Source organism: Neolamprologus brichardi, chromosome 2 (assembly GCF_056152115.1).
Source record: "Neolamprologus brichardi isolate AB-2024 chromosome 2, ASM5615211v1, whole genome shotgun sequence".
In the NCBI taxonomy this organism is placed as follows: Eukaryota; Metazoa; Chordata; class Actinopteri; order Cichliformes; family Cichlidae; genus Neolamprologus; species Neolamprologus brichardi.
This window is the reverse complement of record NC_142105.1, coordinates 12,057,902-12,129,731: the sequence shown is the minus strand read 5'-3', so window position 1 is coordinate 12,129,731 and position 71,830 is coordinate 12,057,902. Positions and strand designations below refer to the sequence as shown.

Below are 71,830 nucleotides of genomic sequence, written 5' to 3'. Positions count from 1 at the left end.
CTCCTGAGTTAATCATGTTCACCTGATTAGCAGCACCCGGGTGTCCTCCTGATGAAAGCAGTAAGGGTGGATTTTATTTTTCACAGGACAAAAACTCTCTGTGCTCTGCCATCACTGGTCACTCAGACAGCCTCATCCAAGTCTCCGCCTGCTTTATCTCCACCTCGACCACCAGGGTCTAGCCTCCAGGGAGTGCTGGGACTCCACTGTGCTATGAAGTCACCAAATGGTTTATTACTAGAAATCTTCAGCTCAGTGCCATCAGATGGACTTTACCCTCCCAGCTACCTACAGTCTGCATCAATTACTCCATGTGTGTCAAGCACAGGTAACACATCTAACCCTAACCCTTCACATACACAACAGAGAATACTCCTTTTGTGAGCAACATGTGAAACAGCAGCAGCACCCCGACCTGCTCCTCAAACTGTCCGAAGTTCATGTGTGATGTGATTTTATGGTTTGCAGGAATTATTTTTAGATTTGTTAGAGCTGCAAGCACACGCTAAACAGTGAATGACCCATAAAACCAAGACGTGTCTTAAACGGCAGCACAGGGGTCCCTACGATTATTAATCCTAATGATGAATAAGTAAAAAGCACCATAGAGCTGCAGCGTGGCTGAAATAGCCTGTTTGTGTGTATGAACCTCTGATTTATTACTAACTTAAAGACAGAGATCATTAAACCCACATCATAAATAAACAGGTCACAGGAAGCCGTCATTTAGGCGCCGCAGTTTGTGTCGACACACAGTGCAGAGCATGAATAAATTTAACCGTCCCCATTTAAAACAGCACAACAGCTTTTTGTGCCACAAACGGAACAAATTCAAATGTGTGTAGGAAGAACCGGCCTTCAAAACAAAGCTGCCTCAGTGGGGTCTCAGCTGAAAATAGAAGTCATTACATCAACTCATCAGCCCACAGGCTGACTCGTTTCAGCGTGGCACTAACGAGGCATCGCTCAACGGGTCATCAAACGCACAAGCAGCAACACAGAGCGAGGATACCGACCAGCTCTGAGCTCCCACCACAGAGGACAAATACTGGGATCAGCTACAGAGCCTTCGATAAACAGGGTAATTCTGACCTTTCCAAACTTCAGATTCATTTCTTTTGTTCCACCCACTGAGACGTAACTGCACCAGTGAGATGTTTTATGCCTCCAGAGCAGAGCAAAGTTTGCATAACTAAGAGTCCAACCTGCTCAGGTAAATGTCAGAGACTCTTATGTTCAGCACGTCCACAACTTTAGTTTGGATGAAATGTTGGGATTTGCCTCTTTACTTGCCTCGTTACTGAACTGGAGCTCCATTTATCGATTACCTACAGTTTGAAGAAATTATGACAAAAGCACTTTCCCACAGTGCAAACTCATCGCAGTAACCAGTTGCAGCACTATGGAGGCAGAAACCTGAAGGACAATAATTGACTGTGCAAGACTGCACAACTTCACACATAACAGATCTCATGCATCCACACTCTGACAGTGAGACATACAGACACACACACTTCCTGCCTGCTTCTTACTGAAGGCATGGTGACACAGGCTGTGTCCCAATTCAGGGTCTGCACGCTTGAAGTACGCGCACTACACGCACTACGCGTACTACGCGTACTACGCGTACTACGTACGGTGCGTACTATACGTACGAGAAGTGCGGAAGTGAGAGGCTTGTGAAATGGGACAGTCTAGCCTTCGTCGCGCTGTTCAGGTTGCCTAGCAACCATGATACTAACCGCGAGAAACGTTACATACAGCTTTGTTTGACAGAAATGAAGGAGAAAAAATGTTTTGTTGGTCATTCATTTTTGTCATGACATCACTGTGATTAGTTGAGTATCTGAGGCTGAGACCGCGGGACTGTAAAACATGATAGTTGGGCTTCATTTCTGTACCGAACAGTTATTTCAAGAGTAAATAATAATTAGCTAATGTTGTTCATGAGACTAAAGTCATTTCACTGTGGTAATGTAAATATAATATGGCCAATATTATAGTTATTGTCAGATTATTATGATATATATATATATATATATATATATAAGGCTTTACAACTAAGTTAACGCTGAAATTACAAACATCACTAATGTCACACAACTTTGCCACATGTGGCCAACGGCAATGTTTTAATGTTCTTCGTTATTAAACATTCGCACATGAATAAGTGACGTCATATTCAGTACCTACTTTTGACAGTTCACTCTTCAGCCGCTCCCTTCTGCCGTATTTTGCGGCAAAATTATCCACACCCACCGCCGCAATATGAATTGTGGGATATATGGGACCACGAAGCGTGCACCAGACCACGCTTGATATTTGGGGAAATCGACAGCCCATTTGGAGTATGCATTTGAAGTACACTTCGAATTGGGACAGCCGTCGTCGCGTGGCGGTGACGTAATCACACTTAAAATGCGTACTTCAAGCGTGCAGACCCTGAATTGGGACACAGCTACAGTTTAATATCTGCCTGCAGGAGGATAATAAAATCAAACATATTGAAGCCAGCCTCCTCCGCTGCGTGCTTCTGATAACAAAAACACTTTGACCATTAGATGGAAAATTCACTGCAGGAAGAAACCATCCCTGATTTTAATCATCATATCTGATCATCTCTGTGCATCTCATCCTGATCGTTCATTAACGAGCTTCTCAAGAAGCATAACTGCCAGATAATTCAGGCACGATTAGACTTCATGATGGCAGAGTGACGCCTCACTGAGTGAGTCCCAACTACAATTTAACCCTCAGTTTGTACATGTCTCTGTGTTTTCGGAGGGGAAACAGCTGCCCTCTGTCTCAGCCTGTTTAACTAAAGGTCTGGAAGAACTACTAGTGATAGTACTACACTTCCATACTTAAATCACAGACGTGGAAGTGAATCCATTCATAGATCACGTTTACGTGTCCGTCTATGTTAATGTGACGCACATCTATTCTCCTCGTGATTCTAGTTCTATACAAATAAACTTTATTATTCTAAATATTATAAAGTGCGACAATCAAATGAACTTTAAACATGAAATAGAGAGCAGCTCTGACATCATGAGCTCAAGATTATCTGACAAAATGAATTGGATTCAAAAAATAATACTGCTGGGAGTCCTCTAATCAATCCCTACATTCACATTTTCAGCATGGCTCTGCTCTCAGGTTAGAGCACCGCCGTCACCCCAGGACCTAACCACGCTGATCTCTTTGCACATTCATTAGAAAATGGTTTCAGACTGAAGAGGCACTTGAGGAACGCTTGGATTATCCCCGCAGACGCCTGAGCCACTGTGGAAGTGTGCATCAGGTGCACTTGATTGAACTTGCGAGATGATGAATTTCTCTTGAATTAGAAAAAAAGGCTTCCTGTCATGGACCGTTTGTTCTCCAAGGATTCACAGATTTTATTTAATCATCAGCAGAGCTTTCCAATCAGGAAATAATTTAGGTCACATTTTCTGCTGCATGATCACCGAAAAACACTTTACTTATCGAAGATCTCTCAGTTTAGTCAGCACTCTTTGCTTTTCCAGACAAAGTCTTTTTATTGCCTCGTCTGCTTTGAAATTATTTGCTCCTAAAAAATCAATAAATAAACACCAATAAATCCACATACTGCCCCGTGGTCACTGAGGGAACCATAAACTAATTTTAAAAGAGGACATAGCTTCACGGGATGTAAATAACAGGAAGTTCCCTCCCTTCAGTTTCTCACCAGTAATGATTTTTATTTGGAAAGAATTGAGTATTTTTTATTTTTTATGACCTAAAACATCTGCCAGGTCACACATATCCCACTGTGGCATCACAACATTCATATTCATGCTAATATATTAGCAGATGACAGTTTGATCTCCTGGGGAGCAGCGTGTGGTGGGAACCATGTTCTCCTAAATCATCTCCTAATAGTGCCGCTTACAGTCTCAGTCCAATGCATGCAGATGGGAATGCTGCGAGGAATCCACCATGTAATGGATGCTGCTATTTCCACTCTGCATGGGTGCAGTATTCTTAATGTGGACATCCATCCAACCATTTAGCTGAACATCCAACCTGAGTGGGACCTCAGTTTATGCCGAGGTGTGCCAAGTACGGATTAGTTTCAGTTTTGGCTGCAGTCGGGTCTCATGGTTAGTCCATGTTAGCCCATGGTCCAGGTTACCACTAACTTGCTCAAGATCAATTAACGCTCTTCATGCAATGAAGAAATGGCAACAGGAAACAGATTGGATGTTTGGAAACTCGTCTGCAGCTGCACGGAACAATGCTCTGAGCCCAGCAGCTGCTCACATCCCACAAAGCTTGTATTTTACTTGCTGCTCAGCTGCTCTTTTTTATATACCACAAATTTAGAGGAAATTGAGTTAAATGACTGCTGTCAAAAAGGGAAGTGAGATTGAAGCTCAGTCCACGAGCAATTAAAAAAAAAGCTGACACAGAAACCTTACATTTCCAAATCACAGACAAAGCTGTAGATGTTCTCCTCTCTGAGGGATGAGCGCATCATCAAAGTGCCGTCAAGCTAACCTGTTCACAACAACAACAACACTGATTCCATGTTATCGTGTCTGCTTTAGTCTCTGTGCGAGAGATCAGGCTGAGTGCATTACGCTAAAGACACGCCGTTGTGTGTGTTTTTCCGTGGAGTCAGGTCCTCGGGTCTTATTGGTGCCACCTCAGCCGCTTGTTATTGACTGCTCACGCGGCACTGCCAGGATAAACCAATGAGTTCGCACCACGCTCCCAATCTAAAGTAAACAGTCGCACAGTTTGCAGATGCTTGTTCACAGACTGATGTTGGCATTTCACCGGCTCCGTCTCCTTTCCTGGCTCCTGCGGAGCTCAGGGAGAGGCTATCCCCTAGCCACATCTCTCCTCTAACAGTCTGGATGAGGCAGGTTTTGCTCCCACGGAATAGAAGTTCCGAGCTTCCAGGCAAAGTGCAGCTAATCGATCCATCTGTTATGGATCCATTGTCTCTCCATCAAAGTTCTCTTTCTTTTTTCCTGTTTGCCTTCGCTGGATTTCTTTTTTGCCCAAATGTATCCAAACTAGCTCAGCTCTCCACTCGCCTTGCCCTTTCCATTTCCATCGCCTGTGGTGTGACTGAATCTCCACTTGAGCAGAAAGAGACCAACACCAACGAGCTCATCTGTGACAAAGTGCCAGCAGATCAGTGCAGACTCTGACAAGTACACGGGCCCCAGCTGCTCCCACTTACAATCACAAAGTTCAAAGCAATCTCATCTGTTACTGAAACATATTCAGTGACCCAAAGAGGGTAAATGCTCCTCTTGTTTTCCATTGTGATGGATTTTTTATTTCCACACATAAGAAAAACAACAGAACGAGGCCTTCGATGACTGAGCACGTGGGTCGAGCACACATCTCCCTCGCCTCTCCAGCCTTTGGCACACTCAGAAAGAGTTTCTGATCAGAGCTGGAGGGTTCGATGACGAATGAGGCAGGTGGAGTCGGATTGAACCTGTGCCCGCCGTGGAGGTCGGCTTGCTCCAAACCAGGACATAGCAAAGAGGCGTTAGGTGGAGAAAAGTGACTGCAGCTGCAGCTTTAAAGAAGTTTTCCCTCCAGACTGTTGCAGCAAGACAAAACCAGAAAGCAATCAGGTTCTTCATGGCCCAGCAGGTGGGCAAACATATGCTACAGAATAATCAGTGCACACATCCCAGCAAACAATTTCATGAAGTCTGGGAACAATCCACTTCAATGCAAAAACAAATATGCAATTATTCCCTCTATTCCTGAAAATCAGCTCTTATTCTAGAGCTGATCAGATAATAAAAATAATGTCAATTTTATTGGGTTTTATTTTCAGATTACAGAACCTGTAATGTCAATAATAAGAATAATATGATAAGATATTCACGTGGCAGCAGCTCAGCGGTCAAGACGAGCTGCTGAAGTTCAGACTGAGCATCAGAAAGATGAAGAAAGAATATGGCATGGTTGTTGGTCTGAGTGTTTCACACACCGATCTCCAACCATCTCGGAGCTCAGAGGAAATATCCAGCCAGCAGCATCTCTGTGGAAGGAAATGACTGGCTGATCACACCGGTGTCACTGCTGTCAGTAAGAACAGAAAACTGAGGCTACGGCTCACACAGACTCTCAGACCTGGACAACATAAGCTGGGGAAACGTCTCCTGGTCTGATGAGTTTAAAACATGGATCCATCCTGCCTGTATCTGTGTTCAGGCTGCTGCTGCTGAGCATTGTTTAAACTCCACAGCCTCCCCAAGTGCTGCCGTTGACCACACCCATAATTTATGACCTCACTGCACCGCAGTATACAACAATTTGTCTCCATCTGTGAAAGCTGAAAGTACTGAATAGCAGAAACTAGGTTTCCTTCGCTGAGTTTTCTCAGATCAAAAAGCAGACGACCACATTGTACACATGGCAGACTGCTGCGTAAAGAAGTGATGGGAAACTGCTCGTGAAGTACACTGTGCAGGAAGTGTGGTTTTATCACGGTGGAGTTTTTAGAAGCAAGACAACAAAAGGTGAGACAGAATTTGTGCTAATGTTTCAAACGTGATGCCTAATTTTGGTTCAGGGAAATTTAAAATGTGAGGGACCATCTCACGAGCCTGTGAGATGTTTGCAGAGAGCGGGGGAATCTGCACCTTGTGTTTAAGTCTTTGTGCAGGATGTGTTTACTGGTTCTTTAATTGTTTCGTGTTTCAGCTGTTTGCTGCTCATGGAAATGGTTTTGTGGGCTTTCAGCTGAAATTCTGATGTCCCTGTCAATGCCACACACGTCTATATTTAAATAACACACGGGCCGTGGTCTATTTTCAGCGGTTGCTTTTAAAAAGTGTTCACAGAGAGACTGTTAACAGTTAAATCCTCCAGTTTAAAACGCCGTCACACACAGAAGTGTCCATGAAATTCAAATCCTGGATGGATGCCACATTCGGGTCAGGGGAACAGCAGACGGGCCTCGCTGTCTCAGCACACACAAACTCTCACCGTCTGTGTTGATGCTCACTGAGTCCAGCTTCTGATCGCCACAAACTAAAATATTTCTCCTGATCCCAGCGAGCATCCACAACTCGCCACAGGCTGTCAGTTACAGCATGGACAGGGTCCCAGCTCCGTTCCCAGGTATACCTGCATTCCTCCTCACCTGTCTGACCTCTGCGGTCATGCCGTCTTCTCTCTCCTTTGGTTTTCCTGATCTAAATGAAGAAAAGCTTTAGGGTACAGTAGTTTGGGCAGCACACTGTAACCTCCCTGAAAGTGAATTTGTGATGTTTGTAACTGAGCTTAAGGAGGTTTTTAAATCCAGACTAAGACAACTACATCCATAAAGAAATAAACCCGATGAATTCATGCTGTATTGAGTGGATCATGTCAGCTGCTGTTTGTGCAGATGTTACAAGGTTTTTTTATTTTAGGACCTTTATTAAGACTGCAGAGGCTCGGCTGTATCAGGCTTCCTGGGTCGTTGACCCCGTGTTTTACTGTGTTGGCCTTTTGTCTCTGTGCACTATGTTCAGTTCTACTTCCTGTGTCTTTAATTTAGCTGTGTTCTCACGTGTTTCCATTCACCACCATTATCCAGTGTATTTCAGCCCTGAGTTTCCCTAACTTCTTTGTCTCATCATCGTCGATTCCTCGTGTGTGTTTCCAGTCCAGCTCAGTCACTCAGTTCAGTTCATCCTGTCCTTATAATAAACACCGTGCTTGCGCTCACAGACACATAATGGGTATGGCAGTCCATTCTCTCTGCAGCACGGACTACACTGCCCATGAGGCTACATTCTTTAGGGCTATGCCTGTAGCATTCTGCCTATCCGGTCGTTAAGTCTGACGTCACTAGCCGTGTCTGGGCCTAAACTCCACTGCAGATCCATATATCAAACGATCACTATGGCATTACTGAGAGTTGAAAAGCTGTCTAAAGTCTTTCATCTTTAATAAAATGATCAGCGTTCTGCTCTACCAGGTGTAACAATTGAGTTTAACATCCAGGCATTCATGAAAACGGAATTTATAACATTTAACGGAGTTAGAAGTTAGCAGGAAGTTAGCTCGCTAGCTTCTATCTAAATACAATATAGCAGGTCCTGACTGCGGGGTTTTGGAAACAAATTCAAACATACAGCTCTGCTATCACTTCCAACATAAATGAAGACAGAAAACTAAACAGCAGTGACGTTTGTAGGGTTACTGAAGTTTGGCTAGCTGGTATATAATGATGCGCTACGTGACCGCTAGCGACACAGCTATGTTAGCATAATATAAACAAGCTAACTTTTTTCCCACTCGATTAACGTGGGTGTTCTCGGTGGTCAGGAACAAATGTAATCGCATGGCAGGATGTTGTAAAAGGACCAAACTTCAGCCAGGAGAACAACTGAGATAATCCATCCACAATACGAGGTTAGTCATTCATATACTGCTGAATGGGCTGGGCTGTAGTTACATCCTAAGGTTTTAAAAACTGAGGTTAAATAAATGATTAGCGGTAATAAAAGCAGAGGGAGGTCAACAGTGATCACTGACTGTTTTAGGAGCTTTTTGAGATTAAATAGAAGAAAATACAAAACATTAAACATGTTAACAACACAAAAGCCATATTAAACGCAGACTACTTTAGGCCTGGAAGTAGGATTTGTCACGTCATCACTTAACGACCGGATTAGCTTAGCACAACAACAACAACAAAAAGGCCTCTCTCACCCAGGAAACACACAGTCGCAGAGAGAGCGCGTCGCCCTGTAACCATGGCAACCATAACGCTGCCGCCTGGAACAACAGAACATAGCTGTCAAACAAAACCCAAACAGTCCTGACCCGCCACAATATGAAACAGGAAAATACCGCCGTGTAATCCATTTATTTCAACAAAGTAACTGTATTCTAAATACCACCTTTTTAAACGGTAACTGTAACGGAATACAGTTACTCATATTTTGTATTTTAAATACGTAACGGCGGTACATGTATTCCGTTACTCCCCAACACTGTTTATTCTTTATTGGCTCTTACCGTACTTGTTTGATTCACTGATATTTTGTGTTTGAACGGTCACATATTGATGTTTTTTCAGGATTTCTCCTTATGTCTTATCAGTTTGTGAATAATGTGTGAAGCTCTTCAAACCTCGCCGACCTGCATGAAACGTTGTGCAAATAAAATCTGAATCTTTGATTTGAGCAGCCCTGCCATTTGATTCTGTTTGCTTTGATTTATGTGGGTCAGTTTATGAAAAAGGTCACCTGTGATGTCATAAAAGGTAAAACTGGAATTATTAAAGATGACTCCAGCATTTGGCGACTGTCGGGAGGAAGAACTCCCATGGAAAACCAGCACCAGCATATGATTATAGACTCTTGATCTTAATCCCATTGCTTCTATTGGAAACAGTATCATGTGACCATGTGACGATTTCAGGTCACTGTGTGTAATGCCACCTGACAAAAAGGCAGGATTATTAAAAACCAATATGATATCTGTAAATGCAGATTATCATTAAGTTCGACTTTGTTGTGTCGTTGCTTCATCCTGTTTGTATGCTGCCCTTAGAATGTGACGGTAAACACTGTCCTCGCTGATCACTGCTGTACACCATGATGTTTCCGGTAGCGTTACTCGTATGTGTGAGCTGAGCCGCACGCTGTTTTGATTGGACCGTTTACGTTTCTGTGACTGAGACCCGATTCCAGCCTCAGCACACACACACACACACTCATGCCACCGCTCCAGGCTTCTCTTTTCTCATGTTCCCTTCCAAACTATTTATTAGACAGCAGCAGCTTCTTCCTCACTCTCAAAGCCAAATGTGAAATGAGAAAGCCCCGGAGAGCACGGCGCTGCACAATACACCAAACTCAGCTTTTAACACAAAAACTCTGCATGTGGCTGTGTGACAGCCTCAAGATTAATGTTTGTGCTCATCAGGTTGTGATTTCATCAGGCTACCTGTGCAGGTTTAAGCTTTTGGGGTTTTGCACAGCCACATAACTCACAGCAAAACAGATCTACATTTTATTTTCATCTTTACGTGCACCAACTCTGAAATTTAGTTGCAGCATCTCTACGTTTTCCTCTATGCTGTCCACGAGAAGAGGAAGATGCTGAAATAGCTGCTCTTGCCCCCCGGATGCTGCCCTCTTTCTGCCAGTAAGACCCGACGGTTATAAACAGTTGTCAGGGAGGAGTTTAAACAGTGGCTCCTCGCACACATTTAAACGGGCTACAGTACAACCATCTCATCACTCACATCATCTCTCACAAAAGGCTTGGATGTTTGTGACAAATAAATAGTGTCAAGCTCAGCGCTTGACTCCTGGCTTTTTTAGAGCCTCTGAGTAAACCGTCGGCTCAGTTTACACCAAATATGTCAGTTTTTAGCTTCCGGTGCTGCTGCTGTGTCACATAGTTTGAATTTTTTACATTTCCTGCAGGAATTCATTGAAGCTGCTTTGAAAAGAAAACAGCAAACAGCAGCTGACTGTGTGATAACATCCTTGACCAAACTTCCAGCTTCTCTGTTGCTCAGCGTTGCTCCAGACTCCTACACTACGCAGCCTCCACCCCCGCTTGAGATCCATTTTGCTCTGCTCTGCTTGGTTTTTGGGGTGAATCTCAGCTCGCTGTCCTGAGAGAACAGAAATGGAGTGTGGATCACATCACCACGTACATGACAGGAGGAAGCTGCTCTCAAACCTCGCTTTAGGAAACACGATGGTGTCTCAGGCAGTCGTTTCTGACTCACAGCTAAAGACGCTTTACAGGAACAGGACAGGCTAATAATGATGTGTGCACATTAAATCAGTACATGCAACTTTAAATGAGAATGAGCGGCAGGGTCTGTCCATCCATCCATCCATCTTCATCCGCTTTATCCGAGGCCGGGTCGCGGGGGCAGCAGCCTAAGCAAAGAGGCCCAGACCTCCCTCTCCCCAGCCACCTCCTCCAGCTTATCCGGGGGAACACCAAGGCGTTCCCAGGCCAGCCGAGAGATATAATCTCTCCAGCGTGTCCTGGGTCTGCCCCGGGGCCTCCTCCCGGTGGGTCATGCCTGGAACACCTCACCCAGGAGGCGCCCAGGGGGCATCCTTGTCAGATGCCCAAACCACCTCAGCTGGCTCCTTTCGATGTGGAGCAGCAGCGGCTCCCGGATGGCCGAACTTCTCACCCTATCTCTAAGGGAGAGGCCAGCCACCCTTCGGAGGAAGCTCATTTCCGCCGCTTGTATCCGCGATCTCATTCTTTCGGTCACTACCCACAGCTCGTGGCCATAGGTGAGGGTAGGGACGTAGATCGACCGGTAAATTGAGAGCTTCACTTTTACACTCAGCTCCCTCTTCACCACGACGGACCGGTGCAGCGTCTGCATTACTGCAGCTGCAGCCCCAATCCGTCTGTTGATCTCCGGCTCCCTTCTCCCATCACTCGCGAACAAGACCCCGAGATACTTGAACTCCTCCACTTGGGGCAGGAACTCATCCCCGACCCGGAGTGGGCACTCCACCCTCTCAGCCGGCAGGGTCTGTGCACCTGTGAAATCACAATCAGCGCTCAGAAACCAGTGAGCATCCTAAATCACCCTCGGTGCACTCACAGTCCTAGTTCATCAATGACCGGAGCAGCACGCCCTCAAGTAAACCTTTACCACTGCTGAACAACAGTATCAGAATATCTGAGTCAAAGACAGCAGCATTGAAACACAAGCAAAAACAAAGACTAAAGAATCAAATCAGAAAAGAGAAAAAGAGTCAAAATTAAAGATGTTAAATCTGCAACAACTAAAATTAAAACCACATACACACCTGTTCAATGATTTAAAAAGGACTTAACGGCTTTTGAACCAAACAAAGGAATGACAGCTCTGAAGCTCCTGCGGCATCATTAAAGTGGACAGGAACAAGTCCCTCACAGTCTCCGCCCACCCCCTAAAAATGACAACAAGATCTACGACTTTCTTTTCTCCACATTCAAAGACGGCAAGGACAGTGTAAATCCAAACAGAAGCAGAATTATATCATGCTACTCAAAAAGCATCCACCTCAGGCTCTCCCAAAAAAAGCATTTAACGTGTGCAGATCCGGCACAGACATGCGTCCGCAGCAACAACTTTAACGTGAAACAGCGATGCAGGAAAGCAAACAGACCCCGGAGTCTTCCTGTGTGCTTCAGCTGGAACAAATGGCCTGAGTCTTATTGAAGGTGAATGCAGACTGGAGCAGCCTGATGCATAAATGATGAGAGACGACATTTACTTTCTCACATTTGGGGAATTTTGCTGACTTTCTTATCTGGACTGACTTAGAGTGTACCAGCTCACTGAGTTCTCCTCCACGTGTGATAACTGAACAAAAAGATCAATAAAACTGAGCACAGATCAGAATAAAACAGCTCGGAGCATTAAATCAGTCCACATAAAGACTTCGAGTACCTGAACTCATGCAGCTGTGCAGCACGCCAACACCGAGGACACTCAAAGTCGCCCATTGCATCCTGCAGGGATCCTGTCTGTCACACTTTATTTCTTTCACTGATCAGCAACGCAAGCCAAAGGCGTCCTCCTCAAAGTCGTCCGCTTTTATTCTCTGACACCATCCCTGAGCTTGAACTTTAAGATTTATGTCTCTGCAGAGCTGTAACATGAACAGAGAGACTGATTCAGTGAGGTTAGCCTCCTGAATGCTAGAGGAGAACACGCCGAAGAGCAACGTCCAACTAACCCGCATTCACAAGTCCTTTTATTCATCCAGCAACTGGATTCATTATACTGAGGCTCAGGAATCAGAAGGTTGGCGGTTCGATCCCTCGCTGCTCCCAGTGCGTTCATCAGAAGAAACGTGTTTGTGTGAGTCAGGCACGACACCCAGAAAATGAGCCACACAAGAATAATACAATCATAACAATAATGTAATAAATAAGAACCATATACAGTACACACGCACAGCAGCATGACAAGCTGGTTGTCATGAAGCGTCTCGCAGTGTGAGTGAGGTTGTCGAGCGGAGTGTCTGAGGTTAACCTAAAATAAATACCCTCTGTCTCCCACAGTGCACCTCCCCGCCCCTGCCCCCGGCGTCACCTCTCCTGCCCTTCATGCTCTTTTTCTTTCACATCCGTGTCCCCTTTTGCATTTTTCGTGTACTCTAGCTACCCCAATTGTCTCCCTCGCCGCCTCTCTGTCTCTGTGTGATTCTCTCTTTAACCCTGCTTGCTTCATTATGCCTCTTTATTATCCTCCTCCTTCTGCCAGTTTTTGTTTCTAATTGTCCTTTTGTTACTTCTGAACGCACAACAGTTTAACAGGTCATGACAATAATACCCCACACACTGCACACAATGGGACTAACAACATGGGAAAGCTTTTTTCTTTACACCATTTTTGGATATTTTGTGGAAACACAAACAGCCAAATAACTTTCTCGAGTTTTTGTCTTTTTTTAATTTGAAATGAGCGTGACCTCTCCTGCCGCCAACAACATTAAAAGAATTTGTAGCAAACAGGAAGTGAAGCGCTGTCTTTACAACAACCTTTACAGGATTTTATTCCACTCGATCCCCATCGCGCTCTGCATCCACGCACATCTTTGTGCTCCTGTGTTTCCCCATGAAACAAGTTTAGGAGCTTCAGGTTTGACATTTCCTTCTTTGACTGAAGTGTGTCAGGCTGTGGCACAGTGTGCAGGTGCTCTGCTCGGTCTCTTAAAGTGCAGTTGGTTGCAGCAGGCTCTGGTCAGGAGTGACCCTCTGTGAGGATGACGCTGTCTGTGTAAGAGACCCTGGGTGACCCATCACAGCAGTCACAAAGTGCTGTACACGAAGGATAAAAATAAATAAATAAATAATAAAAAAAGTAATAAATAGTCAACATAAACAACACAAAGGGTTAAATGTAAATAATAAAAAAGTTTTAAAAAAAAGGAAAACGCATTGATCAACGGAAGGCTTTTTTAAACAGAAAAGTTTATAACTGTTCTTTAAAGGATTCCACAGAGTCAACCAAACATAGTTGTGGTGGTAGACTGTTCCACAGCCTTGGTGCCACAGACTGAAAGGCTCTGTCCCCTTTCGTCTTCAGTTGTGTACGGGGAACAACCAAGAAACTCTGAGTCTGTGAGCAAAGACAACGAGCAGCAGTGTATTTTGTAAGAAGCTTGGATAAATAATATGGGGCCTGGTCATTCAGTGCTCTGTGTGTTAAAACAAGAATTTAAAACAAATTATAAAATCTATTGGGAGCCAATGTAAAAAATTTAAAAAATAGGAGTAATGTGAGCTTGCTTGCTAGAACGTGTCAGTAGCCTGGCCGCTGCATTTTGTATAGCTTGGAGGTGAGAAAGAGATGATTTGTCCAAGCTGGTAAACAGGGCATTACAATAATCTAAAGGCGATGACACAAATACATGAACAATTTTTTCCAGTTCAGCTAAGGAGATCATATGTCGCAGTTTAGAAATGTCCTTAAATGAAAGAAACAGGAACGAGAAAAGATTTTACATGTGAGTCAAGGCCCAGAGAAGAATCAAATATTACTCCAAGATTTCGAATATTTGACTTGGCAGAAGGACAGAAAGAGGCAAGAACCTGACTGATTTTAGAATGTAGTTCAGGAGGAGCTACAATCATGTTCTCAGTCTTATTTGTGCTTAAAACAAGGTAACTGTTTGAAAAACAATCAGAGTTAAACACTGGACTAGGGTGGACAGCCTATGCAGCTGATGAGGCTGAGGACATATGCAGTTGAATCATCAGCATAGAAATGATACGAAATGTCACTAAAAGACTGAATAATGCCAGCTAAAGGAAGCATGTAAAAATAAAATAAAAATGGACCCAAAACTGAGCCCTGTGGAACCCCACAGGTTAGGGGGACAATGCTAGAGGCGAACCTGTCAGTCCTAACAGAAAAGGTCCTATCTGATAAGTAGGAAAAAAAACAGTCTAAGGCAGATCCATATATACCAGCCAAAACCTTCAGTCTGTTAAGTAGGACTTTGTCGTCAATGGTATCAAAGGCTGCACTGAGATCAAACAAAATGATCACAGAACAATTCCCTGCATCAGAAGGGATTAATAGATCATTATAGACCCTTAAGAGAGCAGTCTCAGAGGAGTTCTGCTTTTGAAAGCCAGATTGAAAAGGGTCAACAATCTGTAATCTGCATGGACCTGAATTAATTTTCTACAATTTTTTCTAGTAATTTGCTTATAAATGGCAATTTTGAAATAGGCCGGTAACTACTAGTAGAGGCTTACTACTAGGATTACTAGTAGGATCTACAAGGAATTGCATTATTGTATTAAACTCCTCAATGGAGGGGAGAGGGAGGGGAAACGGGGGGACAAAGGAGGGCGAGAACAACTGAGCTGTAGTGTTTTTTTACACTGTGCAATATTTGCAATATTTTTTTTTCTTATATTCAACTGTGCAATAATCACTGTGCAATATACTCACTCAAATGTGCAATCCTATTTATCCATATGACATATTCTGTATTTATGTGTGTGTATATGTGGGCCGTGGGCTGTCAGAACTCTTAATGCAAACTAAGAGTGTGTAAAGACTTCCCCAACACATCCACCCTGACACTGCTGTTGATCATCTATGTGCAATATCTCAGTCTTACCATGTTCTGTGCAATATTTTTGGCTCATGTGCAATTATTTTGGTCCCAGTCTGTTTCAATGTTTCCTACACATACACCATGTATATAGTTCCACTCACATATGTATACATATACACTGTTTTTTATTTTATTCTATTTATTTAATTATTTATTTATTTTCCGCCTTTGTTGTATATTGGTTTCTCTTCTTCTTACTTTAGCACCTTTGTGGTTCAGCTACCCAATTTCACTGTGCAAGAAACTGCACAATGACAATAAAAAGCTCTAAGTCTCTAAGTCTACGTCTATATGGCATATTTATGGTATATATCCTTACTCTCATTCCCCTTATTGTATCTGTAACATGCAACTTCTGTCGGTGCTGTGCTACTGGAAACTGAATTTCCCGGAGGAACCCACCCGAGGGATTAATAAAGTTTCATCTAATCTAATCTAATCTAATCTAAACATCGTGCAGTTACTAGACTTTAAAATGCCTCTTTATGGTCCAACTTCTTCTAGTTTCTTCTGCAAATTTGTGATTGTGCATTGTGAATATATTTGTCAGAGAGCGCAACATTGACCCTAACCTGCACTGGATGTTTGTAATACTGAATCTGATGCTAATAGTTAATACTGCTGCAGGTCTGGGTGGAGGTTCTGCCACCAGCAGCTGACCTCCATCATACTCAGGACGTTGGTCCACTCATCGTCTTCTGGGATTTTTGTTGTCCTCCATATTAACCTGCTCTTTCTCTCTCTCTCTCTCCTTTGATTTGTTCTAAGTGCTGATTGGTTGCTGAAGCTTGATGGATGTGTATAAAAGCATGGCACCTTGGTCCTTCTCTCCTGCTACATGATCTGCATCAGCACCATCATGTTTCTGTTGCTGCTGTGGTGGAGGGAGTTACCCACAATACTGTTCTGGTTTCTTCTTCTTTGGTTTCCAGGTCGAGTTTAGGGCTCGTGATCTTCTTCATCTTTCGTTTGTTTTAGCCGGGCTCTTTTCTTTGGGAGTATTTTCAATGTTTCCATTATTTAAAGCAGCGTTGTGGAATCTCATGTGCTGTGTTGCTTTGAGACATAAATTTACCACTCAACTGAAAGAAAACAGACCCACTCCATGTCCTGGAGCCCGACACTGTGGATGCAGTGGGTAGCTGTGCTTATGATAAACTCCACATGAGTAAAATGAGTCAAAGTGGTGGCCCCTCCCACAGCTGCTGGGTCTTTCAATAATCACCACCTCTAATAAAAAGGAGTTGCTTATTAAGGGATCGACTAATGAAAGTCTTTTAATGACTGTTGCTTCTACTCTGCGTACATCGAGACACAGTAAGAGACGCTCTTAGATCTGCTGTAGAGCAGATCCTCCAGGTTTCTTTTTCACTGTGCAAAATTGACAAGACGTCTGACATCGAGTGGTTTGAATATCAATAAACAGCCAGAGCGATAACACATCAGCTGGGTTAATGAATGTCACAGCCACGATACAACATATGGACCACAGTTTAGGTTTCACAGTTAATTACAGTCACTTTTATTGGCATCGTAAATCATCATTACTATTAACAACTGTGTGCCTTTTATGATTTCTCACCTCACAGTGAAGCTGATTTAGTTACTGCGTTTGTTCCTGCCTCACACATGAAACACATAACCGCTGCCTCCAGAGCCCAGGAGGCTGAAAATACATCTCATCAACATGCAAATGTTGTAATTGATCAAAAGTGTGATTTAAATCCAATTAATTATGCAGCTAGGCTCATAAGAGCTCTGCTGTCAGCCTGCCAGGTGTGAAGCTACAGCACAGGTGGAGGCAGACAGCGACCACGTCACAGAGACAACCGGCTATAGATCCTCAGCAAATGCTGTGTGTGTTGTCCTAATTGAGGATCCTTCATTAATAACTAGATCAGCCTGTTTCACACTGAGTCTGAGGTGTCAGGGATCATTCTACAGGTTTGTAAAGTGCTTAAAGGGATTTCTGTGTGTGTGTGTGTGTGTGTGTGTGTGTGTGTGTGTGTGTGTGTGTGTGAGGGAGAGATCCAGTTATTGATCCAATCTGCTGGACTGTTGCATTTGGTCATTCTGGTCACACAGATGGTAAACGGGTCACATTAAAGCTCTTCTGTAGACTTTAGCCACACTGACAGTACAGACGCAGAGCTTCAGCAGCCACACACACCATGGACACGTGCATGTTTATTTGTTAACAGCCTGTCTGTTATCCTCCATAAGGGCCTTCATAAAGTGTTTGTGAACCAACATCAGAGCTGGGAGAAAAACCCATCAGATTCATTATCGTGCAGTAGAGACATGAAACATAGTCGATATAAAGCGGACAGAGCTCGTCCATGCGTGTTCTGACAGACAGCACAAACAGCCGATGACAAACAGAACAGCGCCGAGCTGAACCAATCCTGCGGCTGGGACAGAGCCAGAGAAAGAGCACAGGCGCTAATGTTTGGGCTGCTCCACACCTGAGTGTCAGTGTCATGCTCTTCTTCATTTACATGAGAACGATTCTTAAATAAGTACGTGTTTCCTGTTTGGCTCTATTTCAAACATTTGGACACACAAAAATAACAATTTTAGTTTGACTTTTTGTATTAATCATTATTTTATGTCTTTGATTTTTCTTTAAAATGCAGCTCTACATTTTATTGTGTTCAACTTCTGACAGAAGATAAAGATTTAAACCTTTTTAACCAGCAGTAAAAAGAAGCCTTTATATTTATCAGAAACTTACTTACTTTACTTACTTACTTACTTAATCAATTTACTTCATCATATTTATCGGTAGTGACGTGAAAAGCGTATAATGCTGCTGGCAATTTTATTTATTTAGCACATTGCATAATAGCAAGCTCAATGTGCTTAATGCAGAGGATGAAACCATAGAAACCTGTGTAGGTTGATTGTGCCTTAAGGCAGTGAAAACAGACAAAGAATTAAAAAACACTTATACATATTTCTGGGGATCTGTAGCTGTGGTCTTATTCCCAGCTTTGCCGAGATTGTTGCACTCGTCTCGTTTGTCTGAATGTGACGACTTTTCTCTGACATTAGAAATCAGACTCAGATCAAAGCTTTTTTTTGCAGGATTAAGAACTCTGACATGACAGGAGTAAAAGTACAGAAAAGAGAAAGACAGGACAGTAAGAGTGTCAAATAAATGTACGTACACCTGTCCTTCCTATTAACTGCAGCAGCTGTTACAGCATCTGTACAAGTCGGGGAAATGACACCGACAACACTCGCTCTATACTCACTCGGCATTGTGTTAAGATCATCAGCGCACTATATATATATATATATAGTATACATATGTATAGTTTGAGCCAAACTTCATCTTCTACGAGTCATCCTAACACAAACATCTGCCACACTCCCACTGAACTAAGATATTGAACCTTCATCTCCTGCTGTTCTTTAACGGTTCAGTATCAACATCTGGACCGACAGACTGCACAACTTACAGAATATCACAGAAAAGATCAGCTGCCATACTTCCACCACCACAGCATGACTCTCAATGCTTTGAGCACACTCGCTCAAACACCTAACACTCAGCGAGACGGAGCAGCGGCTGGAGCGCAAACATGTGGATGAGGTGGGTAGGGTCTCTGCTGCTGCGAGTCTACACTCTGCCCTCTGATGGACTAAAACCTCCCAACAAAGCTTAAGTAAGAAGAGGAGCTGGTGAGGAGAAGACTCTTCGCTGGAAATGGCACAGTCTAATCACCATGAGGAGAAAAGGCTGAACACTGGAATAGGAAGGGAATCAGCCGGTCTGAGCGGCTCTGCGCTGACCCGAGGAGGAACCCGGTCACACCGAGGCCACAGCAGCTGACACTAACACTCCAAACCTGCACCTTTGATCGAGTCGTGCCAATCCCCTGCAGAGCCATAAACGTTACACAATAACGACGATAACAGCAGAGTGCGCAGAAGGAAAAACAGCCAAGTTCAAGAGTTGACAAGAGTGAAGGAAGAGCCTGACTCTGCCTGCACACGGGGGTCATTTAAAAACTGCCGCACACCCTCTGCTCATTCAACATGAAGAGTCTGCAGGTAGAAGCAGGTGAATGTGTCACCTCAGGATCAACCCAACACTCCCCAAATCACGCGAATCCAAACGGACCCACACTCAGAACCAACAATCAGGGACACGCAGTTCAGACGCGCTAACTTACAGGATCCGGTTCCGCTGCACTCACAGTCCGTTACCGATCAGTGTCCGCAGACAGGTGAGTAATCCCCGCTGCGTGATCACGTCTGCGTTTCACACGGAAACTCGCAGAAATCTGAGCGTGACATCGCTCCACGGCCAAAGAGCTCCGACTCCCTCACACACGTCATCCCTGCGCGCTTCCTCCGTGCGCGCGCGGAGGTCACGGCAGAACACAGCGAGACGTTTCACTCACCGTTCCTGCGAGAGCATGTCACCACATCCCCACGAGCCACGGTCACTCTGCTCCACTCCGAGCTCACAGCCACGAGCACCGAGGAGCGCAGACCCGCGGGGACGCGCAGAGGGCGATGCGCGTCCGACGCGGAGAGCCGGAGAAAGGGCCAGACAGGTGGAGGAGGCGAGGAGGAGGCTGGAGAAGTGCGCGCAGACGGAGCTGAACTCAGAACATCCACCCGCTCCACCCGCTGCGCTCTGGTCCCTCCTCCTCAGGCCTCAGCCGAGGGAAGCCTGCCCCCCACTCACACCCCCACCTTCGTCACTTGACAAACGTGATCCGTTTGGTCGTTCCTGATGACGTGATCGGGCGAGAGAGACCAAGCCTGACCTTGACCTAACATGATCCTTACGGGTCAGGGGTCATAGTGGGACCGACTACCATGTAGTCGCTGTCAATATTAGAGTGTAATGTTTCTTATTATGTGTCTGTGGAAGTCTTTAAAAAGTGTTTGTGAACCAACTTTAAACAAACTCTTCCTGGGGTCAAAATAAACAAAGGCAGAAACACAGTTTTAAAAAATTATCGCTTTGACCCTCAGATCAGTCGATTGACCTATGCTGACGTCACACAGCACACGCTCGTAGTTTCTAAGTTAAAAGAGCCCCCCCACCAATCTATCATGAAGTTGACCTTGAAGACGTCGGTGGACGGAAGCCAAATTTTACGTCACTTTTGCACACAGAGCCTGCTGGGTGGAGGCGATAATTCGTCCAGGTGGCTGAGCTTTTTGAACGTTGTTCCACAGAAAGGTGGAAGCTCTGATGTCACTTTCAGCCCCACAAATGATGCAAATTAGCATACACAGCGATCGATAAACGTTTCATAGAGCTGAGCATCAGGCAGCATTCAGCCTGCTGTATGGTGGAGCAGCTGTGAGGGCAGTAGGGCTTTCTGAGGCCACAGCATTTTACATATTACAATGGGCCTTAATTAGAATAACACTGAGAAATGTTTGTAGGTCATCAGAGGCTTTTATTTAACACACTGTAAAAACGATAACTAGTAATTGTTGATTTGATTAAAGTTTTCAAATTAAACTGACTTAGAAATAAAACTTTCCATTTACAACCTAAAAAAGCTTGTCTGCCCAACAAATTTCTTCCATTGTTGTCCTAACTAAGATTTTCTAGAGAGCATAACAAAGATTATCAACTTTTGAGTAGATTTTTTGAGTCAAGTTGGGAACCAGTGGGAAACCCCGTAGATGACTGGCACACGTGGTCTGTGCCAAGTTTGAACTGGACCAAACGAGCCTGAGCAGACCTGAGCTGTGTGGTTGTGGTTTGTCGATGTGTTCTGGACTGAAAACCTGCTAAGAAAATTTGAACAAACGTGGCCAAAGTTGGATGAAAATTAAAATTTTTCGACCATTACGGATTTTACCTGGTCTGAAGTTGGAGTGTATTATTTGACCATTTTTTTGGACAGGTGCAGGAGCTGCCGACCATTTGCCCTAGCAGGTAAGCTAACTAGATCTATTATTAGGATTTTCTACAAGCGCCTAGGCTGCATCCTCATCAGGACCCAGGAGGGTGGAATGAGTAAAACACTGGGGGGAAAAAGCCAAACAATAACATATTTAAGTTATCTAAGTGACTTATATATCATGTTTAAGCTAGCGAAGGACCGGGTGGGGGGGGGTTGAAAAAACGTCTCCGAAAACGTAGAAGCATTTTTGCAAATATGTGTTGTCTTAATTACCTGAGCAGATATTTCAAATTTACACAGCTACATTCTTGCCTGAAAATATCTTAAAAGTTTACTTTGTGACCCAGAAAGAGTAATAAGAGTAATATTAAAACTAAGTGGCTGCCGCCATTGTTGGAAACTAGAATCGGCTGGGCCGCGCTATGAATTCTGGCATAGGGTGGGCCATGAAGGATACACCTGACCCATCCTTCAAAGCTGTGGAAAGTATTATATTGTTTTGAGAGCCTTTTTGTTGGTGAAGTATTGATTTTATGTACAATTCCACTGGTAGCCCAGATAGCAAGGAAACATTGAAACAACGTTGAGTCAATATCAGGCGACGTCATTGAATCAACGTTGAAGTGTGACGTTGACCTAACGTCACTCTTGCACCCTTTTTTAATGTTGAAACAACGTCAGGTTTTGATGTTGAATCAATGTTGAAACCTGACATTGAAACAATGTCAGATTCTGATATTGAAACACTGTTGAGCTATGGTGTTGATTTTCCACCTCTTTCGCACAGTTGCTTTTTATTAAAACAACAGTTAAATCATGACTGGAAATCTACCTTTCTTTATAAGTATTTTAACCAATACTAAACTACTGCATGGGCAGCACGGTGGCACGGTGGTTAGCACTGTTGCCGCACAGCAAGAAGGTCCTGAGTTCAATTCCACCATCAGGCCCGGGTCTTTCTGTGTGGAGTTTGCATGTTCTCCCCGTGTTTGCGTGGGTTCCCTCCGGGTACTCCGGCTTCCTCCCACCGTCCAAAGACATGCAGCTTGTGGGGATAGGTTAATTGGATAATCCAAATTGCCACTGGGTGTGAATGTGCGAGTGAATGTGAGTGCGAATGGTTGTCTGTCCCTGTGTGTTGGCCCTGCGACAGACTGGCGACCTGTCCAGGGTGTACCCCGCCTCTCGCCCTATGACAGCTGGGATAGGCTCCAGCGCCCCCCGCGACCCTGAAAAGGAGAAGCGGAAGCGAATGGATGGATGGATGGATGGATAAACTACTGCATGTTTCCATCAATACTTAAACCACCTAAACACATAATTGTACTTATGTACTTACTCTTCAAATTGGACACCCTTTATAAAAAAAACAACAACAAATGTCTCACAATGTATCATGTCAACATTAATATCCTAAAATAAGAAAGCATTGCATGTGATGTAACAGAGAAAAAAAATAAACAAAAAAAGGTCAATAGGCATGTTTCGTTTGCTAAATACTTTATTAAAAGACAGTTTCCTATTTACATTTATATGTTTCACAGAAGTTTGTAATTTTTTACTCTGGGATGGGGATGCATGATGTGCGTCCTGCACCACCCATACCCATACGATCTGGGGCGTATCGGAGCCATTTCTGCACTGCTTGTGCAAAGACAAACTTGGACATAGAGTTTGCCCCTAACTGCTGCGTCAGGCCATCTAGGAAAAAAATACACACACACACAAACAAAAAAAGTGAATTAGAGCACATGAATAAGCTCTTGTTAACTGTCTTCAGCGGGGAGAAAGTATGTAAACTCCTAGGCTGAAAAACATGAAAGTCACCAGGCGTAAATCTGCAAACTGCCGCATTTGATTCCCAAAGAGCTATGAGCTGTGATAAGTGATAAGTCTTAGCATGGTGTGCCGTGTATCCTTTAAAACAAAATAAACATGGGGTCCTCGGGCTGTACAACTACAACCCGAGGACTAAACAAGCCAAAGACCAAAGACTCCATCTCCAGATTAACCGGACATGAAAGTCTTGTTATTAAGAAAGACAAAGTAATATAGCAAAAAAACTGTAAAACTTACCACCATATATGCATTTGCAGAGCGCTGTATCTTTAAATGCCATTTTTTGCTTTGTCTGGTCCTTGGTTTTTTTCCCTGCCCAGTTGAGTACCGAGGCCAGCTCGTTTGTAATGGCATAAGCCATTACACGGCGGACTCGCACCTCCAGTGTGGTCCCTCCAATCAAGGCAAAGCGTCTCACCTATAGACACATTTTAAGAGATGGAATTAGCGTGTCTCATGTCTTAAATGTGTATGCAAGTGCTTGTGTGTTTAATCAACAGGCCGTTGTTATGTATTTAAATCACATCTGACAGCTATTACACTTTATAGTTACAAAGTGTACATAACCTTTATATACTTACCATTGCCTTATTTGCCTCTTATGATTGAAAAGCTGCCTCTGCATTGTTTAGCTCCTCAATGTTGTGCAAGGGCAAATCCAGAGGCAGTACCCCAGCATCTACCGATTCATTGCAGCAGGGATGGCTGATGGCTCTGACCTCCTCACGGAGTTCGTTAACAGCTGTCGTCAGGTCTGACAGCATAGCTAATATCTTTTGTGAGGTCGCATCTGTTTAAAAAAACAATTCCAGAAAGATTAATGGCTTAAGCAGTGAGAGGCGAAAAACTAATAAATAAATAATAAAACGCAGTTTACGTGTGGACAAAAGGTGCAAACGCAAGGTAGGTGAGCGTGCATCGTAAAGTTAGGTGAGCGTGCATCGTAAAGTTAGGTGAGCGTGCAACGTAAAGTTAGGTGAGCATGCAACGTAAAGTTAGGTGAGCGTGCAACGTAAAGTTAGGTGAGCGTGCAACGTAAAGTTTGAATTGAGTGCGAATCGAAGCGGGTGCTCTCCAATCATTAAAAGTAACAAAGTCATTGAACACATTTATACAGTTACCTTTACGTTTATCAATCATATATCACAGATTTACAATTTTTTGTAGTACTATGCTAAAAAGCAACTACAGAGCGAAAGTCTGGGTCAAGCGCCTTGGCGACGGCAAGAACAAAGGAACCCTCGAAGCGTTAAAGCTAGCTTTGTAAGGGAATATAACGGAAAAGTATGAAACGAAAATGTTTTCTTTGTTGACTTTGTTCGCAATGCAATTTATTTGTTGCCGGATTGTAAGATGAAAGTAGACACAATTTCGGGCTCCCACATTTTGTCCGAAACTTTACATTAACAAGTTTGTTTGTTTTTTACTGTTATTCAAATGCAACCGTGGAAATAACGAATAGAACAAAAGTCATTCATTCTTACCTTATATTAATCGTGGTGCAGGCCAGTGCAGTGCATGAACTGATGCCTTCTCCGGTCAATTCCGCTGAGAGTAAATCTAATGTCCCGCTCTACTGTACAAGACAATGGTTACCTGAAGGGATGTACCACTGTGAGAGGGGGGGCTATGGAATAGTCCAAGTGGTAGCAGCTGTAATTTCCTGCTCAACCATAAATCAATGGTTTTTCAACGTGATTGTTGTCACCTTGTCAACTATAAATAGATCAACAATCAACGATGACAGAACAACAGTGAATCAATGTTATTTCAATGTCAGTGTCAGGTTTCATCAGTATTTCAATGTTGTTTCAACATTGGTTTTGTGTTGACATTTCAAGCCTGACGATTCTGATGGTTCAGATGGAAAATCAACATCTGTTCAATGTTTCCTTGCTATCTGGGAGACGCGATCTGTACGGTCCGACTTTGCACATGCGCAGTAAGGATCAGGGAGTCCAATCCGTAACTCTTTTTTTCTCGTTTTTTTTTCTACATTATATTGAAATGTTTCATTATTGCAAACATTTTCTCTCAGGCGGATAGACACAGAAAATGTGTAAAGAAATTTCTTTCAAGAAAAGAGTCCCCATGCTAAATCGAAATTGTGAAACAGAAAGGCAATCTCATAATTTTGACTTAGCATGTGTGTTTGTTTTTTTTTGTTTTGTTTTTTTAGTGCTAGAAATAGGACTTCCATAGACTGAGATGGTTAGGGAAAGAATACTAAGGCAGGTCACAGAATCTGATTGGTCACAGATTTTGGTGCAACTTAGAACATAATATGTATTTACATATTGATACTGGGTTTTGTGGACGGTATTTCTATTCCTGTGCAAAAGACGTATTCATGAGAGATTTTTGAAGTAGGTTTTGCTGTTGATAACACAGTCAGGCATATAACATGGTGCAGACTGTCCAAGACAGCTACCCAGGAATTTTCTGTGCTGAATAAATGACAATATTTTGGTGAATGTCTTGTTTAGATATCTGAAAAATTTTATCGGATCACAAGCAAAGACCTGCTGGGGACCTTCAATGCATCCCTTGACAAATTTGTGCCTGGCCTGCTGAAACTGTACCGGTCTAAGAAGGGAGCTCTTTGTGAGGAGATTGAAGATCTCCTGGATAAACTTGATGAACAGGTGAGTGAAGTGCCTCTTTATCTGACATTTTTAGAAGAGAGTATACTTTTCTCTTAACAGAAACTGAAAAGATGTTGGCTTCAAACGTCGTAATGTCATCAGTCATTGCTTTGTTCTTATTTGGCAGTATTTTTATTTAATTTGTAAATAGAAAGTAAAATTGTTAACATGGTGGTGTTGTTTTTTTTGCGTGTTGCTGGGTCTGAACTGTGCTTTATTTTCATTACTATGAGAGTTCTGATTTTGCATTGTGTATAGTACACCATGTTACTACACTAATTGAAATTCTTGTTTTCCACTGAATACTCTTTAGGCATCTGACATTGTGTCCCACCGGCACTGAGAGGCCTGCCCATTTTCCTCAGAGAGGATGCAACAGAGGTTTTCCTGAAGTGCTTAGTAAGTACAAAAAAGTAATGCAAGTAAAACTAATTGCTATGAGATGTTTTTAAAGGATGAGCTAATCCAAAATGGAAATGTACACTTCCTCAGTGCAGTCCAGATAATTTTATAGTGGGGATTGCAGTTGTCATAAGTCTCACTCCTTTTTTTTTTTTCTGCTGAGCAGCAGCTGGGCATTGTTAGTGGGTGTTCCATAGCAGAAAATATTTTTGTACAAAACTCACAAGGTGGCATTAAAAGAAAATAAGCTTTTTCTTCTTAAAACCTCTGAGTCAAATGACCAGCATGGTATAGAGGTTAAAGTTAAATCTTTAGAAATTTGTTTTGTCTTTAGTTTTTCTTAGCTTTCAACAATTCATATTTTACTTTTCTTCAGGACACTGACATTTTGGAACCAGTGTTGAACGGTGTATCAGTTGCCATCCTCACCATCCTACAAGATGACGATGACGATGCCGATACGTCGAGAACATGAAGTTGTGTTGGAAGGGGACATCGTGCTACATAACATTCCAGACCTCTACTGTCTTGGCATACCTCTTTGGCCTTCTGTATGCCCTCAACATTGATTACCAGCTTTTACAAGACGGTCAGGGTTTGTACGTGAATTATTAAGTTGCTGGACACTTTTCTTTTTTGGTTCTGGACTCTGGAATTTTAATGTCTCTGCTGGGATGCTCAAAGCACCCAAAAGAAACATGTTTTTGTTTGTTTATTTCTTTTCTTTCTTTTTTTTTTTTTAAACAGAAATTCACCCTACTGCCCATGACATTCTGAAATGTACTGAAAGCACTGTTGAACAAAATAAATAAGCTTTTAGATAACATTGAATTGTGCTTTGTTTTATTCTATATCTATTTATTGAGTGTTTTTTCAAGTATAATAACAGCATACATTTTCCTTTTATATAAGTAAATTTTCAACTCACTGGAGTAAGAATTGTATGATTACTCAACAAGAATATCCTTGTTTGGTGAAGGCAGAAAAACATGGCATTGAAACCAGAATTTCTTCGTTAGACTTCCAGGATTATCCTAATTAGGTGAACAAGAAGAACCAAGTTGGCAGAACTTGTAAATCTTAGTTAAGTCAACAACAGTTGCAAAAGTTGAGAAAACTCAAAAATCTCTTGCATCATGTTGCCTTGAAATTTTAAGTTTTCTCAACTTTTTCTTTTTTACAGTGCAGCAGGCCTTAGTACAGCCTCCCCTCATAAACATTTTCATGTCTTAGTACATCACTGACAAAACATAATGTATCTGTACGGCAACATTCCGTCTAATTTTTCATTTATCTGAGCGAACACACAAACTCCCTGAGCGGTCCCTTGGACCACTGTGAGCAACAGTAGACGTGTGCACTGTGGTCACGCCAGCATCAAATCCATCCAAGTTACATTGTTTATTAAAATAATCAAATTACATCATTTACATTTATATTAGACTACTTTTAATTAACTGCTTTAGCCCACTTACAATGAAAACTTAAAAAAATCTTGTTCATGACCTGTGTAGTATGTTAACACTATTGGAAGTAAAAATAACTTGAAGTCCAATTTTGAAAACACAACTTTCTTTCTTTCTTTTTTAAATAAAGCTCTGACTTGTATTATGAGTCTGTGGCCTGGGAGAGAGTCCTGTAACTCTCTGTCTGCAAAATACAGTATATAATGACCAATGTTGGGCAATTAATTATATAGTTACTTCTTCAGAAAAGTTACTGAGTTATGCAAACAACAGTTTTTTGCAGTTGTTTACCTAAAAATGCAGCCAATGCGTTTTTTTAAATAAACATTTCAAACTATTTACAGAACAATCATCTGTTCTGCATCAAATTTGATGCCACACAAATTATTTGTGCCACTCCAAAAAATAATTTCTGTCCACTATGAGATAAAGGAGAACAACAGGCCTGACAACAGGAGATGTATCACTCCTGTAACACCTGTAACATTCAGCAGTCGCCTCATTGTTCTGACACACACAACAAAACTATTGACTACACTACACACTAACTACACAAGATTTGCACTAAACGTCGCAAATCTCTCACATCTCCAAAGGTTGATTCTGTTCATCTGGACGTAGCGTTTTGTGGGAGAAACGTTTCGTCACTCATCCAAGTGACTTCTTCAGTCTCAGCTGAGTGCAGGTTTCTTATAAACAGTACATTTGCATAATGACTGAAACCAGCCCACTGAAGGAACAATGGACTGGGAGGTTAGTTCCTTAATCTTAATTATGCAAACACTCATGACCATTGATCAACAACCACTGACCAAAACCCACTGATCAAAGACCACTGATCAATGGTCATGTGTAGGGCAGGGCGATATGACCAAAAATATTTATCACAATATACATTTGAAAATTTGCGATAACGATATAACTGACGATATAATTGACACTAGACAAAATACTGTACAACTCCACAACTTTATTAGTGCAAAAAACCCCATCAATGTATTTTCACTTAAACAAGCAGCTGTTTTTTGTATGTGCATTAAAGTTACATAAAAATGTAACAGTGCAAATTCCTTGCTGACAGTTTAACCAAAAGGCATTTCCAGTGGAAACTGGTCGACATATCCTCAGCATAACCATGTGTAATATCCACAAAACTTAAAAAGAGGTTATACACACACAATACCGTAATATTATGTTGAAGCACAGTACGTATCACTCCGCGAGGTGATACGTACTGTCGGAGCCGTAATGCTCCGACAATCCATCAAGCGGTGTGGCTTCGTAGCTTAGCAAAGTCGTACTGAAACATCTGACAGATTTTCGAGCGCCGTGTACGACATAAAATCGTTTCGAGGTCAGTAAACACAACCAGAATTCATACATAAGGCACACGGGATTATAAGGGGCACTGTCGATTTTCAGAAAAATCAAAGGATTGATTTTAACTGTGCCGTATTTTCCAAACAACACGGTAATAACGACGGCCCGCTGGCATGCTCTACCAAAAATAGTGCTTTGTTGTGTATCTGATGGACGAAAGCTAAACCAGTTCCACACCACTGAAGTTGCAGCATTTTAACAAACCAGTTCTGGTTCATCCGTTTCATTTAACGATCCGCTTTCGCTCTTCTCATTCTGCGTCGCCGCCATGAGCGTATGTAAACATAGGCAGTGCGCATGCGTGTTTTACCTATATTCTACCGCGATATTTCATTTTCCCATCGTTGCCCAAAATTACACCGGTATTACCGTGAACGGTATGATATAGCCCAGCCCTAGTCATGAGTACCATTCACAGAGAGTTGGGGAATGGCTGCAATCACAACATTGTAAGATGGCGAAAGATGTACCCTTAGGCCCCCTCCTCGATTCAGAGATGGTCTTTCCCTTTTCACGTAAATGGCCTCCTTGACTCTGCGCTCAAACCAGCGTTCCTCCCTGTCCAAGATGTGTACATCCTCATCATTGAAACACAGCCATCACTCCTAAAATGTCCCCCTTCCTAAACACTAAATGCCATGTTGCCATATCATTTTTTGATTGGTCAACGTGGTACATTTTTCGACCAATAGGAAAGGGTGTGGAGGTTTTTTGGTTTTGGTGTTGCTCACAGGTGGAGAGTGCTTTCGAGCGTTTTCCTTATAAAACGCTGTTTTTACCGTTTCTTCCCGCAGTAAATATAAACAACAATAGTATTCAGGAATAAAAACAAACATTGCATATATTTTTATCATAACTGGTTTTACGTGGCCGATCAACACAATTTAAAAACTGGTATAAAGTCCACACTTTTTCGATCAATTGTTTCGTCTGTCCTGCTCACATCTCCAATGGTTGTGCACGTTGTCATTAATGTGGCTTCACTCCACATCAGCCACGCCGCTTTGCTAGCTAAAACACCGGTGTTGACACATAAGGACGCTGTCATAGCCTGTCAATGATTAGCTGCGTATATACGACTGTGAATCGCATCATTGGCTGGACTATGGGATAAGGTGGCATCGTTCTAATCCCATACGGGAGCAGCCAGTCACTTACTGACTAACACTGCAAAACAGAATTGTTAAAGTTTTAATTTTAATTTCAATTTTAGGTTAGATTTTTTTTTGTGCGCAACGCAGATTTCCTGTGCGCAGAGACGGTGCCAGCAGTGCGCAGTTGCGCAGCTTAGAGGGAACATTGCTGTACAGTCAGTTCATCAACACAAATACATTTGGATTGTTAGTGAAACTTTCACAATGATAATTCTTTTATTTACACTCTTTTATTGATAGTTTTATTAATTTTAAATGTCTTTAAATGTGATCTCAGAGACTTTATTAACAAGAAAACGTTTCAGGCAGCATTACCTGGGGAATGCTGAGCATCATTCGTTAATGTTTAAGATTTACAACGTTTGAATTATTTGACCTCCAAATAATGAACCCTCTGCTCTCTCCACTTTAACCTCTTACCGATTTCATATCCTGTAAACTTGTTTATCATTTTTGATGTATGGGTTATTTCCATTGTTTTAACTCCAGTTTTTAGTATTATTATTGTTGTTGTTGTTGTTAAAATGGATTTCAAACTGCGCAGTTGTAGATTTTTATTAAATATGGTCTATGAGCGGTTCATTATGGCTACGGCTGGGCGATATGACCCAAAATTCATATCTCGATATTTTTTACCTGGACGGCGATATAAGATATATATCTCGATTTTTTTTTTTAAGCCATAAAGTAGAAAGAACAAAAAGAGAGTTCTTAGTCAAAGCTGTGTCCCAGATGTCACACAGGCACTTTTATTAACATAGAGCATAGATGTACATAAAATTTACTCAAAAATAAATTATGAGCATTTATTAAATAATAATGCTCCATAAATAAAAGAAAACAATGTTGTTTTTGTGCATAACAAAAAGCTCACAATTGTGCAGTCAAAATGTAAACTAAAAGACGCTGAGCATAGTAACAAAGACAGATTTCACAGCTGCTCTGTTCCCAACTTCTACTGCGTGACTGACAGCATTGAGTTTGAAATCCTCTTCGTAACCACGTCTCTTAACAGGTGCCATTTATGGTCCTTATACACAGTAGGGTAATATTACGTTGAAGCACAGTACGTATCACTCCGCGAGGCTCCTCGGTAGCCGTAATGCTCTGAAAATCCATCAAGTGGTGCATCTCCGTAGCTTACCAAAGTCGTACTAAAACATTTCTGACAGATTGCTGAACGCTGTGTACCACATAAAATCGGTTCGCGGCCATCAAGCACAACCAGAATTCATACATAAGGCGCGCTGTCAACTTTTGAGAAAATGAAAGGATTTTAGGCTGTGCAGTGCCTCTGGGCTGCATGGGGTCAGCGTGGTTAGCTCGTTAGCGTGGTTAGCTAGCTAACACGTTGACGGCGTCCAGCCCCACGCACGGGGTGATGCGCAGTAACTCGTTAATGGAGATTTGCCGTGTCCATCTTGTTGCTTCCTGCAGGTGAAGCGATGGGGGAGGAGGGGGAGGAGGGGGAGTTGTGTTCAGTGAAGGAGGGGCGAGGCCGAGTAACGTTGCGTAAAGACAAAAGTGGACGAAAGAGAAGCAAACTTGCGGCTCCACAAGTATAGTTATAACGTAACATAGACTATATCGATATAAAGGATATTGTCACATCTTATATCTCGTATAAAAATATATCGATATTTTTTAAAAACTCGATATATCGCCCAGCTCTAATTATGGCCCCTAATTCTTGCAGATTGTTGTACAGCTGTTGCTTTAATTATTTGTTAAAAAATAAAAATAAAACGATGGTGAGATAGATTAGGAAGAGAAGGGGCCCACAGACAGCCCACGGTGCTCAGAGCTCTGTGTTACGGCCTTGTTTATGGGATCATTACTTTCTAACTGTGATGTTCGGGCCTTCTTTTTAAAATAATTCCTTCCATGTGTCAGAGATGGATAATAAAATAGGGTAATAAGATAAATATTTAAAGTAGATGACATGTCAGTGACATATTTTTATTATGTCCGTATATTTCTGTGCAGCTAATCAGATCAACGTCCTGCAGTGAAACCAGTTTAGCTGTGGTATCTTTGGTTTGTCAGTGATGCGAGGCCACGGCGGTTTATTTCTGTCGTATGCATATAAAATGACTCAGAACAGCATCTCAAGGTGCTTCATGGTGTGAGATGAAGACCTGATAACGATAACATCACAGAGTAAACCCACCAATCAACATCCCCACTGTGAGCGTCACTCGATTACAGTGGGGACAAAAACACGAAGAAAGAAAGAAAACTCCTTTGAAACCTCGTTTAGAGACAGCGTCTGTCTGCTGATGGTTTGGGCCGAGATAAAACAATAAGAATAAGAATAATACATTTTATTTATAGGGGTTTTTCAAACCCCTCAAAGTTACCAAATGAAAAACATACACAAATAAATGGGAATAAAAAAAACATGTAAAACCATAAAACTATAAAAACTGATCAAGTAGAGAGAGAGAAGGACCTCAAGACCATAGTATCAAAACATTCAATCAAAGGGAAACTGTGTGTAGTCTCTGTCATAAGGATATATTTTCTACAGACACATACAGAAGGAAAAACTGAGAGTTAATCCTGATGTTACCTCTGTGACTTCAGGAGGATGTCAAACTCATTCAGGTCAGAGGGATTTCCGATAAAACATGTAAATGAGTCCCAGGACACGACACAAAGATTTTTATGTTTTTTGTCTCTTATATTTGAATCCTTTGTGGTCACAGAGCAAACTCTGTGTGTGTGTCCACAGTGATGACGTGTTGACCTCAATGAAGCTAAACTTTATTCACAGCTGGATGACGTTAACATTTAATGACACTCACTGTGTGAGTCTTTTCTTAAGACTCAAGATGCTGATCTGTTGGTTTAAACTGAGTCTACTCTGTAATATCAGGTTATTTTCTAGGGACGGACGATGCTCCTGCATCATGTGTGTGTGTATAAATGTTTAGACATCTTTGCGTGGACAGAAAAGTGGCATTTTACTATACTTGTGGGGACCAACAGTCACTTATGGGGACAAAATGTGGTTTTAGTGTCAGGGAATGCATTAGAATTATAATAATAAAAAATCTGAAGCCCAGGCCTCCTTCTTCCAGCCACTCCACCCAGCTCTTCCAGGGGAGACTGAGATGTCCCCAAACCAGCAGAGACGCATCATGCATGTCCCAGCTCTGCTCCGGGGCCTCTTCCCAGGTCGAAATGCCTGAAGCAGCTCACCTGCAGGGCACCCAGGAGGGCACCTTGTCAGGTGTCTCTTATTTCTTCAAATAATGGAGGAAAAACTCAACAAGCACATCATGTCAGACCCGCAGGCCTCTACAACGACACACATCATTTTCTCATGTGTCAAACTTTCCAGATACTGCATGACAATGATTTCCACCTTCAGGCCAAACTATAATTAACAATAACACTAAAGCCTAGCGACAAAGATCATCCTTCTCTGTCTGTCAAGATTTGACAAGTGGCGTCTGGTGCATGACAGCTGGATAGATGACCCGAGGCCAAGCCGAGGTCCCACCCACTATTTTTCAGCGGAGATGGCAAACGATGAGAATGAGCAAAGAAACAATACCGACACAATCGTTTGCTCACTCTGAGCCAGCATGTGAAGAGCTGGAGTTACGCTCAGAGAAATGAGCTCTGTGGTCTCAAACTGGGCTGTGTTGACTTAAAGCTGGTCACAAACACATCCTGCTCACACAATTGTTAAACATCAGATATACAAATCAAAATTTTTCTGTGGTGGTTTTATTAACTGTGCTTAGCCCCGCCCAGCGTCCTTTAGTGCAGTTTATAATTTAACCTCTTTGGTTACAACTGCGTCAGCCTGACTCACGAACTGACGTAAAAGTGCATCATTTCTGGAGGATGGTGCATAAAACTAATTTAATAATTCTGTAATAAAATATTGATTTCACAGTAAAAGTAAATTTCAGGATCTCAAAATAGGACACGGAGTCAGATTACCGGTTTGAAAGGTTTCCATCGACACGGGAAGAAACAGTTGGGCTGAGGAGAGGCAGGTACGTGAGGTCAACCACAGGTAAGCTTCCCTCCACACAGGTGTGTTTTCCACAGTGAATGCTTGTCTCTGTGACTGTGGAGGAGAGGGCTGGTACACTGGAGGAGGCAGATGGAGACAGCAGGTAGGTACACAGAGAGAACTTCAGCTGAGAGGCTTTTTTAAGGCTGGAGTAGTTACCACTCTGACACAGTTACCACTCTGACAACTGTAACCATCAGTGAATGGATGGAGAAACTTCTCATACGTGTGAAGGTGGCTGGATTGATGGAAGGCAGGCTGCTGCGCGGTGCTGTCATGTTTGCTGTGTGCGACAGGCAGGAAAGGACCTAAAATGCAGACTCAAAACTCGGTTTTATCGCTGGACTCCAAAAGAACAAAACAAACTGGGAAACTGTCATGGTCTGTGGGAATTTCCATCTGTGGCTGCTGGTCCCCTCTCCTCCCCTTTGGGGTGGAGCCTTCCAAATCCCACCTGGACCTCATTGCATGCAATCAGCAGGAGGGCTTCTTAAACCCTGAGCAGTCTACCATGCCTCACTAGTTCATTGTGTGCCATCCGGCGGTAACTTGGCCTCTAGTTTTCTTAAACTCGTGATCTTGTTTTTTCCTGGTGTAACCTGATCTCTCCGTGTACAGAGGTTGACGTGGCTCGAACTGCCTGGAGTGTTCTCACCTACCTGTCCTGATGATCCTTGGCTGCTTTTCCTGCTTGGTTACCTGCCCCCGGCCTGCCTCGACTCCCCCGGACCACCCCTCCTCAGTGCACTCTGTATCGGGCCTTTTAAGTAAGGACAATTACTATCTCCAGTCATCCCCCCCAGTCAATAACTCATAATCTCGTTTTAATTATTGTTCCTCATCTCCTTATAGACCCTCCACGGTTCCCCCATCCCCGTTGGTTCCCCCTCGTTGTTCCCCACACCTGTCGGCATCTTGTCCCTCAGTATCCCTCCCAAACCTTTCCCTCTTTCGTGGCTTCCCGAGTTAAATAAGGCTTTTCCTGAACTGCTCACCTGTGAGTCTGCTTTTGAGTCCTTTCCCTGGGCAAAACCGTCGGGTTATGACAGGAAACACATGAACTAAACAGGCAGCTGGGCAAAACACACAGCAGGGAACGAGGAAGAACTACAAGAGGCTAGCGAGGGAAAACTCAGCTCAGACTAATCACACACAGACACATGAGACCGGGCAAAACACAATACACTAACCCAGTGGTTCCCAAACTTTTTTTACTAGGCCCCCCTTTGTTTTACAAGAAAAATGTTCGCGCCCCCCACCACCTAACACATCCTCCAACCACACACACCCATATTTTGTTTTCAAACTCCATTGCGGTTTATTTCACACCTCAAACATTTAGTAAACAATTAAGCAAATACTTCAAATACTTTCAATAAATCTTCAATAAATTACAGACCGTGAGCGAACCACTTGTGTTCTCTTTCAAGACGACTGTACCCCCTCCACGGGGCATGAGGGGTCACTGAGCGTTTTTTTTGTAAATATTAGTAAAAGAGACCAGAGGTCAAGGAAGTTCAACACGTGTGGGAGACTTTGGACTGACGTGGCAGCTTCCACCATCAAAGCACATTGAGAAGGAGGATGTTTGGGATGAAACCTGTCCACCGACGTTTAGAGTAAGAGCCAAGAAGCAGCCAAGCTGCTCTGTCTTCACATGGAGTCCCGATGATGTTCTCAGACACCGGGTGTTTGGATTTTTATTCATTTACCATTAAATGAACCAACAGTAATTGTCTTATGCCTCTAATGTTTAAAAATTAGTTTAAAAAGTGAATAGATTGAAAACACAAAAGTGTTGCCTTAAAAGGAAATCCTGTGCAGACAACGAGCTGCCCTGTGAGGTCTGCACTGTCAGAGTGCTTGTTGGTGGGTTGGAGGTCAGCAGGCACCAAAATGGTTATGCTTTGGAAATATTGCAGTTTTAAAGTTTTAAAGCACAGAGTGTGTGACTTCAGCAGCTGCATGCATGAGAGATGAGCTCTGAGGAGGCAGTGCTGTCACGCCGCATTAATGACGCGCCACAGCAGGGGTGGGAATTCCAGGCCTCAAGGGCCTGCAGTTTTTAGATCTCGTCCTGGGTCAACACACCTGAATCTAATGATTAGTTCATTACCAGACCTCTGGAGAACTTCAAGACATGTTGAGGAGGTCATTTAGCCATTTAAATGAGCTGACACGTCTAAAATCTGCAGGCCCTTGAGGCCTGGAGTTCCCCACCCCTGTGCTCCAGCTTCAAAAACATGTCTGCGTGTGGCCTGTCTCTCTCTGTATGAATGCTTTGGCGATTAAAGTCAAAATTTAAATATATCTATAGAGTTTTATGAGTTAGTCTGTCAAACACATGCACTGTGCACAATGGCAGCTTTCTGTTTTGCCTTGTGCAGCTCTTTTCCGTCCACCCAGCTCTGGCTGCTTCAGCCTTTGTCAGCACTGCTGCTGAAAATGAAATTCATATTTGTGACCTGGCTGTGACTTCTTCAGAAATAGATTTCAGCTGATGCAGACCGTGAGCGAACCACTGGCTGTCTGTGGTCCATTTCACTGAGATGACTTCAAACACCAGAGCTTTCTGGGTCACAACTAATTCTTGTCATTTCACACCAGCGTTTCTACGACAGGTTTTAAGGTTGTGAGCAGCTCTCTGCTAATAACCACTCATCACAAGTTAGCTTCAGGCAGGATGAATATTTCAAAAGGACAGCTTTATCCAGTCTTATTCATCTGACTGTAAATAATGAATAGTTTAAACACACACACACACACACACACACACAAGCCCGTTCAGCTATTTATTGACTTGGTTTCCCTAACCCCCTAACCATTAAAAACGAATGCCTTACCCTAAACCTAACCATAACCTAATTGTAACCCTGACTCTAAAACCACATTTTGGGCCTCAAAAAGGCCTTCAAATTTGTGAGGACCGGTGTGTGTGTCCTGCAGATTTTGGTCCTCACAAAGATAGCTAGACAGGAACACACACACACACACAGAAATCCCTTTAAGCACTTTACAAACCTGTAGAATGATCCCTGACACCTCAGACTCTGTGTTAAACAGGCTGATCTAGTTATTAATGAAGGATCCTCAATTAGGAATCTGCTACGCTCGCTGTGATGCCATAATCCTTATCATCACCATCTCCATGCAAATATTTTCTAATCTGCCATAAACACGAAGTCAGTCTAAGGTCTTTCGTTTTTACACAGGTCTAAAGGTTCCTTGGGTCAGATAACCTCTGATGGGCTCATCCGAGTGAGAGCTGGAAGTCAGAGTTTATGGAGGGCGTGGATCAGAGATACAGTGTGACTAATCATCCAGGAGGGCAAAGAAATTCACTAGTTCATCGTTAATAAAAGTCTAAAGTCTGAGGCGCTCGCTTATGTCACAATCTCAGGGTGCCAAACTGTCCGACACCCTGCAAAAAAGAAGAATTCACACAAATGAGCGCAAGAAAATTTAAAAGGAAGCACATGTAATAAGTGCTCACAAGCCCACTTAATGTATCATATATTGAGATATGTATATTTCCATACAATAATTAATATGTAGCGTCCATGTCATTTAAGCTGCTTTGTCCTGCGGTTACTGCTGAACTCAGAAACACGAGGAGGTGTGTGTGACTGTTGTCGTCCAGATAATCACCTGGTTTACCAGCGTCTCATCATGACACCTCAGCGGGCTCCGTGGTCATTTTGACATACATGTGCTGGGGTTCCTGGGAGCTTGAGTTTTGTCTGACGTTACTTTCAGCAGTTATTCCTGGTTTATTTCAGTTCTCTGTGGTTCTTTGGGTTTCAAAAGCCTGAATTTTGGCTTCTTTACTGCACACGTGACGTCTGTTTCAGGGAGCTAGACTTGCCGTGTTAGGATGCTGGACGAGTGGCGGACTCATCCAGCATGATTTAGACTGGTTTACTACTCGTTGTGTTTGATCTAAAATACATTCAGTGCTTCTGTGCTTATTGCTGTGAGGTAAAGAGCCCATAGTAATCCAGAGAAAATGTGATTAAGGATAGAGATGGAAATGTGCTAAAGGGTGTAAACAGAAGTATGTGCAGATGTTCACTGGGAGTGAGGAGGATGGACAGGATTAGAAATGAGGGCCAGCTCAGAGTCAGAGAGGCTGAGATGGTTTGGACGTGAGCAGAGGAGGGAAGGTGAATATGGCTGGATCTTGGCTGACATACCAAATTTCCTCAGCCTCCTCAGGAAATACAGCCGCTGCTGAGCCTTCTTGACCAGCTGTGGGGTGTTCAGTGTCCAGGTAAGGTCCTCAGAGATGTAGACGCCCAGGTATCTAAAGCTGCTCACCCTCTCCACCTCAAGCCCCCAGATAAACAGTGGCTGGTGAGGCCTCCTCTTCTCCGTCGTGTCCACTATCATCTCTTTTGTCTCGCCAGTGATGAGGGTGAGGTTGTTATCCTCACACCATGACACCAGACCGGTCACCTCTCTCCTGTAAGTTGTCTCGTCTGCTCCAGTGATGCGGCCGATCACTGCAGTGTCGTCCATGAACTTCAAAATGATGTTATCTTTGTTGGAGGTGACACAGTCGTGGGTGTACAGGGTGTAGAGGATGGGACTGAGGACGCAACCTTGCGGGACGCCAGTTTTTGTAATAATGCTGGCTGAAGTCCTGTTGCCGATCCTGACGGACTGGGGCCTGCCAGTCAAAAAGTCCTGTAGCCAGTCACATAGGGTGGGATGTAGGCCGAGTGTTGCCAGCTTGTGAGTGAGTTTGTGTGGGATGACAGTATTGAAAGCAGAGCTGTAATCAACAAAAAGTACCCTGATGTATGAGTCTTTGTTTTCCAGGTGGGAGAGTGAATAGCGAAGGGCAGCAGCGATGGTGTCTGACGTGGACCTATTGGACCGGTAGGCATACTGCAGGGGGTCCAGAGTGTCTGTGATGTTGCTCTGGATGTAGGCCAGCACCACTCTCTCAAAGCACTTCGCAATCATTGGAGTGAGTGCAACTGGCCTATAGTCATTCAAGCAGGTGGCTGGGCTTTTCTTGGGGAGAGGAATGATGGTTGTGGTCTTGAAGCATGTGGGGACAGTGTTCTGGCTGAGGGAGAAGTTGAAGCTCCGCCATCTCATTGGCACATGCTTTAAGAGCCTGTCCTGGGATGTTGTCTGGTCCTGCTGCCTTGCGGGGGTTGATCCTCCTCAGGGCTTTGTGCACCTGATCTATTGTGACCTCTGGCGGGGGAGGGGGTTGGGTGGTCTGGGGGTTCTGGCAGGTCCAGGTGATCTGTCCATAGGTTGCATTTAGTCACCAGCAATGATAAAAACAGCGTCTAAATGAGTAGTCTCTAATGCGCTGATGACGTCATGGAGTTTGCAGAGCGCTGCCGCGGAGTCCGCTTGCGGCGGGATGTAAACAATAGCCAAAAACACAGCTGAGAACTCCCGCGGCAGATAATAAGAGCGGCATTTCAGCATTAAAAACTCCAAGCCAAAGGTCCATGGTCCTTTGGCTTGGTTCCTGGTTCCTGGTTGTTTGTTTCCTGGTTCCTGGCTTGTCAGACTGATTTTGTTTCAGTAGTTTAACAATAAAGCAGCTTTTGAGTTTTGAGTCCTGCACTTGGGTCTCACTTTGCCTGCTGCACAGCAAACCCTGACAAAAGCAACCCTATGATGACTTTAGAAAAGTCTCCATAACCAGTTTATTTTATATATATATATATATATATATATATATATATATATATATATATATATATATATATATATATATATATATATATGATAGAATAACTGAATATTTTCCATTTTATGACCAAGACAAAGAGAGAGAGAGAGGTCACGGCAAAAAGAGTGCACAGCTGACAGAAAACTTGGTTTAGTTGACTTCTCGGTAAGATGTGAATTTAAGAAGAGTTAGATTTGTATAGCGTCGTTCAACAAACTGAAGGACGCTTTGGGAAGAACAGAAAAGTAAAGCCTGATTGGCACTACGTTAACAGAAGTGTAAATCAAACAGCGTAGCCACGGATCTTTATTCCCTTGAAAAAGGTTTTCAGCGCAGCAGCAGAAAGCGTGACTGCTGCTCCTGTTTTTGGGTGATCATTGGCTGCTTTGCTTCATATTTTCTGCAGTTTTCAGTGTCAGCGGATGGACTGTGGGCTCTGAGCCTGACGCTGGCCAGCATCCATCTCTGCTCAGGCCTCCAGACAGACTCGCTCAGCCACAAACTGTTCATTTCAGGGCTAAATAATCTCATAATTTACCTGGTGGTGATGGTGGATGGTTTGGCCATCTCCCTTTTCCTCACAGTGTTATGTTGTTTCTGTCTTATTAAGTCTGCGTTTCTCCACAGTTCTTCTCACACAATATAACAATAAAACAGCTGCTGCACTCACCATACGGACCTCTTCTTTCCTTGGCTGCCTCTGTGGTTATAGAGCTTGTGCAGCAGCGTGGCGCGTCGCTGCTTCTTTTGTTTAGAGAAAAACTCTGATGGCTCCTCATTTTTTCCGGCTGTCTCGTCTCCATGATGATGCAGCTTCTGCACCCTCGCAGCGCTGACACCATCCGGACCAAGAAACGGCCACATCATCTTATACAACCTATAAGAATCTGACATTGTTTCTAACCACAGATATCATCTGGTAATCACAGTTTTATTGTTTTTTCATATTTAAAATGTTTAAAACTGGTTTAGCGCTTCTTTCCTTTGACGGGTCCTTATATGTTGTCACGTGTTTCTTTCTTTATGCTATTTCATTCTGGGCGCCCTGTGAATGCTCTGCTCATCACACCAGTCACCCGTTAGAGATGTCCACATTACTACAATGGCCATTTGTCATTCATTGTCACTTGAATTTATTGGAATTGGTCGTGCTGGTGAGGAATCACATTGGCATCCATCCGAGAAATCGTTCACACACGCGCAGACGCGCACACACGCACACACAGTGGGTGTCTGTAGTTCAGAAGGTGACCAGTAATGGGAAGGTTGGTGGTTCGATCCCTGTCTGCTCCAGTCTGCATCCTTGGGCAAGATACCAAGCCCGAGTTGCTCTCTGATGCCATCAGCTCTGCCTTCTCACTGTCACTGTGTTATCAAAGAGAAGGAGCTGCACACTTGCTGTTCCTTTTAGTTGATGATCAATCGTGTGCAATCAGAACATTGCTTTCACTCTTTGATGACGTTCTGGGTTTTCTGTCCGTGTTTGCCTGATGTACTGCTGTGAGAACGTTCGGATACTGACCCATGATGGATGGACACTTTCACACCACCAAGGTCAGAGAAAACATTTTTAGGGGTTTCAGATATATCCGTGCATCTGTGCTTGTGCATATGTTTCGGTGTGTGTTAAGCGGCTGGAAGACCGCTCCCAAGCATAATTAGCTCTTTAACCGGAGTATCTGAGCAGAAACAGGAGGGATTTGAAAGAGCTCAGCGGGTCCCTGCTGCTGCCAGGGACCGTCTCATGTTTCCAATTAGTCGATTCAGTAGCTGCTGGATGTTTAGTTGTAGTAAATATTACGACGTTTCACCAAACGGCGTCATGATTAAAAAGCCTTTTTTCCAATAGGCTGTTTCATGGGTTTTGTGTGCTTTCAGCTGCAAGCTTCTGGACATGAGAATGAAAATATGTGAGACAACAAACAGCACGAACACAACAATCAACGAAGAAAGACGAAGGAAACACACACACACACACACACACACACACACACACACACACACACACACACACACACACACAGATAAGGTTAAATGCCTCTCTGCCTGTGAATTTGAGCATACATGTGAGAATCTTCTGTGGACCATGATCTCAGTCATGGCTGTGTTTCAGCTGATTTCAGGCTGTTTCATCCTGGCTGCAGTAAGCAGCCTCTAGTTTCTTAAACATATCTGAAGATGGGTCCTCAGACAGTCACTTAGTCCGAGTCCTGGTGATCTGATGTGGATCAGGCTGGAGGCTGGAACAGTTCTCTGCCAGGTCGTCGTCACTGCTGGTGGGGCAGTTTCTAGGGTTGCTTCAGATGGTAAGGTCAAAGTTCACAGCAGCATTAGGAAACTGCGTCATGAAAAGAAAATTAGACGAGCAGACTGAGTGGAATATCCATCAGGATATTCCAGTGTCATCCTGGAATATCCATCAGGATATTCCAGGATGACAAAGCTGGGATTCATCAGACTCCGGTATGATCCACATCAGATTACCCGGAACCAAAGAACCATTTTCCCTGGAAGCCCACCGAGACTCTCTGAGATTACAACCAACAAGTCCATCTGACAAATGAACACCGTTAGCTAAAAGCAGTGCTGCTGCAGTCACTATTTTTATAATAGAATAATATCATTTTATACCATAACGCTCATATTCTGAATGTTTTATCTTTACAACAGTATGCATAACCCAAGCACACAGTACTTAGTTTATTTATTTCCTATGTCTATGATTCTTTTATGTTGGTTTGGCTTAGGTTTTTTCATGTGTGGGGAACATCCTGATTACAGTTTTTTCTGATGACTTAAGCACCTTTTTTGTAACTATTGGCTATTTTTGCAAAACTCTACACACAAATAAGAAAACTCTTCACCCAATCAGCAAAACATTGTAATTTTCTTGTAAAAGCGAATAACCCTTGCTTAACTCGCCACACCTTTGTAAAAATGGTATTTTTGTATCCAACAGTTAACACAAGCCATCATATTACAGTTTTTTCTGATTGCTTAAGCACATTTTTTGTAACTATTGGCTATTTTTGCAAAACTCTACACACAAATAAGAAAACCTGTCACCCAATTATCAAAACATTGTAGTTCTCTTGCAAAAGCGAACACAGCTAGATTAACTCTTCACACCTTCGTAAAAATGGTGTTTTCGTATCAAACAGTACACACAAGCCATCATCTACTAAGCACACAATGTGCCAACTGCACACTGATGGTATGAATACAAAACACATCTGGGTTTTGCCTTCTCTGTGTACAGATGTCAATTTGAGGTCACACTTTTGTCATAGTGTCATGTAAACATACAAGGATCCAAACTTCAAGTATTGGTGTTTATTCACACTCATCAAAACCAAGACAAAGTCAGAACACAAAAAAAAGGAAAAAAAAAGACAATCAGCCTACATCATGTCGTCTTTCTGGGTCCGGCCACAAAATTTCGTCCACATCGCATGCGATATCCTCCAGTCCAAGGCACCGGGGAAAATATCTCCTTGAATGCCGTATCCAGGCCTGACATGATGCCTGGTCAATATCTCCACATGCCTCCTCCATTGCCTGTAAAAGGGCTACCTGTTGATGAGGATGACGGTCGTACACTTTCCAGCGCCAGGCAGAGAAGAACTCCTCGATGGGATTTAAGAATGGAGAGTATGGAGGGAGGTTGAGTGCCATGAAGGATGGGTGGTCTGTAAACCAGTTGCGGACCAAAGCAGCCCTATGGAAACTAACATTGTCCCATATGATGACATATCGGGTCTGCTCTGGTCTCTGAACAGTGAGCATGTCATGCAAGGTGTCCAGGAATGCAATAATGTGTGCATGATGGTGAACAACACCATTTTGGCTTATAGCTGCACACATGGTTATGTTACCACCACGTTGTCCTGGGACATTGATGATGGCACGGTGTCCAATAATGTTCCTGCCACATCTCCTGGTTTTACTGAGGTTAAAACCAGCCTCATCTACAAAAAGTAGCTCATGTCCCGTTGCATCTGCTTCTAGTTCCATCGCTCTCTGGACAAGACAAAACAAATGCAACACATCAGGCCCATACACAGCACTACAGTATGCACTTCCAAATTCAGAACCAATGACACTAGCTTACCTGCACATAGTCATATCGCAGTTGCTTTACACGTTCTGTGTTTCTCTCGAAAGGAACTCTGTAAATTTGCTTCATTCTTATTCTGTGGCGCGCAAGTACACGACTTAGTGCAGAAATGCTTGCACTGTGTATATTTTGAAAGATGGTGTCATTATCAATTATGCGCTGCTGTATTTCGCGCAGTCTTATTGCATTATTGGCAATCACCATGTTCACTATATGGGTCTCTTGCTCTGGAGTGAACATTCTGCCTCTGCCCCCAACATCTGGACGTCTAGCAATTCTGTAAAGTAACAATTTCAGTATTTTTGCATGTATGGTACTGTTGTGTTTCTCATTAGAGTATGGCAGTGCTACAAAGTACTTACCAATTCTCATTTCGAAATGTCCTAATGATGCTTGCCGCAGTGTAGCGGCTCAGTTTAGGCTGAACCCGTTGGCCAGCTTCCCTCAGGGTCATCCCATGGTTGATGACATGGTCCACTATTGTAGCTCTGATGTCATCAGTTATTCTGTTTCTTACTCTTCTTACCGTTCCTCTTTCCCCTCCTCGTCCTCTTCTTGCTCCTCCTTGTCCTCTTCTTCTAACTTCCTCTAACCCTCTTGCTTCTTCACCTCCACGTCCTCTTCCTCCAACTTCTTCACCTCCACGTCCTCTTCCTCCAACTTCTTCACCTCCACGTCCTCTTCCTCCAACTTCTTCACCTCCACGTCCTGTCCCTCGGCCTCCTCTGATTCTCACTCTTCTCACTCTTACTGCTTCTTCCATTGTACTCCACATAGACAGCTTACCTGTGGCCTGTTTATAGTGCTTAGGCTGATTGCAAAGTGGACTAATCATCTAAAACAGTTTTCACATGTGAAAGTGTGCCAGACAGTTGGCAAAATAGTGTTAATGATAGCCATACATGTGTATAATTTTGCTAGGAGTGTGTTGGAAATTTGGTAATTGAGTGTAAGCAGTGAGTTGTGTTTAAAGTTCTGCAAAAAGAGTGTTGTGCAGTGAATTGTGCCTACAGTTTTGCAAAGGGTGTGTTACAAAATTGCAAACTGAGTGCAAAGCAGTGTTTGTGCTTTTAGTTTTGCAAACTCAGTGAGTGGTTTTGCTATAAGTATTAATAGTTTTAGGAATTGTGCTATAAGAATCACAGTTAGGGTTTAAGCATTCAGAAAAAAACTGTATTTCCAAGTATAGGATTATTTGCAATCGCCATATTAACTATATGGGTTTCTTGGTCTGCAGTGAACATGCTTCCTCTGCCCCAGCATCTAGTCATCTAGCAATTCTGTAAAGTAACAATTTCAGTATTTTTACATCTATGGTATCGTTGTGTTTCTCATTGGCATATGGCAGTGCTACAAATCTTAGTGCAAAGTGACTGTACTAACCGATTCTCATTTCGAAATGTCCTTATGATGTTTGCTACAGTGTAGCGGCTCGAGTTAGGCTGAACCCGCTGGCCAGCTTCCCTCAGGGTCACTCCACGGTTGATTACATGGTCCACTATTGTAGCTCTGATGTCATCAGCAATTCTATTTCTTACTCTTCTTACCCTTCCTCTCCCCCCTCCTCGTCCTCCTCTCCCCCCTCCTCGTCCTCCTCTTGTTCCTCCTTGTCCTTGTCGTCCTCTTCATCCTACTTCTTCACCTCCACGTCCTCTTCCTCAGCCTCCTCACTCTTCCTGCTCCCTCCATTGTACTCCACACACAGAGCTTACCTGTATTATAGTGCTTAGGCTGATTGCAAAGTGAACTAATTATCTAAAAAAGTTTTCACATGTGACAGTGTGCCAGACAGTTGGCAAAATAGTGTAAATAATGGCCGTAAATGTGTATAGTTTTGCTAGGAGTGCGTTGATCATTTGGAAATTGAGTGTAAAGCAGTGAGTTGTGTTTACAGTTCTGCAAAAAGAGTGCTGTGCAGTGGATTGTAGCTACAGGTTTGCAAAGTGTGTGTTACAAAATGGCAAACTGAGTGCAAAGCAGTGTTTGTGCTTTTAGTTTTGCAAACTCAGTGAGTGGTTTTGCTATAAGTATTAATAGTTTTAGAAATTGTGCTATAAGAATCACAGTTAGGGTTTAAGCATTCAGAAAAAACTGTAAATACATACAGCACTGTTAAAAAGGAAAAGGCCAACCTCTGAGTAGTGCTGCGTATGAATTTATAGAAAACTGGTAGAATTAGGAGGGAAACCTCTGCGCTGTTGAACTTTTACTTTTTCCCCTCTGATGTGGGGCAGCTGCAGGTCAGAGTGTCCACCAACGGGTCCTTATATGTGTGTGTGTGTGCGTGTGTGTGTGTGTGTGTGTGTGTGTGTGTAACTTGTATCAGAAAGGTGGAATGTTTTTAATGATAATGAGGTCATGTGTATTGTGAGTTTGGTGCAGGAGGGTGCAGATGTAACACACACACATGAATAAATGAAGCTCATCCACAGACAGAAACCTGCACAGATCTGCAGCTTGTATTGAAACAAATTACCATCATATGTTTCCTCCTCTTACGACCTGCTGTGTCATCCTTCATCGGTGTAATGAATTTAATTACTTTGTCATTCCTTCCTCTTATCTGTTGCTATTCAGCTCATTACTCATTATTCATCTGCATCTCAAAGCTGCCGTGACTGCCAGGGTCTGCGGCTCCACAGGTCACTGAGCTTTTTTCTGTGGATTCCTCTGTGACAGCGAGAGACAAAATCTTTGTGCTGTTTCAGTTCAAGTTCTTCTATCTGAAAAAAGTTCCCACTTCACCCCCTCAAAATCTGCCATGCAAAAAATTAACATGTCCATGCTATGAAATGTTACATGTTAATGTGATACATGTGATCACTGAGCCTGATTCTGCTGCAGATGCCGAATCTTAGTGAAAACGCCCTTGTTAGCAGAAAGAAGCTGTAATCAGATTGTGCTCAGCTGAAGAGGCAGAAACAAAGCACAGAGAGGAGGCTACTTACTCTGTGCAACCAGAGTAAGTAGTCTCCTCTCTGAAGCACATAATTACAGCATAGAAGCTCGATCTTCTCGCTCTGTTTTGCAGAACACATTGGAGGGATTTCCAGCATGAACAGCTGTTTAAGGTCACACTGAAACATCTCGGTCTGATATAAGTCCAGACTTTTACTCGACATTTGTTTTGTGAGTCACACAGAGCTGAACCTGCCGCTGTGCTTGCATCATCATCCTGCTGCATAACCGGAGTGCTCCTGAGCTTCTGTCTCATCAGTCTTGAGTATTATCCAGATGTTTGTTGGCAGATGTGAGACCAGCATTTGTGTTCTTCTTGGTCAGCAGTGGTTTTCTCCTTGGACTCCTGCCTCTTTCTTATGGTTGAATCATGACCTCTGACCTTAACTGAGATAAGTGAGGCCTGCAGGTCTTCACATGTTGTTCTGGGTTCCTGAGTTGTCAATGGACTTTTGGAGTAATTTGGTAGACCAGTCCGTCGCTCCCGGGAATGATCAGCACTTTTACAGGTTTCCTCCATGTGTGGCCCTCACTGCAGTCCCACAGCCTTACACATGTCTCTGTAACCTTTCAGACTGAGAGATATCGGTGAGGTCATCTCAGCTTTCTAAAAATGGTACTGACTGATTAAACACAGGGGGTGTGACCGTTTCACAAAACACAGGTACATTTGTTTAAAAAGTGCCTTTTGTGCTTGGTCGAGTTATATTTGCCTAATATTAGAATTTGTTTCATCTTAAACATTTAAGTGTGCCAAATATGCAAAAACTAAGAAATCAGTAAAACGGGTAAATATATTCCCAGCACTGCAGAGAGCTTACGTTTGATATCTTCATATTTATATTTTAACCTCCTAGGACCTGGCGTCCACATATGTGGACATCACATTTTGGGTTATTTAGACCAAAATACAAAATTTTGCTCTACAAGGGCCTGATATCCACTTACGGGGACATTATACTGCTACTGTTCTATTGAAATTTTAAACAAATATCCTCTTATGTCACTCTCATTTTTCTTAGAAACAAAAAATCTGGTAAAAAAATCTGGTAATTCTTTGTTTTTACGTTCATCAGGTCCCAATCAGCCCAAATATCAAAGAGAAATGCATGCCATGAAAGAGTTCGGGTCTTAGGAGGTTAATGAAGTTTTAACTGAGCTTCTATGACAAAATAGTCTCATCCCAGGATTAATGGAGCTAAAGACAAAAATGAGAAAATGCTGCAGTGAGAAAACAACTACATGAAAGATGAGCGTGAGTAGATATTTGATGTCTTTGTGTTTGATGACTAAAGAAACAGAAACATGCTACAGCTGTGATCAAATCTGTGAAGCAGCTGCTTTTCTCTGCACTCATGTCACAGTTTAACATGCTGTCATTGTTTGCAATCACCTTACGCTGTAATATTAATAACTCTGTGGATTATCTGAAATGCTGTTCATTCGGCATTTCCTTTTGTGGTTGCAGAGAAACCGCAGGAATCTGACCGTGTTTGATTATTGTTGCAATCAAAAAAGTCTGAAACAAAATGCTGAGACACACAAAAAGAAGCGGAGTCTTTCTGTTTTTGAAACTCCTTTATTCATAACACTGCCTCACTCTTTGTTCTGCTCGCTGACATTTCTGAAATGAAAGCTCGCTTCACACCACCTCTGCTTCGCTCTTTTGCTAGTGTCACCTTTTTATTCCCAGCAGGGACAGAATGAAGTGTTTCCCACTTATTCCCACTGTGTGCCCTGCTTTAGCAAGAAGAATTCATGCTCGGGTTTTGGACTTTTAAATATTTGCTTTTTAAACATTAGATTATTTTTAATTTGTTGCAAAATGAAACAGATTGATTTATTTAAAGTGGAAGGTAATTTATTCATTTTCACAGCTTGTGCCTTTAATTATAGTCCCTGGGCACCACTGACAATCTGTGTTTATGGGAACTACAAGCAAAGTTGCAGCTCAGCGAAACTGAGAAAGTTGTCAGAACTTTATGCAGACTTGTTATCTTAAAAAAGACCCGGTTAGAGCAACTTCCTCAGTGAAGATGTACAGTACTTGGAGCAACTTGATTTTCCTGAGTGAATGATACAGCTGACACATGTGTCGATATGAATCAGCTGACCTGGCTACAGGTCAGAGGATCTGAACCTGCGCTTTAAGCTGAACTGTCAGTTGGTTTTTAAACAGCAGCTGGTTCATGCTGACACTAAACGTCCCTAATGTGAGAGGAGATGCTGAAACTACAACATCCTCCTCTCCTCTCATGAAGGATGCTCCAGTGTCTCCTCTGCTGAAGGAGGTAACAAAGGGGCACTGAAGCTCTTTTCCTTCTTATTTAGAGGATCCAAGTGGCTCAGATATCTAACTCGTGCTAACTGATGCTCAGCTTCCATCACAGCATAGGTTGGTGCCCCGCCTTTGCTTTCTCTTTCTCAGGCTCCTCCCACCTCAAAGAAAATGACCTCACCTGTTTGGGAGTGCGTACAAGTTTCCTGTCTGTCTTCTCCGGGAAGGATACTGCCTCTGACACACTCAGTTTGTATTTGCTGCAATTTAGTTAAAGCCATGTTTATTTTAAAGATCTACATCATTTGCTTTCTTTGATCTATTCTTGTTTTTGACATAGAAAACATGATTTCTGTGAGGATCTGAAATCTTTATCATGTCCTTTATCACGTGAATAACACACACGGCACAGCTCCCAGGATCAGCAGATGACCTTTAGCTTTTAAATGTATTACGTTTCCTCTTCACTTCAAATGTGCTTCCTGGTTTGTCTCACCTGTGGATATTTTACCTGCATTGATGAGACAGAACTTTTAATTTTGGAGGAGGCCAACAGCCCTGATCCATCACCTCTGGCGTGTGGGACTTGCAAAACTCGAGGCACATTCTCTGAATCGTGTCAACACATTTTAAGGTTTTCACTTTGCAGCATTAAAGGACGTGCAGGAAGGTCGGGCTGTAGTTAGGGACCTGATTAAAATAGAAGATCATCTGCTCTTTAAATGTTATCGTACTCGGGACGCTCACGGACGCTCCTCTGCAGACGTGCGTGAGTACATGTCACAAGTCGTGTGTCACATGTTCAAACGATTACTTGGACGGACAATGCGTTTACGTGAAGCCTGCTGGCAGACAGTCTCTCTGGAAGCAGGAACAGCTGTGTAGGTGTTTCAGGCACTGCTGAGGACAATGGAGAGCACAGAGAAGCAGACTTAGGGCCTAATTTCTGAACGTTTTTCCAGGCAGTAACGCAGAGCCTCCTGTGACCTCTGAAAGGTCACCAACAGGATGGCTCGTGGCTCCGCTCTCTTCAGAGCTTCAGACTTTTGTTCTTACCTTTCCTCGGTGTAATTTCGCCCACCGCGCTGTCTCAAAGCAGCTACTGTTTCACCCATTATGCTCCCTCGGCTTCGACTTTTCCCACTAACACAAATATTTTCATTGTTAGGAGCAATCATTTTCTGAGGAGGGGGAGGGGGGGAGAGTTTGACAGAGCCCAGAGCTTCACGTGTGACTGAGTGCTGGTAAGAGGAGACTTCCACTCGGAGGCCTCTTCAAACTTAGTTTGACTTCTTTCTCCAAAAGTTCTCAAAGTCTGATTACTGCAGAAGTATTTTGGTCTCTGAATGTCTTCGCAAACACCATCTGTGCCACGTAGGTGGCGAGAGGTAGAAAGCTGAATTGTTGCATTTATATTTTTCCAGTTTTTCCTCACAGGGAGAAGATGATTGGGACTGATGACTCACATTTACATACTGTTGCCACAAAGCTCAGCGTGATGCCTCTTTCAGACGCCTGATTTGATTCGCTGTACCTTTTTACTCTGTCTGCTTTCTTTCAGCCTATTTTCATTCTCACGTTCTCTTTAAACAATCAAAGACCTATTTCTTCCACCTTTTAATTACTGTGGCTCATTCTTCAAATAATCCCAAAACTTTTTAAACTCCAAACTTTTGATGAAAGAAAGAAGAAGCCATGTTTAGATAAATTCAAAGATCGATAAACTTGGACTCACCCAATGGTGATATCAGTGCATAGAAACAGGAGCGAAGATTAAAGACATTTAAGAAGAAAAGTTGCTGTATTTGTTGTAAAAGTAAGATGAGCTCAACATGAAAACAAAATCAAATAAAATGACAGCTGTAAAAACTGCATCAGTGTCCACCAGGCTCAGGAACTGTCACTTTATCAGCAGGCTTCATTCATGTGCCACATTCTCTTTGTGTTGCTCAGACCTGTACTCTAGATCTCTGTTAGCACCTGAAGGTGTCATTGTGAATGTGTTTGAATGCTGCTGGCTGTTCTTGTTCAATTCTTCTCCCTCTGCTCTGATTAAGTGACCTGATCTGACTTTGTAAGCCGCCGCTGTCAGAGCTGACTCCAGCTTTACACACAGAGTGGACCAGCTGTGACTCTAACAGGGAACAACTTTTAGCCAAAATCTGAGAAGTGCTCATTAAAGGCTGAAGTGGACCAGAGAGCCAGACTGAACCTGCTGAAACATCAGGAAAACAAAAAGTGATGAAGGACAGTTACTGCATGGAAACATTAAGAGCCTGGGGCTTGGAGTGGGCACGGTGCACTACTTCTACCGCTGCCTACGATCTTATCATCCACAATAAAATGTTGTGGGTCATGGCAGGATGGAGGAGTGTAGACAAAACCGCTTTAAAGAGCAGACCGGGCAGGGTTTGTCGGCTGGAGCAGAGTGGACTGTCTTAGCTGTGGTCTGGAGGTAAAGTAGTTCCACCATGAGGGAGGAGAGCAGAGGCACTGAACTGGGAAACAGTAATCTGAGGAACATGAGCAAGGCAGACTGTAAGAGGGAAAGGATATTGGGAAGGTAGGTGACTGCATGGAGGGAGACACAGCATGCGACCAACCAAGATGAACTGCAAACAGACCTTCAGGGGGTCTCGGGTTGGTACCACCGATCCTTAAATGTTGCACCCCAAGCTCAGATTAAACATTAAGCACAGGCTCTTCCTCACAGACCTTGAATATGACCCCATCCACGAGCTGGTCAATGACTCCTCTTTACCGAAAGCCACGAAGGCTGTTTGGTAAAATATTTATCAGTGCAGAGTGGACTGTAGCTGCTAGATAAACTTTCCACCAGCAGCATAGTAGCAGTGGTTGATTTAAAGAAGTCAGTCAGAGGAAAAGAATTTAATTCAGCTCTAACACGCGTGTAAAATCCCACAATTAAACTCAAAGTGACATCGGCTCCGTGCTGTGCACTCATAAATCAGGCTCCCTGCATCCTCTGTGATGGTGCCAAAGCTGTGTTTGTGTGTCTGAGCTGCTGGATGATGACACATACATCTAATTTATGTCCCGACGAGCTTCATTCTTCCTCCCACGTCACACCTGCAAACAAACATTAATAAAGTGCCTGTTGGTGAAAGAAGCGTGAGCTGAAATCAATAAGATTTCCAATCGACTGTCACCCTCATTTCCTCTTCTGACTCTGTCTTAGCCGGGCTGCGCCTGTATGGAGTAATTTAGCCGTAGACAAACATTTTCTGACAGCTTTATTTTCTGCTCTGTGACAAAATTCTGCATATTTTCTTACATGATTCATATAGCTCAGATGGTGTATCGGTATTCTACAAAAAACACAGGATACTTGTAAGGTTTAAACCATTTAATACCTTTTATATTCACACAGACTGCTGCTAAATCACAAAGGAGTTGAATTTGAGATTTGTTTATTTTCAAAGCCAAGACAGAACAGCCACATTCCTGTTTTTTTCTTAGACAGATGAAAATCTCCAGAGTCCACGCTGTCTCTGTCTGCTGGGTCCACTTCGCTTTAAACGCACACTTTGGAAGTCCTGGCTTTTCCAAACCAGATGTACTGGATGTCATTTAAAACCATGAAATAAGACGGAGACACTGTTCCCTGACTCAGCCTCCACGAAGACCCAACCTTTCTTTAGAGGTTTATGAAGTAAAGCGTGTGATAGGTGGAAATTTGAGCCACATATGAACAACGTGCTATGCTTCAGATAAGCATATAGTTAGAGCTGGGTCAGGTGACCCTGAATCCTCCCTTAAATATGAGATTCCCATGATGCACTGGGTGTATGAGGTAAATGCAGAAAAGCAGAAATAAGCGTCTTGCTAAACTATAAAAACAGGAACTTGCAATAGGTCTCAATAGGTCTCAAATGCACATTTAAAGGTGTGAAGTCCTGCACTTTAAAAGAAACAGAACACGGTGCTTTCCAAATGTATAACATAGCTCATCTCTGGACTAAGCTGCACTCTAAATAAAGAAATCACATTTTGTCAGCAGAGACGCAGATAAAGGAAATGTTAGAAGGTTGAAAATAAATCCTCTGACTTTCTTGTCATGGTCCTGGGTCGGTGACCCAGCGCTTTAAGTTGATTATTATCACTTTTCTAGTTTATTCTGATTTTGTATTTGTTCTTAGGGTTTGAGTTGTGTGTTTCTATCATCCCTACCTGTGTCTCTCCTCTGCATTCTGATCGTGTCCCCAGTTGGTTGTGTAAAACAGTCTGTGTGTTTCCTGTTTTACTTTGTAGGGTTGTGTCTCGTTATGTCCATTAGTTCCAGCTGTGTCCCCGCCTGTCTGCCATTTCCTACTTACCTGGTGTGTGTATTTATAGTGCGTGTCTGCCTGTGCTCCTTGTTGGCTCGTCTGTGTTTCTTGGTATCCTGCTCCTTAGTCTGCGGCGCTCTGCTCTGCTAAGATTTCAGGTTTGGTCTTTAGTTTCTCCCAGTTTAGGTTTCCGTTAGCAATTTCTCACGCTTCGTTGCCTGTTTCTGCCACTGCCACCTTGTAAATAAACTCACTCATATCATCAGTCGGCTGTATGCATTTTGGGTCCTCCTTTTCCTCCACACCACACGGCTCACCCCGCCAGCCGTGACAGTACGAGCCGACCAAACATGGACCCAGCAGCATCCGCACCTTCCCAGGAGTTTCGGGAGGAATTGACTCCGTTTCGAGGTTGGTTAACCTGTGGCTTGAACATGAGGGAGAGGAATTTCTCCGCGCTGTAGAAGCCAGGCTACAGCAGCTAATTTCTGCTCACTCACACATTTCATACTTAACGAACTTCACCTTCACCCTCCAGCTGCTACCGCTTCCCGACCCAGCCCGGCGGTGAATGTTTTGCACTGCCCGCCGGGCAATCTGCGGCCCGGCCCGCCGGATGAGGAATTACCCGGTCGGTCGGAGCTATCCCCGAGAAGGAAGCGACGTTCACGCCGCCGCCGCCCATCGCCACAGCCGGGTCCCGAGACCTCTGAGTTGCCGGTTGTGGTGAGTGGAAAAGACACTCTTTCTGTTTCGCCAGACCTTGTGACTGTTTATACCGGGGCTGTGTTTTTTGAGTCAGCTGCCCAGCCGGTAGCTCAGTTAGCTGCCCAGCAGCCACTAGCTCAGTTAGCCGCTCAGTCGTCACCTCCGTCACATTCAGCCTCACGACCCATAGCTCAGTCGTTACCACAGCCAGACTTATTACAAACTAAGTTACAATCCATAGCCCAGTCAATAGCTCAGTTGGTAGAAGACTCATCAGCCTTATCATCAGCTCAGCCACCTATTCAGCCATCATCTTCACCGACTCCTCCGGTACAGCAAGCCATGACAGGCCAACCCATAAAGGACAGGTCAACAACTTCCTATTCTAAGCAGAGAGACAAACCTAATAACTACAAAAACATTCCTCAAGAGCTGGACAGTTCTGAGACTGAGACCCACTCCCCAGAGGCTGGGTTTCAGCCCCCAGCAGACTCTGGACCCCTGGAGGTTAAGAAGCCAGCTGAGGACTGCACCCGGCTGTCGCTGCCTGAGCTGGGTCAATGCTCGGTGCAGCTGCAGTCTGCCTTGTGTTTGCCAGAGGCCCGTGCGCCTGCTGGTTCTGTTCTGTGCCTGCCAGGGGCCCCTGTGCCCACTGGTCCTGAGACTGTTCTCGCTGGAGGGCCCGAGGAGCCCGTCCAGCCCCAAGACTCGTCAGCTGGAGGTTCAGGAGAACCTAGCCAGCTTCTTGCCTCGTCAGCTGGAGGGCCTGAGGAGCCCGTCCAGCTGCAGCCTCTCCTTCCGCCTCGCCAGCTGCAGCCTCATCATCAGCCTCGCCAGCTGCAGCCTCTGCTTCCGCCTCGCCAGCTGCAGCCTCTGCTTCCGCCTCGCCAGCTGCAGCCTCTGCTTCCGCCTCGCCAGCTGCAGCCTCTGCTTCCGCCTCGCCAGCTGCAGCCTCTGCTTCCGCATCGTCTGGTGCTGCGGGGGCCACGCCACCTTCAGGTCCCAAACTGCCGCCTCGATGTCGGCGGTCATCTGCCAGGCCGCTTGTTGGGCGTCATCGTCGATATGGACGACCTCCCAAACGCCGCCGCTACCTTCCGCGCGGCCGGCCTCCGGACTTGTGTCGCCGCCGCCGTTGCCGTCCGCACGGTCGGCCGCCTGAACTGTTTCCCCCGTCGCCGCCGCTGCCGTCCGCACGGTCGGCTGCCTGAACTGTTTCCCCCGTCGCCGCCGCTGCCTTCCGCGCGGTCTGCTTTTGGATCTGTGTCGCCAACGTGGCCGGCCTCAGAAGATGAATTGTCCTGGACTTCTGCGTTGTCAGCCTCCGGGCCGGCCTCCTGAACTGTGTTTTTGTTCTTGGACTCCAGCGGGTGTTTGTGTTTTGGACAATTCGCTTGGTTCGCTGGTGCTTGGTTTTTGTTCGGTGTTGTTCAGCTGTGTCCCCGCCTGTCTGCCATTTCCTACTTACCTGGTGTGTGTATTTATAGTGAGTGTCTGCCTGTGCTCCTCGTCGGCTCGTCTGTGTTTCTTGGTATCCTGCTCCTTAGTCTGCGTCTCTCTGCTCTGCTCTCTGTTTCGTTAAGATTTCAGGTTTGCTCTTTAGTTTCTCCCAGTTTAGGTTTCCGTTAGCAATTTCTCACGCTTCGTTGCCTGTTTCTGCCACTGCCACCTTGTAAATAAACTCTCACTCATATCATCAGTCGGCTGTATGCATTTTGGGTCCTCCTTTTCCTCCACACCACACGGCTCACCCCGCCAGCCGTGACATTTCTGGCTTTTTCTTCAGAATGATAGCCATATTAGGACACAAAGGCAATGATTATATATCTATATATTATAGCACAAATGACAATATAAAAAATATCAATTGCTACAGTTTATACGCTTCTCTGCATTTAATCATTAGTGATTATTAATCTCTGGCTCTCTTTCACAGCATGCCTTTGTCCTGCCTTCCCCTCCCCACTCCTAATGGCATGTAGAAGAAAAAAGACATTTTTTTTTTTTAGAGGATTTTGCAGTTTCTGTCATGTGAGGCAGGCCAGGATGAAGGACCCAAATGCAGAACTTGTAGACAGACTCAAAATGGCAGCTTTATTGGTGGGGAAAAAAACTCTAATACAGAAAACTAAACCAAGAACAAGAAACGAGAAACTCAAACCAAAAAATTAAGAAACCAGGGAACTAAACTGGGAAATACCAGGAGCACAGAGGAAACACACTGTGAGGGTACGACACAACAAAGGGCACAGGAAAACACGGGGCGTAAATACAGAAGGGAGTAACAAGGGAATGGGAGACAGGAGGCAAACGCAGCTGGGACTAATCTGGCATAACGAGACGAGGGGGAAGAAAAACTCAAAACACTGAACACAGGACGCGAGTCTATCAAAGTAAAACAGGAAACACAAAACAGTCATGAAATTTAAAGTGCTCCTGTGAAAATACAATAAATCTGAAATCACAGATTCAGTCAAGAAAAGTCCAAAGTTTGAAATTATGTCTCTATGATAAAGTTCGGTTCAGAGGGATGGCTCCGCAGTGGCCTGGGTCTGTTCACCATTAAAGTAAATGGGGTAGAAATGCGTACGTTTTTGTGAAACTGATAAAAACTGTACGACAAATCATTCCCAAAATGATGAAATGGTTTCGTGGCTCTCTGCGTTGGCCCCATGAGAACTGCTTATCCATCCTTCCAGAGTGCGCGGCAGGAAGATCGGCCCTCCGCTGGTCGACGAGGGACGACTGACTCGTAAGCATCAATGTTTGGCGGGAGTCACTAGGTCAAGCGGACACGACCCATAATGCATTAGTGTTTGTACTGTGGCAGCGCAGGTATACGATGTTAGCCACTAATCAGACATGAGAGGATGGTTTCTGATCCAGCTGCTGCTCTTTACTTTATCCCGGAGGCACTCGGCTCTTTGGATTCTGTGCGCTGACCTCTGAGCTAGTTATTGCTGCAGACTGCATTAATGCTGCTTCATAAATTAGGAAAACACAGGCTGGACTTTAACCAATAAAGGCATCATTCAACAAGAGCAAACGGGCCTGCTGGAGCTCTCTGAGCTGCATGCTGTGCTCTGACTCAGCATTAATACTACAAGCTCATTGATCTCAGATCAATCATGGCCAGATAATGACAGTATATTTTTGCAGGGATGTGATCCGAAACTTGCCACACCTGCAGCTGTAAGTGCAAACTCACCAAATAAAATTCAGAGGCTTTATGTTGTGAGGAATGTTCTTACATATGTTCTTCCTCTTTGTTTTCCACATCCCAGCTGACTGGTGAAGCCATGCACAGATTTGCCTTCACACTTTGAATGTTTTCAGGTACAGGTGCACAGAGTACACAGGATCGCGTCCAGATTTGGTGCTGACACAGACCTGATGGGTTTCAGCTCAGCGGGGTGTTTTTCTGTGAGCATCAGTGTGAATAACTGCAGCAGCTTCATGTCTGTGATGCAGAGCAGCAGAAGCTACTCATTTACTACAGGAAACTTCAGAAGTGCATTCCGGGTAAACCTTCAGGCTCATACCAGCAGATAGGATAGGTGTGTGTTAAGAACAAGTGAGAGGATCTGAAACTTCTCTCTTTCATCGTACTCCTACTTCGTACTTCTCTCTTTCTCTTTCCTGAAACTTCTCTCTTAATTTCAGTCTCTTCTGAGACTGAAATTAAAAGTCTGAATGTAGCTGGCCACCAAACTGAATGGAGCCTCTGGGTTATGCACCTCAAACAGGCAGGGTAAATGTAATCATATCTCCTGAATGCAGTCAGAGACATGAGAGGTGGAGGTATAAAGTGGGCCTGACTAATGGAGCCATGTTAAAGGACTGCTGTGCACACCAGGCTGAAATAAACTGATCTATTCCCAGCTGTAATCAATTCTGTGATCCTCACCAAGAATGAAACATGTCATCCTTCAAATGTCATGTAAAAATGAACCGCAGCGTCCCATCACATCAGTGCTGAGCTGACAGTAAGACTGTGGTGTGAATGGATGTTTAATACGACTCACTAATGCTACTAAACACTGGGAGGAGTGTCCAGTCTCCTCCGGTCTCCCCCGGTCCCTCCCATAACTGCTCAGTGTGTGGGTAACAGCTGATGGCTTCATGTCCTCCCTGCTCTCATCTGCTTCTCACACTTTTCCTCCCATCTTTTATTTTGTCTCTATATCTCTGTAGAAACATCTTTTGTCTTCTTTCCCATTTAAAATAGATTCATTTCTTCCCGAGTGTGTGGGTGAGATGACCCAAGGCCACCACAGTCTCTGCAGGAATAACCCTGGTTCCTGAAATCTGAAAGGTTTGCATAAACCAGGAGATGTTGCAGAACCTTCCGAACATAATGAAACCCTTCAGTGTGACGACAGCAGTAACATTCACACGCAGTGGTTCTGTGAGGATTTTCTACCACACGGTGGTCCTCAGACTTTCCTGAGACTTAAAGAAGCAGGGTTGGAGAATGATTCTGTGTGTTGTTGTTCTGCAGCTGGTAATGATTTTGCTGTTTCCCGCACCTCATTTTATATTCTACCAACTGGAAATCACCTGCAGGGAACTCAAGGAAAAAAAGGTTCAAATGTAATCAGGAAAACACAACTCTGAGTGAGTCTTCTTCTTTTTTATGTGTTCAGGTAAAACCCGAGCTTGTTTTTGAGGTGTGACATGGAGCTCCGATGATTTTTGATATGTTTGCTGATTATTTTCTTGATTCATTGTTTGATGGACAGAAAATACTTGAGGACAAATCCTTTAAATGTGCTCAGCACATATTTACTTTTCTCTCTTTAGCTGCTCGCTGTGCCATTTCTCACCCAGCTTATCTGCATCTGTCAGTCATTTGCTGGTGGAAATTTCACGTACAGCTGTCTGTTGCTTATCTGAGCATTTACAATTATGGAGATCATCCAGATTTAATTAAATGGCACCTGAAGGACAGCACTGAGGTTTGAATTGGAACCATTGAAAAACAACATAATTAAGACAGAAGATTGATTTGACCACAGAGCGTAAGCGTTACCTCGCAGCTGGATGAGGAGAAAACCTTCTGGTCACGAGAATGACTTATTTAGATATTTACATAATGGTTTGTTTAGTCTTTTTTTAATTGAAGAAATAATTCACCTCAAGGCCAGAGCTCAGAAAAAATAAAATCATGGAGAACTTAATTAGGGTTTAGGAAGAATTAAGTCTCGAGTCCAGAGGAGAGCTGAGGCAGAGCGCCAGTGGGGACATTTGGACCAGGCAGCTGGTGGATTAACGAGCAGCCCGGCCACAGAAACAGTCCCAGCGGGCCGGGACTGGATCAGCGGCTGGAGGAGATTGAACACAGTGAGAAAGTTTCAAAAAAATGTGACAGAGCAGCTCAGTCAACAACAGTCATGAAGAACACGAAGGCACACCTGATTCCACTCATGCAATCAGCTCAGAAACCCACTCACAGTTAGCAGTCCTTATGCATTCAGGTTATTAGATCTTTATAAGTGATTCTACTAAAGGACTGCATGAAGGTAGTTTTGTACTAATAAAAAAAGAACGAAGTGCAAAAATCTCCTCCATTGTTTCAGTGAAATGATTAATTATTAGTAGAAGGCTGCAGACTGCAAATATTCATCAAATACGTTTCCCATAAAACAGTAAGAGTCACGATTTAAAGTGAGCAGGTGTGCTTTGGGCAGGGCTACAAATGAAGGTGAGGTCAATCTGCAAAAACAGCCCATCAGTGTGCATTTGTCCGTATTTATTCCCAAACATGTTCCCTCAGGTGACACTCAGTGTTGAACCATGTCAGACTGCGCTCTGATTGGCCAGTTTAACCCACCAGCCTGGCTGCTGAAGCACTCACAAACTGACCATAATCATGACAAACAGAATGAACTGCAGCAGTCATGATCCTCATTTGTCCTGATGAGTTTACGGTCTTTATGCCTCCCACAAATCCTGCGTTGGTTCCAGAGGATGTTCGCCCACTGAGCCCGAACCTGCTGGTAGTGGAGGCATGTGTGTGACATGGAGGGGAGTTCAGGCCGTTTCCTGGCACAGAACAGGGCTGCATGTACCCACAGACTCTAACATTTGGTCAAGATAAGTTTGTTGTGTTTCTTGTTATTTTGAGGTATTTGATGGATGAAGTGCATTAAATTTTCATCACCATCACAGTGATGGCAGGCCTGAGGTTTCTCCTCTTTCCCCCTTCTTTCTTTCTCATCCTCTCACTCTCTCTACTTTCTACTCTTAGGTGGAGTTGTGGGCTGGTTCTGCTAACCGGCACACCTGTGGGTGGAGCTAACCAGTTCCCAGATGCTTGCCTTCGCACCTGTTCTGCATCCACCATCACCTCACGTATTTAAGGAGTCTTTTCCCTTGTCTTTGAGTTTTGTGCTCTTTAATCCCGCTCTCACGGTTGTTCTCTGGTAACTGCTGCTGGGCTCCTCTGTACCTTTTACCTGCCTGCTCTCCACCTGTCTTGAATCACATCTGCAGTTACCTGCTCATGAATGACACTTTAGCTTCACCAGTAAAACCTGTGACACTGAGCCGAATCTTTGGCTAAGCATGACACTCACAGTTCTGAAATGATGCCACCTAACTGGTCAGTACCAGATTTGTTTCTCTGGAGGATCTCAGCAGAATGATAGCATCACGTGCTGCTGAGGATCATAGCGATATCATTTGTTTTGCATCAGGAAAAAGGAGCAGATTACCCAAACTGGATTTGTTTCACAGTGACAGAAAATAGAACCAGAGGACGGAGGACGACCCCATCATAAGGATTACTTATAAAGGACTCAAAGCTAATGAGGATGCATGGTTGAGATATTAAGTCTGGACTGAAGCAGAGGAGCATGCGGCATGTATGGAGAAAAGAGTAATTATGAATCTGTTGCATGAGACATCACATAAGTAATTATCTCTGTTATCGCTCTGATAATGAAGCCTAGTTTCCTCAGCAGGGAGTAAAATGAGACGCGACTGCACGTCCATCAGCTCTGACATTTAACAGAAGTGACTCACAGTATAACTTGATTACAGGCATGCACACTCCCTCAGAGACCTTTATTCGAGAGGACAGAAGCAGTCTGAGGGGCGTGGATGTCTCTGAGGAGGGTGACAGACATCACTCGCTGCTGTCATCTAGTAAATGTCACTTTGATTGCTGTCCTTTAAGAAAGAGGACTTCTGAACCTCGTGGGTCACACAGCACAGAGCGTGTTAACACGGAGTGTTAGTGCGGTTTCTAAATGTCAGCGATTAACCTGAAGTCTCTGATATTCTGACACTAAAGGGATTTATGATGTTGGATCAAAGAGATGGAGATAGAGGCAGAATGACCAGGAGGTAACGAAGGCAAAAAGATCAATACCAGCATACCATGAGAGAGGAAGAACCTCAAAGATAATGAGGTTCTTCCTCATTATTAAGGAAGGACTGAATCATAAAAGTTACACACTGATCCGTGTCTGCATCTTCCACTTCCGCATCTTCCAAAACAGGTCTGAGAGACTTTTTGTTTTCTTTCAGAGGAGGGCAAGATATCACTTGTCTTATCCATCCGTCCGTCTGTCAGTGAGTGATTTATCTGAAGTCAGGTTGCCGTGGCAGCAAGCTAAGCAAAAGGGAGGCATCCTAACTAGATGTCCGTAGTCATTAAAAAAAGTTAAATTAGCGCCGGTCTTGGACTACGCAATATTTTGTGTAGTGTAGTGACTGTGTCACATTAGATCAGCGGTCCCCAACCTTTTTTGCGCCACGGACCGGTTTATGCCCAACAATATTTTCACGGACCAGCCTTTAAGGTGTCGCGGATAAATACAACAAAATAAAACTAGTACCGGTACCGAAAAAAAGAAGATCTATTCATAGCACACGTGAAAAGACCCAGGAAAACCGAGTAAACGATAAAAACGATAACAAAATAACGCTGAAAACCAATAAAAACCCTGAAAACTATACATTTCACACCTGAGCCTCAACTCTCGCGGCCCGGTACCAAACGACTCACGGACGGTCATAACCCACCAGCCAGGCTGGTGGGTTACCGGTCCGAGGCCCGGGGGTTGGGGACTGCTGCATTAGATGATTACTGTCACACTGTTTGAGGCCCTGGTGTGACAGCAGATTAGATTTTATCCTGACCTGATCAGAGGCAGCAGGTCTTCATTTACACGCCACATACAGACAGAAACAGATAGAAACAGAAGAGCTGTGGATGGAAGCTGTCCTGTGGAGGAAGAGGATGAGGCCGGGCAGCGTGACCGACATTCACGTGTTTTAAATTAAAAAGGATCTCAGACTTCACATCTCTCGTTCCAGAATCACTATCGAGTCACATGATATAATGTGTGTGTGTGTGTGTGTGTAAGCTTGTGACACGTTAAACTGTGTCACACCACACGGTGTGTGCTGGAGTTAAAAATGAACATCCTGACCACATATGGGATGGAATTCACCTTCACCTGATATAAAATAACCTCTGAGGCTCTCCGTTAACCAATTACACAAAATACACCGAACTAATCACAAAGCATGATCACAGGTTAGTGACACACACATTACTGACACATTGTGCACAGTTCCTGTTTTTGTTCCCGAGCTGAACTGCGTCTGCTGGATTGGGTCATAGCTGGGCTGATATTCTCCTGCACTGGTTGTCATAAATTAACAGCAGGGGCTTTGGGCTGTTTGCACTTATAGATATGCGTAGCATGGATCCTCCGTCCCTTCAAAATGATCAAGGACTTCATTTTGTACCAAAGTATCTGAGTTTTTACTCGTAGTCTGCTGAAATAAATCAAAATTTGTAACCAATGTGCTCAGCAAGTCCAGGAGGCAGGAGAAACACTGAGAGTATATTTGAAGATAGATCACGCTGTCACAGTTCATGATTCTTATCCAAAGTTACCCTCACAGAGGGTTTGAAATGCACACCGAGGAAAAGCAGGCGAGCAGATTTGTCATGTTTTCAGCTAAAACAGCAGCACTTACTGCCAGCATGGCACGCTGTCAGGTGACAGACGAGCAGCTACAACCAGAAGGCAAACACAGACTGAAGTGCAAGAACAGGCAGAGCAGCTGAAGTTCATACTGCTGCAGGAGGCTACACACAACCTCCCACATCCAAACACATGCACAGAGGGGAGATGGTTGCCACAGATGGAGTTCTTAGTGTTTAACCAACTCCATCCATAGACAGGTGTACAGGTGCTTCACACAGACATCCGTTAATTACTAACTGATCCAAAACTGCTCCAGTGGGCATAAAGCATTTCCCCTGGTAAAGCTGTTATGAAGAGGGGGAAGCTCCAGAGACTAGAACAGCCTGCAAACATCTGGCACCAGCCTCAGGTGGACTTTTTAGGAGTACAGCTGTGGTTGGCTCCACTTTGGCTTCATTTTTCAGCCCTGAGGGTTCATTGGATCAAAACTTCTGTTTGAGTTTGTTTTTCTTTTTTGTGTTGTGTTTGTGCATCCCAAATACATAAAATAACAAAACACAACATATAAAAAAAAGCTGGTCAAAAATGCAGGTTTGGCTTAAAAAGCATGAATTTTTCAGTCACATCATCATCTTTCTTTCTCCCAACATGTCAATGTCTTCACTCCAGATGCCCAGCTCTCCATCCTCAGCACATTTCCCAGAGGAGAAGGTGTCTCTCCAGGTTATTCCTGTAGAGTCTCTGGGATTTCATGCTCCTGTATTCTGGTTTATTTCCCCTCAGATAATATTCCTTTTCTTTTCTTTTTGGGATACTTTTCTGCGTTTCCCTCAGTTTGGGTATCATCCTGTTATCTTCAGTGGTTTAACCCTCGTCTGTTATCTTTGATCACAAACAACAAATAATTCAGTGCAGACACTGGATGGTTTTTGGAAGCCCTCCAGAGCTTTGGATTGTGAGTGATGGAGTTTTGGATGTGGTCTGAGTGGAAAGCCTGTCTCTGTAATGCTGCTCTCAGCAGAACTGCCTTACCACACAGGCCGGCACGTCAGCGCTTCTTTCCTGGTGTCAATCCCAGGAATAATGAGAGCTGGTTATCACTATAACAGCAAACACACAATCATCATCATCATCACAGCATTCCCGAAGCTCAGCCCCAGCCCACAGAACCAGAGAGGAGGCTAGAGGGGCAGAAACTGCAAGAAACACATGAAGCTTGTCGTTTGGTAGAAGAAAGATATTTCTAATTATGAAGACTTCCAGCACATGAGGGTTAACATGCAATGATTTCCAATGTGCTTTCAACAGACGTGATATATACTACCATTAAAATTTACTGCAGAACCCCACAATCATGCTGAAGCTTTAACTGGAAAGCTCTGTTGTTGTTCTGGAGGAATGCACTCGGCTTCTGTGAGCCTTACACAGCGGGGGAATGAAGGCTGACAGCATTATTAATGAAGGCTGAGCAGCACTAAAGAGTCGGACAGAGGTTGGGTCAGGGGATAACAGACGGTGAAAATGATAAATTAGAGCTTGGAGCCAACAGGAATGCACAGATAAATCCAGCGGTTGGGACTTTGTGGGGTTTTGAGAGGAGGTGGGGCGCACTTCTTATTACTTCACTTGTTAGGGAATAAAAATGAATCTCACTCACAGTTATTAGCCCGACATAGCAGCCTGTTTTTCACCTGCAATATTAATAATAAATCCCTCCCATCAGACGCCTTTCAAAACACTCGAGGCTCGAGGCCACCTTACAACACAAAACAGCAATTCAATTTTATTTACAGCGCCAAATAACAACAGTCACCTCAAGGCACTTTATATTGCAAGGTAGACTTTGCAAGCTCCTTTCAATTCAATTCAATTCAATTCAATTCAATTTTATTTATATAGCGCCAAATCACAACAAATGTCGCCTCAAGGCGCTTCATAGATACAGAGAAAAGCCCAACAATCATATGACCCCCTATGAGCAAGCACTTTGGCGACAGTGGGAAGGAAAAACTCCCTTTTAACAGGAAGAAACCTCCGGCAGAACCAGGCTCAGGGAGGGGCGGCCATCTGCTGCGACCGGTTGGGGTGAGAGAAGGAAGACAGGATAAAGACATGCTGTGGAAGAGAGACAGAGATTAATAACAGATACGATTCAATACAGAGAGGTCTGTTAATACATAGTGAGTGAGAAAGGTGACTGGAAAGGAAAAACTCAATGCATCATGGGAATCCCCCGGCAGCCTACATCTATTGCAGCATAACTAAGGGAGGATTCAGGGTCACCTGGTCCAGCCCTAACTATATGCTTTAGCAAAAAGGAAAGTTTTAAGCCTAATCTTAAAAGTAGAGATAGTGTCTGTCTCCCGAATCCAAACTGGAAGCTGGTTCCACAGAAGAGGGGCCTGAAAACTGAAGGCTCTCCCTCCCATTCTACTTTTAAATACTCTAGGAACAACAAGTAGGCCTGCAGAGCGAGAGCGAAGTGCTCTAATAGGGTGATATGGTACTACAAGGTCATTAAGACAAGATGGGGCCTGATTATTTAAGACCTTGTATGTGAGGAGCAGGATTTTGAATTCAATTCTGGATTTAACAGGAAGCCAATGAAGGGAAGCCAAAACAGGAGAAATATGCTCTCTCTTTCTAGTCCCTGTCAGTACTCTTGCTGCAGCATTTTGGATTAACTGAAGGCTTTTCAGTGAGTTTTTTGGACATCCTGATAATAATGAATTGCAGTAGTCCAGCCTGGAAGTAATAAATGCATGAACTAGTTTTTCAGCGTCACTCTGAGACAGGATATTTCTAATTTTAGAGATGTTGCGCAAATGGAAGAACGCAGTCTTACATATTTGTTTAATATGTGCGTTGAAGGACATATCCTGGTCAAAAATGACTCCAAGGTTCCTCACAGTGTTACTGGAGGCCAAGGTAATGCCATCCAGAGTAAGAATCTGGTTAGATACCAAATTTCTAAGCTTTTCAGCGCCGAGTACAATGACCTCAGTTTTATCTGAGTTGAGAAGCAGAAAGTTAGTGGCCATCCAAGTCTTTATGTCTTTAAGACATTCCTGCAGTTTAACTAATTGGTGTGTGTTATCTGGCTTCATGGACAGATAGAGCTGGGTGTCATCTGCATAGCAGTGAAAATGTATGCTATGTCTTCTAATGATGCTGCCTAGGGGAAGCATGTATAATGTAAACAGAATTGGTCCTAGCACTGAACCCTGTGGAACTCCATAATTAACCTCAGTGTGTGAAGAGGACTCTCCATTTACATGCACAAATTGGAGTCTATTAGATAGATATGATACAAACCACTGCAGTGCAATACCTGTAATACCTACAGCATGTTCTAATCGCTCTAATAGAATATTATGGTCAACAGTATCGAATGCTGCACTAAGGTCAAGAAGGACAAGCACAGAGATGAGTCCACTGTCAGAGGCCATAAGAAGATCATTTGTAACCTTCACTAAAGCTGTTTCTGTGCTGTGATGAACTCTGAAACCTGACTGAAACTCTTCAAATAAACCATTCCTCTGCAGATGATCTGTTAGCTGTTTGACAACTACTCTTTCAAGGATTTTTGATATGAAAGGAAGGTTGGAGATTGGCCTATAATTAGCTAAGACTGCTGGGTCTAGAGATGGCTTTTTGAGTAAAGGTTTAACTGCAGCCACCTTGAAGGCCTGTGGTACATAGCCGATTATTAGAGATAGGTTGATCATATATAAGATCGAAGAATTAATCAATGGCAGAACTTCTTTGAGCAGTTTTGTAGGAATGGGGTCTAAAAGACACGTTGATGGTTTGGAGGAAGTAATTATTGAAGTTAACTCAGAAAGATCGATTTGAGAAAAAGAGTCTAACTTAACATCAATGGAACTACAAGTAGCTGTAGATAATATTACATCTGTGGGATGATTATTGGTAATTTTTTCTCTAATGATAAAAATTTTATTTGTGAAGAAGTTCATGAAGTCATCACTAGTTAACGTTAAAGGGATGGTTGGCTCAAAAGAGCTCTGGCTTTTTGTCAGCCTGGCTACAGTGCTGAAGAGAAACCTGGGGTTGTTCTTATTTTCTTCAATCAGTGACGAATAGTAAGCTGTTCTGGCTTTGCGGAGGGCTTTCTTATAAAGCAACAAACTATTTCTCCAGGCTAAATGATGATCCTCTAAATTTGTGACACGCCATTTCCTCTCCAGATTACGAGTCGTCTGCTTGAGGGTACGTGTTTGAGAATTATACCACGGGGTCATGTACTTCTGATTAGAGACCTTAGTTTTCACTGGAGCTACAGTATCCAGAGTCGTACGTAGTGAGGAGGTGAAATTATTTGACTCCCTTTTAACAGGAAGAACCCTCCAGCAGAACCAGGCTCAGGGAGGGACGGCCATCTGCCATGAGGTTGGGGTGAGAGAAGGAAGACAGGATAAAAACATGCTGTGGAAGAGATCCAGAGATTAATAACAAGTGTGATTCAATGCCGATCAGGTCTATTAACACATAGTGAGAAACTGGAAGCTGGTTCCACAGAAGAGGGGCATGAAAGCTGAAGGGTCTCCCTCCCATTCTACTTTTAAATACAAGAAGAGTATTAGAAAAGTTTTCAAATCCCAGATTGTAAAACACATAAAACATGATGGTTATAGGTGATATACAGAGGAGAGCAGATGATTTGGGTCCAGCTGATGAAGGCGTAGTGGTGATAAGTAGGGGTGGGGTTTGATTATCGATTTATCGATTAAAATAGATTCTAGCTTGGATAACGTGATATAGATTCATTAAAATCCTGAATCGATTTTTAAATGGAGATTTATTTTGCCTGAAACGGCAGAATCTCAGGTTTAACCTCACAAAATTTCAACAACCACCAAACAGCTAAAACAGTAAATGAGAGCAGGTACACGGATTCTGCACAAAGACATAAACACAGAGCACGGACCCGCAGACGCATCACAATCAGTGAGCTGTCAGCTTTCTCACCCGACGGCAAGTACACGGACACGCGTGATTTTGATGCGTCGGCGGGTCCGCTCTTTGTGTTCACATCTTTTTTGCGCTAGATTCTGAAGCTGCAGGTTTTATCTCTCCAAACAATATTGACTGAACCAGCAGCAAAAGAAGATCCAAACTACGCTTCACATAAACATCGTCATTTGCTGTTTTGCTTGCACCACAATAAAAGCACACTTCATGCACAGCTCTCTCTCTCTCTCTCAGGAACAGTTTCCCATCTAAAAATCTCTGTTTTCTGCATTATTCGCTTGCTTATTACCCACCAGTCTACCATTACAGCGCTGTCAGCAGCTGTTTTTTTTTGTTTGTTTTTTTGTTTTGTTTTTTACTTCCGACAAGAAAGCCTCATTTCTGCTGTTCAATACTGAACAAATTAAAACTTTTTAAAATTATGCAAAATTGCAAAATACTTAGTTGTGTCTCTAATAAAACTTCTGTAACTTTGCTCTGCTTCACTTCAGCAGTATCAGGTAACGTTCAGATGTTGAGTCGTGGTTTTCTTTTGTTTTTGATCTAGTGCAGAATATTTTTAGGGTTATCTGCTATAAAATAAAAAAAACCCAGGACAGGAGAATCTGCTTTATGTTTTTCTGTTTTATCCTCAGTTACTTTGACACAAAGGCATCTGCTGTGAAGCTTACACCTTTGATAAAGTCTCGCAAGTGTCAGCTTTCTTTTTATAGATAGAAAATATGGATATGTACTGATAAGCAGTGTTGGTCAAGTTACTTGAAAAAAGTAATCAGTAATTAATTACTGATTACTTCCCCAAAAAAGTAATTCTGTTACTTTACTGATTACTTATTTTCAAAAGTAATTAATTACTTAGTTACTTAGTTACTTTTTAAAAACATGATTTACAACCTGAATAGGTGATAAAGCGATAGATCTTTCAGTCCAGTTCTACTTTTTCTACATAATCCATCATACAAAATGTAATCAAATGGAAAAGTCTCTTTTTAAAACTTGTTTTGTTAGTTTTAGTCTTTTAACTTTATGCATGAAGCAAAATTTTAATTATATGCACCAGTCTCTGACTGGAAGAAATTAGTTTAACATTTAAACCTATTTTCTGCACATTCCAGCACATAATATATATATATATATATATATATATATTATTTTTATTTATTTTTTTAATTTTTTTAAAAAGAAGTTTTCTTCCCACGCACAGCGGACACTAATGTTTTTGTCACTTTTTACGGAATCAAACTCAAAATAAGGTCAGTACTTCCATGCTTTAAACGCTGCACGCTCATACTCTCTCCCGTACTCGATATATTATCCATTGTTGATCTGCACACAGCTGTTGTCACGAACATCACACTCGCTTACGTCACTGTCATGAGACATTCTCGCAAGAAAATCACGGTTTTAGTAACGCAGTAATGCAGCGTTCCTACGGGAAAGTAACGGTAATCTAATTACCGTTTTTGCAATAGTAATCCCTTACTTTACTCGTTACTTGAAAAAAGTAATCGGATTACAGTAACGCATTACAAGTAAAATTTCGAATCGAATCGGAACCTTGTGAATCAGAATTTAATTGAGTCTAGAAATAAGTGACGATACCCAGCCCTAGTGATAAGTTCCAGAGACGAGACACAGGCTCGGGCATCCATGCGTGGTGTTCAGTCTGAAGTCAGGAGACCAGGGATACGATGAGGATGAAGGGGGGCAAGTCACTGAGAGCATTGAAAGTCGAGGAACAGAGTCTGTTGGCTATGCTGAGGAACACGGGGGTGAATGGGTGCTGTGGGTGGGCATGAACCAGGACGGTGGACCTAAACCGTGGCAGCAAGACGCACATCAGTGTGATGGAGATGTTGTCACACAGTAGCTGTTAAATAGTGGCGGTCTGGCACGTTATACTGATGCCACAGAGTACCAGCAGCTTTGATGAGGTGGTATCTAAAGCTCCAATAGAACAGAACCTGCAGGTCCCCTCACTGAAGGCGTCAGGTGCTGTGATTTTTGTTTTTCATAATCAGAGGGTGACTGCACTAATAGGATGTAATCAATCACATCTGTATACATGTGCATGTTTCACTGTAGCATCGAGTGCAGAAGAATAAAGACAGGAGCCATAAATGTATTTAAATATGAGTAACTAGTCTCTTCATTTTGAGCTTTTTAACATGCAGCATCAGAGCTTCTTTAAATTGCTCTGTCTTTCTGTCGTACTCGAGCTGAATCCCTGCCAGAAATTTTCCTCAGCAATTTCAGCTGAAAGGAGGTTGAATGAAGTCGCTGTTTAGTTTTGATGATGGCAGCGTTTGAATCATTGGCAGTGCTCCCTCTGCAGAGATCACTACATGCTTTTATTCCTCCATTTTTTTTATTTTATTATTTTGTTGCACAGGAGGCTGAGCCCACTCAGACTTGCGAACGCTGCTTCGTTACGTCTTTTGCAGTTAATTAACCAAGTCTGGTGCAGTACATGTGAGCGGGGCTACGCATCACATTACATCTGTGTTTTCCAGTAAGTGCTATCACTCCATGACCTAAACTGCAGTTAAAGATCCTGATTGGATCTGTTTGAAGGACGCCAGGCACCGTGACAGAGTGTTGCGACTGCTGTATACACAGACGTTTGCAACAGCAGCGTTTGTGCAGATGAAGCTCTTCTTTAAGTTCAAGGTTTAATAGTTTGAGCTGCAGCCATGCATCAATTCACCCGCCGTCAATTCCAAACTCTCAAACAAACTTGTGTACATAAAGGACATGCTCAGAGTCCTCGATCGCCCTGTTACATCGTGAACTGAGCTTTAAGACACACTGAACCCTGGATTGTTTGTTTCATTTGTCCAGCCCGGTCCTCTGAAGCGTGGAGATCGCTGCTTTTCTTCACGGAGGGCTGCTGCTTTCAACTCTGACTGGAAATGCTGTGCAAAGTACAATCCGTCCCTGTTCCTCTCTACTTGTTGGTCCAGTAAGACCGTCCTCCTGCATAAAACGGCCCTGTGCTGAATCCTAGCACTTTAGTTTACACGGAGCTCCGGTGCTGCCCAACCCTGAGCTGAGCCAGAGAGTGTAATGGTGAAGCAAAATAGAAGAATTCTAAAACATAACACTGGAAAACAGGAAGAGGCTCAATACGAGTGAAAGACAACAAAAAACTAGAATTGTCAAGAATCCAAACCAGGAATCTAGAAAATAGAACAAACACACAAATCTGAATAAGCGAGACAACCGAACCAGAAACTGAAAATATCTTAACCAAGAATTCAGAACAGAAAAGTCTGTCTTATGAATAAAGACATTTGCTTTATTCAAATATTCATACTGATGTTTTTTTGCTTTTTAAGCGAATGCATGAGCACTTTGTTGGGTACAGCTGTTCACCTGCTTATTCATCCAAATGCCTATGAGCCAAACATATGGCAGT

At 43.4% G+C, this 71,830-nt stretch overlaps 1 protein-coding gene, 1 long non-coding RNA gene and 1 pseudogene across 2 annotated transcripts; 1 reads left to right on the top strand and 2 right to left on the bottom strand.

The window, feature by feature from the left end:
• Positions 1 to 22,874: 22,874 nt before the first annotated feature.
• On the bottom strand, positions 22,875 to 24,040 carry LOC148106082 (uncharacterized). Its single transcript, XR_015720727.1, has 3 exons — positions 23,923 to 24,040; positions 23,579 to 23,759; positions 22,875 to 23,203 (listed from the first exon to the last, which is right to left on the bottom strand). It is a non-coding gene; the product is annotated as an uncharacterized LOC148106082 (long non-coding RNA).
• A 15,374-nt stretch (positions 24,041 to 39,414) lies between these two features.
• Positions 39,415 to 44,611, bottom strand: LOC148106081 (uncharacterized). Its single transcript, XM_087830284.1, has 3 exons — positions 44,234 to 44,611; positions 43,528 to 43,749; positions 39,415 to 39,681 (listed from the first exon to the last, which is right to left on the bottom strand). The coding sequence occupies exons 1-3, from the start codon at positions 44,609 to 44,611 to the stop codon at positions 39,415 to 39,417; spliced, it is 867 nt and encodes a 288-aa protein (XP_087686410.1).
• A 9,503-nt stretch (positions 44,612 to 54,114) lies between these two features.
• Positions 54,115 to 70,282, top strand: LOC148106080 (uncharacterized; annotated as a pseudogene).
• The last annotated feature ends 1,548 nt before the right edge of the window (positions 70,283 to 71,830 follow it).

Excerpts from the sequence above, each read along its gene's own strand:
- LOC148106081 (XM_087830284.1), bottom strand. The coding sequence starts at position 44,611 with ATGAGAATTGGTAAGTACTTTGTAGCACTGCCATACTCTAATGAGAAA. Across the intron at positions 43,750-44,233 it reads TGCGATATGACTATGTGCAG|GAGTTCTTCTCTGCCTGGCG; the intron begins GTAAGCTAGTGT and ends AATCCCATCGAG. Across the intron at positions 39,682-43,527 it reads ACCCAGAAAGACGACATGAT|ATCACCTGGACCTGCCAGAA; the intron begins GTAGGCTGATTG and ends ACCTATGGACAG.